The sequence below is a fragment of the Ovis canadensis genome, chromosome 18, assembly GCF_042477335.2.
Source record: "Ovis canadensis isolate MfBH-ARS-UI-01 breed Bighorn chromosome 18, ARS-UI_OviCan_v2, whole genome shotgun sequence".
Taxonomy (NCBI): domain Eukaryota; kingdom Metazoa; phylum Chordata; class Mammalia; order Artiodactyla; family Bovidae; genus Ovis; species Ovis canadensis.
Genome location: NC_091262.1, coordinates 72,801,592 through 72,862,813, shown reverse-complemented (window position 1 = coordinate 72,862,813; position 61,222 = coordinate 72,801,592). Strand labels below are relative to the sequence as shown.

The window sequence follows — 61,222 nt, the reverse complement described above, 5'->3', positions numbered from 1 at the left end:
ATTCTGACTGGCGTGAAATGGTACTTCATTGTGGTTTTGATTTGCATTCCTCTGATAATGAGTGATGTTGAGCATCTTTTCATGTGTTTGTTAGTCATCTGTATGTCTTCTTTGGAGAAATGTCTATTTAGTTCTTTGGCCCATTTTTTGATTGGGTCATTTATTTTTCTGGAATTGAGCTGCAGGAGTTGCTTATATGTTTTTGAGATTAGTTGTTTGTCAGTTGCTTCATTTGCTATTATTTTCTCCCACTCTAAAGGCTGTCTTTTCACCTTGTTTATAGTTTCCTCTCTTGTGCAGAAGCTCTTAATTTTAATTAGGTCCCATTTGTTTATTTTTGCTTTTATTTCCAGTATTCTGGGATGTGGGTCACAGAGGATCCTGCTATGATGTATGTCAGAGAGTGTTTTGCCTATGTTCTCCTCTAAGAGTCTCATAGTTTCTGGTCTTACATTTAGATCTTGAATCCATTTTGAGTTTATTTTTGTGTATGGTGTTAGAAAGTGATCTAGTTTCATTCTTTTACAAGTGGTTGACCAGTTTTCCCAGCACCACTTGTTAAAGAGATTGTCTTTAATCCACTGTATATTCTTGCCTCCTTTGTCAAAGATAAGGTGTCCATATGTGTGCGGATTTATCTCTGGGCTTTCTATTTTGTTCCATTGATCTATATTTCTGTCTTTGTGCCAGTACCATACTGTCTTGATGACTGTGGCTTTGTAGTAGAGCCTGAAGTCAGGAAGGTTGATTCCTCCAGTTCCATTCTTTTTTCTCAAGATTGCTTTGGCTATTCGAGGTTTTTTGCATTTCCATGCAAATTGCAAAATTATTTGTTCTAGCTCTGTGAAAAATACCACTGGTAGCTTGATAGGGATTGCATTGAATCTATAGATTGCTTTGGGTAGTACACTCATTTTCACTATATTATGTCTTCCAATCCATGAACATGATATATTTCTCCATCTATTAGTGTCCTCTTTGATTTCTTTCATCAGTGTTTTATAGTTTTCTGTATATAGGTCTTTAGTTTCTTTAGGTAGATATATTCCTAAGTATTTTATTCTTTTCATTGCAATGGTGAATGGAATTGTTTCCTTAATTTCTTTTCTATTTTCTCATTATTAGTGTATAGGAATGCACAGGATTTCTGTGTGTTGATTTTATATCCTGCAACTTTACTATATTCATTGATTAGTAATTTTCTGGTGGAGTCTTTAGGGTTTTCTATGTAGATCATGTCATCTGCAAACAGTGAGGGTTTTACTTCTTCTTTTCCAATTTGGATTCCTTTTATTTCGTTTTCTGCTCTGATTGCTGTAGCCCAAACTTCCAGAACTATGTTGAATAGTAGCGGTGAAAGTGGGCACCCTTGTCTTCTTCCTGACTTTAGAGGAAATGCTTTCAATCTTTTACCATTGAAGATAATGTTTGCTGTGGGTTTGTCATATATAGCTTTTATTATGTTGAGGTATGTTCCTTCTATTCCTGCTTTCTGGAGAGTTTTTATCATAAATGGATGTTGAAATTTGTCAAAGGCTTTCCTGCATCTATTGAGATAATCATATGGCTTTTATTTTTCAATTTGTTAATGTGGTGTATTATTTTGATTGATTTGCAGATATTAAAGAATCCTTGCATCCCTGGGATAAAGCCCACTTGGTCATGGTGTATGATCTTTTTAATGTGTTGTTGGATTCTGATTGCTAGAATTTTGTTAAGGATTTTTGCATCTATGTTCATCAGTGATATTGGCCTGTAGTTTTCTTTTTTGGTGGCATCTTTGTCAGGTTTTGGTATTAGGGTGATGGTGGCCTCATAGAACAAGTTTGGAAGTTTACCTTCCTCTACAATTTTCTGGAAGAGTTTGAGTAGGATAGGTGTTAGCTCTTCTCTAAATTTTTGGTAGAATTCAGCTGTGAAGCCATCTGGACCTGGGCTTTTGTTTGCTGGAAGATTTCTGATTACAGTTTCAATTTCCATGCTTGTGATGGGTCTGTTAAGATTTTCTGTTTCTTCCTGGTTCAGTTTTGATAAGTTGTACTCTTCTAAGAATTTGCCCATTTCTTCCACGTTGTCCATTTTATTGGCACATAATTGCTAATAGTAGTCTCTTATGATCCTTTGTATTTCTGTGTTGTCTGTTGTGATCTCTCCATTTTCATTTCTGATTTTATTGATTTGATTTTTCTCCCTTTGTTTGTTGATGAGTCTGGCTAATGGTTTGTCAATATTACTTATCTTTTCAAAGAACCAGCTTTGGGCTTTGTTGATTTTTGCTATGGTCTCTTTTGTTTCTTTTGCATTTATTTCTGCCCTAATTTATAAGATTTCTTTCCTTCTACTAACCCTGGGGTTCTCCATTTCTTCCTTTTCTAGTTGCTTTAGGTGTAGAGTTAGGTTATTTATTTGACTTTTTTCTTGTTTCTTGAGGTATGCCTGTATTGCTATGAACTTTCCCCTTAGCACTGCTTTTACAGTGTCCCACAGGCTTTGGCTTGTTGTGTTTTCATTTTCATTCATTTCTATGCAATTTTTGATTTCTTTTTTGATTTCTTCTGTGATTTGTTGGTTATTCAGAAGCATGTTGTTCAGTCTCCATATGTTGGAATATTTAATAGTTTTTCTCCTGTAAATGAGGTCTAATCTTACTGCATTATGGTCAGAAAAGATGCTTGGAATGATTTCAAATTTTTTGTAATTTACCAAGGCTAGATTTATGGTCCAGGATGTGATCTATACTGGAGAAGGTTCCATGTGCACTTGAGAAAAAGGTGAAATTCATTGTTTTGGAGTGAAATGTCCTATAGATATCAATTAGGTCTAACTGGTCTATTGTATCATTTAAAGTTTGCGTTTCTTTGTTAATTTTCTGTTTAGTTGATCTATCCATAGGTGTGAGTGGGGTATTAAAGTCGCCCACTATTATTGTGTTATTGTTAATTTCCACTTTCATACTTGTTAGCATTTGTCTTACATATTGTGGTGCTCCTATGTTGGGTGCATATATATTTATAATTGTTATATCTTCTTTTTGGATTGATCCTTTGATCATTATGTAGTGTCCTTCTTTGTCTCTTTTCACAGCCTTTGTTTTAAAGTCTATTTCATCTGATATGAGTATTGCTACTCCTGCTTTCCTTTGGTCTCTATTTGCATGGAATATCTTTTTCCAGCCCTTCACTTTCAGTCTGTATGTGTCCCTTGTTTTGAGGTGGGTCTCTTGTAGACAACATACATAGGGGTCTTGTTTTTGTGTCCATTCAGCCAGTCTTTGTCTTTTGGTTGGGGCATTCAACCCATTTACGTTTAACGTAATTATTGATAAGTGTGATCCCATTGCCATTTACTTTATTGTTTTGGGTTCGGGTTTATACACCCTTTTTGTGTTTCCTGTCTAGAGGGTATCCTTTAGCATTTGTTGGAGAGCTGGTTTGGTGGTGCTGAATTCTCTCAGCTTTTGCTTGTCTGTAAAGCTTCTGATTTCTCCTCACATTTGAATGAGATCCTTGCTGGGTACAGTAATCTGGGCCATAGGTTATTTTCTTTCATCACTTTAAGTATGTCTTGACATTCCCTCCTGGCCTGAAGAGTTTCTATTGATCAGCTGTTATCCTTATGGGAATCCCCTTGTGTGTTATTTGTTGTTTTTCCCTTGCTGTTTTTAATATTTGTTCTTTGTGTTTGATCTTTGTTAATTTGATTAATATGTGTCTTGGGGTGTTTTGCTTTGGGTTTATCCTGTTTGGGACTCTCTGGGTTTCTTGAACTTGGGTGATGATTTCCTTCCCCATTTTAGGGAAGTTTTCAACTATTATCTCCTCAAGTATTTTCTCGTGGTCTTTCTTTTTGTCTTCTTCTCAGAGTCCTATGATTCAAATGTTGGAGCATTTAATATTGTCTTTGAGATTGTCCTCATTTCTTTTTATTCATTTTTCTTTTTTCCTCTCTGATTCATTTATTTCTACCATTCTATCTTCTACTTCACTAATCCTATCTTCTGCCTCCATTATTCTACTATTTGTTGCCTCTAGAGCTTTTTTGATCTCATTTATTGCATTATTCATTATATATTGACTCTTTTTTTTTCTTCTAGGTCCTTGTTAAACCTTTCTTGCATCTTCTCAGTCCTTGTCTCCAGGCTATTTATCTGTGATTCCATTTTTATTTCAAAATTTTGGATCATTTTTATTATCATTATTCAGAATTCTTTATCAGGTAGATTCCCCATCTCTTCCTCTTTTGTTTGGTTTGGTGGGCATCTATCCTGTTCCTTTACCTGTTGGGTATTCCTCTGTCTCTTCACCTTGTTTATATTGCTGTGTTTGGGGTGGCCTTTCTGTATTCTGGCAGTTTGTGCAGTTCTCTTTATTGTGGAGTTTCCTCGCTGGGGGTGGGGTTGTATCAGTAGCTTATCAAGGTTTCTTGGTTAGGAAAGCTTGTGTCAGTGTTCTAATGGGTGGAGCTGGATTTCTTCTCTCTGGAGTGCAATGAAGTATCCAGTAATGAGTTATGAGATGTCAATGGTTTTGGAGTAACTTTGGGCAGCGTGTATTTTGAAGCTCAGGGCTGTGTTCCTGTGTTGCTGGAGAATTTGCATGGTATGTCTTGCTCTGGAACTTGTTGGCCCTTGGATGGTGCTTGGTTTCAGTGTAGGTATGGAGGCGTTTAATGAGCTCCTATTGATTAATGTTCCCTGGAGTTAGTAGTTCTCAGAATTTGGACTTAAGCTTCCTGCTTCTGGTTTTCAGTCTCATTTCTACAGTGGTCTCAAGACTTCTCCTTCTATACAGCACCGCTGATAAAACATCTAGGTTAAAGATGAAAAGTTTCTCCACAGTGAGGGACACCCAGAGAGGTTCACAGAGTTACATGGAGAAGAGAAGAGGGAGGAGGGAGTTAGAGGTGACCCGAATGAGATGAAGTGGAATCAAAAGAGGAGAGAGAAAGCTAGCCAGTAATCACTTCTTTACGTGCGCTCCACAGTCTGGACCACTCAGAGATGTTCATGGAGTTATACAGAGAAGAGTAGAGGGAGGAAGGAGACAGAGATGGCCAGGAGGATAAAAGGGGGAAATGAAAAGGAGAGAGACAGACCCAGCCAGTAATCAGTTCCCTATGTGTTCTCCACCGTCTGGAACACACAGAGATTCACAGAGTTGGGTAGAGAAGAGAAGGGGGAGGGAGGAGACAGAGGCAACCTGGTGGAGAAAAAGGAGAGTCCAAAGGAGGACAGAGCAATCAAGCCAGTAATCTCGCTCCCAAGTAAAAATGGGTACTGAAGATTGGGTTCTTTAAGGTACAAAATTGATAACAAATACCAAAAAGCAAAGAATAAAAATCTAGAGTAGAGGTTGGATTTTCAAAAATACAATATTAAAGAAAAGAAGAAGAAAAAAAGAGAACAAAGCTGCAAAAATTATTATATATATATATATATGAAGTTTGCTTTAAAAAATAGGGTCTTCTTTTCAAGTAATAGTAGGTTATAAAAATGAAAATTAAATGAGTAATAGAGGACTTAAAATCTTAAAAAGCTGAAAAAAAAGTAGAAGAAGAAAAAGAATGATCGTAAAAATAGTAAAGATATGTCTAGGACTTTCTCTGGTGTTGTTGTGGACAGTGTGGGGTCAGTTCATTTTCGGATAGTTCCTCGGTCCGGCTTATATTTCTCAAGATCTATAGGCCCCTTCCTATGCAGTCGGTACTAACGACAGGGTTTTAATCGATTGCACCTGTCACTTAAAAGGCGGTTCCCTCTCTTTTAGCTTCTTCTGTTTGCTGGTCTCTTCAGTGTCTGATTTCTGCCCTGACACAAGGAGGGCAGTGGTGGACATTTTTTAGGCTCACTTGTTCAGTCACGCTGTGGGGAGGAAGGGACGCTGCAAACAAATAACACCGGCGTGTGCTTGCAGTGTCTCAGCCACGCTGGGCCTGCCGCCGCTCACTCACGGCGCACACGGCTCAGGCTCTAGGTTGCTCTGCCGGGAACTGTCTGAGGCTGGCCCTATGCAGCATGCACCTCCCAGGTCTAAGCCGCTCAGGCTCAGGCACTCAGGTAGTCCTCAGAGGCGCAGACTCAGTTGGGCCTGCGTTTTGTGCCCTTCCCAGGTCCAAGTAGCTCAGGTGTTTGGCGAGCACAGTCACTGCGACTTATCACCTCTCCCGTCCCTGCTGCTCAGTTTTCTGGGTGTACAACTGGCGCCCCTTCTCAGGCGGATGGTGACTGTCCAGAACCCCAAGAAGTCTTAGTTAGCAATGAAGCCTGCTTGCAGTTTCGTAGATAATGTCTCTCTGGGGCTGCGATTGTCCCCTTCCAGCCCTTCTGGCTCTGGCTTCCTGAAACTGGAGGGGAATGGTCTGCAGCCGGCTAATTCTGTTCCATCGTTTGTTCTGTGCGCAGTCTTGGTGGTGTCTTATGTTAGAGCTTTTCATGTGGTAGCTATCCCACAGTCTGGTTTCCTAGTCCAAGTTAGTTCACTCTGATTACAATTGGGGCATTCGGGCCAGATCCTTGCTCTAAGCAATGCAGCCCGCGTCTCCCTGCCCAGCCCCAGCTTGCTAGCGGCGGATGCAGGCATCTGCACTGCTTCTCCGCTGGGGGAGTTACCGTTGGGCTCCTAATCTGTGGGGTTTAATTATTTATTTATTTTTCCTCCCTGTTATGTTGCCCTCTTCGCTTCCAAGACTCTCCACAGACTCGGCAGTGAGAGTGTTTCCTGGTGTTTGGAATCTTCTCTCTTTTTAAGACTCCGTTCCCAGGACGGAGCTCCGTCCTTACCTCTTTTATCTCTTTTTTTGTCTTTTATATTTTTTCCCACCTCTTTTCGAAGACAATGGGCTGCTTTTCTGGGTTCCTGATGTCCTCTGCTGGCATTCAGAAGTTGTTTTGTGGCATTTACTCAGCGTTTAACTGTTCTTTTGATGAATTTGTGGGGGAGAAAGTGGTCTCCCAGTCCTATTCCTCCTCCATCTTAGGACCGCCCCCCCCCTTATATCCTTTCAGATGGGCAAGGTAGAGAGTGGTGAGACTGAGGTGGTGAGGATAGAGGTGGGGCCTCTCTAAGGTGGTGACCTTAGAGCAGAGAATGAGTGAAGTGAGGGAGTGTGCCAGTGAAGGGGCTGCAAAAAGGCCATTCAAGCAGCTAACAGCAAGTGCAAATGTCCTGAGGCAGGAAACAGCTTTCTAAAATCTAGAACAGCAGGAAAACCAGAGTTGTTGTAGCAGAGAGTGGGCAAGGATGGTCATAGGAGAGGTCAGAAAGTTGGCAAGAACAGATCATAGGGGAACTGAGGTTGTGGTTAGGAGGGTGGATATATTTCTCTAAGAGCTGGGGGTCATCAGGTGTCTCCAGCAGGAAGTGAAAGAATCTGAGTTTCCCTTTAAAAGGGTGACAGTGGCTGACTCCGTGGATCCAAGGGTCAGCTCAGGCCCTTACTAACATAGATTCTGGGTCCCCCTGAGACCTGCCAATTCAGAATCACCAGAGGAATAAAACCAGCTGCCTCCTGAGGGTCTGCCCTGAGCCAGGTCTTGGACGGGCTCATGATCACTGTGATTTCCTACAACCCTGGGATGTGTTAAAGAACCCATCTACCAAATGCAGGAGACATTAGAGACACAGGTTTTATCCCTGGGTCAGGAAGATCCCCTGGAGAAGGGCATGGCAACCCACTCCAGTATTCTTGCCTGGAGGATCCCATGGAGGGAGAAGCCTCGTAGAGTTGGACATGACTAAAGTGACTTAGCACACACGCTCTGGGACGAGGGATTCTCACACAACCACACAGAGAGGAGGGAGGGGCCCAGAGAGGTTGGGTGACCTGAGAAAGGTGGCGGGGCCCCAGTGCAGCAGTGGAGCCTGGAGCTGAGCCCAGGTCTCCAGGACCCCCCTGCACGGGAGGCTCTTTCCACACCTGCACCCCCTTTGGGAGCTCCCTGCAAGTTCAAGACCAGAGATGAGAAAAGGGGCTCAGATGGGCTAAGTCAGGCTCTGGGATAAGAGGATCTGAGGAGGGGTCAGCTGGAGGAGGGGCTCTGAGGGTGTCTGATGAGACTGATGCTCTCTGCATGAGCCTAGGAGGCAGCAGAGGGGCGGGGGCAGGGAGGAGCAGCAGGGAAGAAGAGGATGGGGGCTTGGGTGCCACCTAGAGAGGGCAGAGGGGACACAGCTGGTGAAGACCCAGCTGGCTTGAGACCTGTGATGTCTCTGGATTCCAGGGACTGGTGTGCAGGAAGCCAGATCCCCACCCCGGGTTGGGGAAAGAGAACATCCATGCATGGGGAGGTCAGGGGGCTCCAGCAGGTGCACGAGGTACCTGGCCTTCTGTCAGACCAGCCATCTGCACTGTGACCCTCTCATCTGGTCAGGGATCGCCTCCCCCCACAAGACTCTGGGCTCAGTTCTGACTCCAGCACTACCAGCTGCTGGGCCTCGGGCAGCTCCCTCAGCTTCCTGAGCCTCTGTTTCCATCTCGGTGAGTGGGAACCTGTAAACTGCCCCTCCCCCAGGTGGGACTGTGTGATGCTGAAAGGGGGCGGGATCTTGAGGCCTTTGCACAGTGATTGGCGCAGAGCACATGCTCTGTGGCTCACTGATCACGGTGACTGCTGTCACTGTCACCAATGACAATTGGTGCCCCTGCTTCCATACCAAGGGCCCCAGAGGATGGAGGCCCCTCGGGAATGGCTCCTGGTCACTGTGCCCGTGGCTGCGGCTCACGGTCTGACCCTGATTAACCAAGGCACATTGATCTCCTCTCTAGTCACCAGGACCCCTAACCTCGGGCCAGCCCTGCCTCTGTCAGGGGAGGATGTGGAACGCATCAGGTGGTGGAGGAGCCCAGCTGGGAACCTGCAAGTGGCTGGTCTCCCAGGTAGGGGTGCTGGGAGGCAGAGGGGTGATCTGGAGGGAGAAAGGCCCAGCTCAGCTGCGGGATGGCAGGGTCCAGGGGCTGTGCTGGAAGACGTCAGGGCTGGAGCCCCTGCAGGTGAGCACAAGGACACATCCCAGGCCCTGGGGAGGAAGAAGTGAACCTTGACCTGGAACCAGAACCCCCGGAAGTGGGCAGCAGGGGCCCCTCCCTGTCCTGGGCCTGCGGGCCAGTGGGCTTGGTCACAGGCACAGAGCCTGCTCCTGGGCCTTCTGGTGAGTCTAAAGGAGAGGGGCCCAGGGGTGGGGAGGTCTGTGCGCTTGACCTTGGGGCCCAGGCAGCAGCAGGGCGTGGAGTCAGGTGGATCAGGGCAGAGACACACACGAAGGAGTGCAGTCCAAGGAAGGTGCTTTATTGCTGTTGAAGGAGCCTCCTCGTGACCAGGACGCAGACTCCCTGTGCATGTGGAGCCCCCAGCGTCGTCACTGTCACCTTCCCAGGGGCAAGCAGGTGGGGACAGGCAGGGTGGATCCTCAGTGCCCAGGGGCCAGGCTGCACCCAGGGACCTGGGCACCCTGCTCCTTAGAGAGGGCACCCACAGCTCCAGAGCGGAACTCTAGGCTTGACTGGGATTGGTGACTTTCCCCAAAAAGATAATGCTCTGGGTGTCTTTGAGAATTGCAGCAATCAGGAAGGGCCTGTCGAAACGCACAATGGTTGTATGTGAGGAAAGGGGGATAATTTGTACTCCCGTGGCAGCAGCTCCTTCCGTGCCCTCCTCGTCCACGTCCAGCACAGCGCTGTGGACCACCTGTGGGGACAGCAGAGTATTACCAATTGGAGATGGGGTGGGCGGGAGGTGAGAAGCTGCCTGAGTGCCTCTAAGGGAACTGATATTCATCCACATTCTGCCACTGGCCTGTCACTATGCTGTCTACCTTTTCAACTTTGTGTTTCCCAACAAACCAGTCAGCTGGTTCACATATACATGACCCAAGGCTGTGCAAAGCGCAGTCAAATGGGCTGTAAGTCCTGGGCCCAGGGTCAGAGAAGCAAAGAGCAGGAGCTCCCTGATCTGAATCCCTTCTGTCTGAGTCCAGAGACTCTGCTGTCCCCAGACACTCCCTAGTGCAGGGGGAGGCGCCAGATCGAGGCATATTTCTTGCAGGCAACTGTCCACAGTCCCTCCACGTCACATCAGCAGATGGGCCAGCACTGCTTTCTGCTTCTTTCTTGCCCCGGCTGACATGTCCCTCAGCCACCTTGCCTAGAATCGGCTCCCATCCCTGGACCACAAAGCCCCATAGCACCTCTGTCTGCTTTATCAGGTCCTCTGGCAGGTGGGTGCAGGGGAGCCTGCAGAGCTGCCCAGCACCCGCCCACTCATTCCCTCTGACTTCTCTCCTTCTCAGATCGCAGTATCAGGACCCCTGGCGTTCTTCTCTCCTGCTCTCAGTGTATATTGATCATGATGACCCTAAGCCAATGTTAGTACTTATTACCTCTTACCTGCTCTGCTGAGCACCGCACAGGAGCCAAGAACTATCATATGTCTTTTAAAAATGACAAGATTCAGGACTAAGGGCTTTAATAATTTATCCCATAGGCAATAAAATGTGCTGCAAGGGATGGGGGTTTACAGCTGATTCCACCTCAGGCACATTCCCAAGACCGATGTCTATCCCCAAATATATTACAAAGAAGGTAGAACCAGCCCCCAAGATGGTTATAACCCAGCTCCCCTGAGCTTGAGGGTTGCAGGCAGGGTAACTGAGTAATGCCCAGCATATTAAAAAACAAAGACACCATTTTATCGACAAAGGTCTGTGTAGCCAAAGCTATGGTTTTTCCAGTAGTCATATACAAGTGTGAGAGTTGGACCATAAAGAAGGCTGAAGAATTGATGGTTTTGAGCTGTGGTGTTGGAGAAGACTCTTGAGAGTCCCTTGGATTATAAGGAGATCAAACTCATCAATCCTAAAGGCAATCAGTCTTGAATATTCATTGGAAAGACTGATGCTAAAGCTGAAGCTCTTATATTTTGCCCACCTGATGCGAAGAACTGAATCATCGGAAAAGACCCTGATGCTGGGAAAGATGGAAGGCAGGAGGATAAGGGGACGACACAGGATAAGATGGTTGGATGACATCACCGACTCAATGGACATGAGTTTGAGTAAACTCTGGGAGTTGGTGATGGACAGGGAGGCCTGGCATGCTGCAGTCCATGGGGGTCTCAAAGAGTCGGACACGACTGAGCTACTAAACTGCACTGAACTGATCTGAGTAATGAGCAATGTCGTTGTTTTGCAAATTCAAGATCAGCCAGAGGTCTGCCTGCCTGTCACTTTTCAAGTTCCCATGTGGAAGATGAAATGTCCAAAGTTTAAAAACTCACCTGGGAAACTTTTAAGTTCCCGACACCTGTGATTCCTGACAGGTCAGACTCAGAGGTGAAGACTTTCTGGATGCTCAGCTCAGAAAGGGTGTCTTCCAGATTATAGTCGCTGGAGATGGAAAACTTTGGCAGGCTGAGGGTATGTATCAATCTAGGAGGTGAGAAAATAAACTTGATGGCTTACTCAACTCGGTGCTCACCGTTCTCCTCCGCTCAGCTAGGTCTTCCTGGGTTTCGTCTCCATCCACCCCATTCTCCCTGGAATAAGCACTCCTTTCCTCAGTTTCCAGATTCCTCGGGCTAACTCTCTTTAATTCCTTCATTATGCTTTCTTGTCTGCAGCTGTCTCACCTTCAGGGCAGCGTGCCAAGGCAGGGGCTGTGGGCTTGCCCCCACCTGGCCCTGCTTCTCCCCTGCAAGCCTGCAGGGCTCAGGAATCACCCTTCTCCAACACAGATTCCACAGGTGCTGGGAGACTGTGCTGGGGGGAGGGGGAGGGGGATGTGGGAGCACTGGGAGGGATGTACCAGGGTCACCAGGAAGGCTTCTTACAGGAGGTGGCATCCAGTTTGAGTCCCTGGGGAGGGGAAGGAGTGGGCTGGGTGAAGAGGAGGCCACGAGGCAGGTGGAGACACTTGCAGGAAAGAGGGGCTGATGCAGGGAGGCGAGGGGCTTGGCAGGGACAACAGTGGGACGTGGAGGGCTGGAGGCTGCATTCAAGGGCTTGGGGAGCCTGAATCACCCAATTCAGAGTCTCTGTCTCGCCTTCCCAGTGAGCTCCTTGCGGGCAGGCTGCTGCATCTGAGCAGAGCCGCCAGCAGGTTCTTGGAGTGAGAGATGCTGTCTCCCACCCCCCGGCTCCCCTCTCCCTCTCTCTGTCTGCACTTCCCTTAAGACTCTTACCATGGTGACTGGTCTGACAGATGCTAAGTGCGAGGAGACTGAGGCTCCCCCTAAACTGTGGGTCCCTTGTAACAGGGAGGTAGTTATTCCTCCTCATTGACCTACCTTCTTTCTTCCTTACATTCATCCTGCCTCCCTCCTTTATACACGAGTCAATAAATTCCTACTGAGCATCCTTTATGGGCCAGGAATGTATAGATACATGTCCCCTAGGTGCTTGTAAATCAAGGTGTCTGATGAGTATTTTCTCCATTTACAGCTCGTCACTGGGCCCCTGCCCTGTGGTAGTTCTTGGGGTTGGAGGAGGAAGGGCTGGGAAGGGAGAACAGGCAGGGTGAGGGGGTCCCCTGTCCTGGGTCTCCTGGGATCTGCAGGGAGGGGGGGCTGGGAGTCAGGAGCCCCACAGCCTCAGGTCCCCTGGACAGGAGTCGGGAAGGGCTGCAGCCTCTACTTCACATGCAAGCAGGTCTCCAGTCCCCTGTGCTTTCTGAAGTGCCTCCCACATCCATCCCCCCTGGGTCTGCCCATCCCACACTCAGAACAGAGGGTCTAGGACACCTCTCCCCTCCCAGCAGGGAGCTGAGCCCCAGAGAAGCCCAGGGAGTGGCGGGGGGAGTGTGAGCCTGGGAGTGGGACTCTGGGTCTCGGGCACCCCCGCCCCCCTCATGCTGCCCACACCCCCTCCCTACCCGACCCTGCAGACCCTGGCCCAGCACTGCCTCTCTGCTTGTGCCCTGAGATAGGTCTCCTGAATCCCACCTCCTGGCCTGTGTGTCTGCCCTCAGTTTACCCAGTACTTGACCCCTCCCCATGCTTCCTGCTCCTCCTGGTCCAGCCCCCAGCACCCTCCCCTGGGTGACCCCCCTGAGCTCCTGGTGGCCTCCCTGCCTCCATGCATGTCCTCTGCCATCTGCTCTCCACTCGGCGCCCTGGGTGATCCTTTTAAAGCATCACTCAGATCTTTCACTGTTTGTGATGAGTTTCCATTTCCCTTAGACGGTGGGGTAGTCAAAGGGTCTGCAAGGCCTTGGGTGACCTTAGTCCTCCCTGAGGACCCCGACCTCTCCCAGCTTCCCCCCTCCCTCCCTCTGCGATCCTTCTCTGGCCTCACTAATCCTCAACCACACCAGGCTCTCTCCTGCCTCAGAGGCTTTGCACTAGCTGTTCCCTCGGCCAACAAGGCTTTTCCCAACACATCTGCACGGCTCGGTCCCTTACCTCAAACACCACCTAAGGGCCCCCCTAGTTACAATCACAAAATACCTCTGGGTCCAATTTTCTTTCTTTCTTTCTTTCTTTTTTTTTCTTTTTGCTTTACTATCCTTCTCTCTCCCTTTCTAACCATTCAACAGACCAAATTATTCATTACATTTATTTCTCATAGGTCTATGTCAATCACAGAGTAAGCTCACGAGGGCAGAGACTTTACTGTTCTATCTGCTGACCTACCCTCAGAGCATAATTAGTCCCTGGCACACACTAGCTTCTCAATCAACCTGTGAAAGCAGTGCTGAATGGCTGGCTAAATAAATGAATGAACATAATGTGCAGCCCGTGCAAAGCTGATTCTCAGTGTCTATCTCACCTGAGCCCTCAGCTGATACAATTCCATCTGCTCCCCCACCCAAGAGGTGGAGACATCAGACAACACCACACCTGCTGGGGGCTTTGTTGAGGAGCCTCACGATACAGCACTTGTTAGTGTGAGAGGAAGGCCCTGTCCCCTCTGATGCCATCATCTTACAGAAGGAAAGAATCAGGCTCGGAGGCACACAGGCAGCAAAGGGCAAGGATATCTCAGTACAGGCTCTCCCACCTCTGCCTCCAGTCCCACACATTCCTGAGGCCCTGTCGCTGGGGGTCAGGAGTCCAGGAAGAGGGGGAAGCACCAAGATGGCAGCTGAACCCACAGCTCTAGGCCCTGGGGAGTCACCTGGGCTGCAGGGAGTTTCGCCACCTCGTCAGTGTCTCCGGGATCAGCTTGGCTTCCAGGTCCTGCATTTTGCCCTCGTCGGGGAGGATGAAGAGGGCGCTGTCATTGCTAGTGTACGTGAGCTCCACCAGTGTGCAGCCCAGTTCCTCGTCACGGAAGTAAGGGATCTCCAGGGCAATGTTCATCATGGACACCTGCACCGTCTCATTCTCGCTCACGTGGAACTCTGCCTGCTGAGTGCGCTTGGGGTCAAAGGGGATCTGCCACCTGGCTGGAGGCGGGGGGACAGGTGAGGAGTCTGTGAGTGCAAGTCTCTCCCTCCTCAGCCCTGCCTGTGCCAGCAGCGCCCCACACCACGTGCCTCTGGGGTGGGCCTGCCAGCTGTGCACATACACCTGGGCAGATGGGTAAGCCCTCGGGGACGGGGGTGAACCTCGCAGGTCAGGATTGAGAAGAGGGGCATGAAACAAAGCTGGTTAGTTGTGCTACATGCAAAGTCAGCAGGAACTGTGCAGGGCAAGGGAGAGATGGGGATGAGGCTGGGCCTGGGGAGATACGGGACCTCCTGGTCCTTCAAGGGAACAAGTGACCAGAGGCTAATTGTTGGCTTTGTAGGGAGGACACACATCCCCACGGCCTTGTGAGCCCAACTGGAGCAGGAGCCACACGGGGACCCGGAGGGCAGGGCGGGGTCAACAGACGTCTCCACGCAGGAGAATGAGTCTCTTTCTGAGGCAGGGACTTCTGTGGGAGATTAGGGCTCTGGGGCTTCATGGAGTGTGTATCCATCCCCACCTCCTTCTTTGATTCCATCCCTGCCTGTGTCCCCATGGGGAGAGGCAGGAGCAGACAGAGAGGGGCTGGCCGGGTGCCCCCGGGGAGGAGATATTAGAGGAGAAATTCTCAAGATGGAGTGGGTTGTTAGGAGAAGAAAGCATGAGAGATACAGATAACAAACACGGCAGGTTATGCCTGGATTCCTTTTCCAAGGAAATGCCACCCTGTGCCTTGATTTACAGATGAAAACACAGATGAAGGAAGGGTGTCCCTGGGCTTACCCCGGAGCCCCTAACTCAGGGCTAACTTGTCCCCCACAGCTAGGGTCTCTTAGACACCTGACCATTTCATGATTCAATGATAATTTTTTGTGCCTTATCTATTTTGGGTCCCTTTTGCACTGCTGGCTCCCTGGGTGAAGTCTTTCTGCCTTCACTCTGCCTCTGATGAGTCTCCTGGCTGAGGTTTGTCATAGCAACTTGCTATCGATGTGACTGGGCACAGGACCAGCTAGAATCTGGAAAGATATTGTGCCCCGGAGGGAGTTTCAAGAGGGAGGGAACATGTGTATACCTATGGCTGATTCATATTGATGTTTGGCAGAAACCAACCCAATTCTGTAAAGCAATTATCCTTCAATTAAAAAATAGATGAATTAAAAAAAAAAAGAAGATACTGTGGCCCGGATATTGTCCAACCCCAAGACTTTCCCCAGATGTGGTCTTGCCTCCGGATAACAGAAGCGCATCTGCTGAAGAATCTTGGGATGGCCGGGCTGCTCGGAGGCTGTCACACTGTGAAGATGGCCACCAGCCCCACCTCAACCCCCAGAGACCGGGTCTGTTTAGAGGGAGCCCACGTCTGACACAGCCTGCAGTGTGCGGAGCCGAGGCCTTCCTGAGTCGTCCTAAAGTGTTTCATCAAGGAGGAAGCTGGAGTCCCCATCCCCCACGGGATAGATCTGAAAAGAAAGCTCTCCTTCTTTTGGCAGGCAGGCGAGTTTAACTCAGAATAAAGTCTCCCTCTGGGACTTCCCTGGGGGTGCAGTGGATAAGAATCCATCTTGCAGTGCAGAGGACCCGGGCTCAACCTCTGGTCAGTAAATAAGATAACACACGCCTCCAGGCAAAGCCAGCCTGCCACAACTACTGAACCTGCCTGCCACAACTGTAGAATCCGCCTGCTACCACGAAAGACCCCTCGTGCTGCGACTAAGAACTAAGGCAGTCAAACAAATAAATTAAAAAAAAAAAAAAAAAGCATCCCTCTGCCTCACATAAGGGAATCACTGCCCTACAATGAGAAAAGCAATTTGGAAAAAGCTAAAATAGACAAAGACTATGGTCAGAGTGGGCCTTGGTGTTTAAGCCCCCCAAACCACGAGGAGACCTCTATAGTGGTTTGCTGGCAACACAGTTGGCTGAGCGGGGATAGAAATGATTCTGAAGCCTGAGAACTATAGGTGCATCTGCCCCAACCCCAATCCAGGTACTCACCTTTAAAGTAGATGTAGTTCACCAGGACCAACATCGTTTCTGGGGAAAGGACCTTGAACAGCTCCTCAATTTTCCCCTGGGTTTTATTCTTCACATAGTCATTTATTAGACTCTTGGCAGCTTTATGATCCCCGAAGTTGGTTGAGAAGGCCTCGGAGGAGTACAGCACACGAGCATCTTCCCTGAACTTGTCCAGCAGCTTAAGCTCCTCCTGCACAAACATGGCGTTGCCCACGCTCAGCTGCAGCTGGTTGCTGGGTCGATTGAGTGTCTGCAGGAGGTGCTGGAAGCCCTGGTGGATCTCTGTCTCCTGGATCTCCGTGAGGTTGAACTTGAGACCTTCCAGGATCTCTGTCAGGGTGGAGCCACAGGCCCCCAGGGACAGGAAGCCCAAGGCTATGGAGACACTCAGAGGGGAGAAGATGACGTTCTTATTGGGGTTCTTCAAAGCCAACTGCTTGTAGAGGCTGAAGGCGAAGTCGGTATTGCTTGAGGCTAATGCATGGTCATCCACAGACGTCCCTTTGTGCTGTCCTTCTGGGGTCACATTCTCCTGGAGGCAGTGGACACTGGAGCAGAGCCCAGCCACCAGGAGCCCCAGAGCCAGGAGGGGGGACACTTTCTCTGCCCTCATGTCTGAAAAGCAAAGCTCCTTTCAGTCTCCGCATGTCAGATGACATCCCAACACCCCTGTCCCCCGTGGTCTTTGTTCTCTCAGCCCTGCTGCTCTGGGACCTCCCAGGGGTAGGCACTCTCCTGGGCTCCCAACACACAGGAGGAGGCTCTGTGCTCCATCTCACCCTTTGATCAAGTGCTGTGATCATTAGCAATTTCCCCAGTGGAGAGACTGGGCACAGAGAAGGGAAGGGGCTTTTCCAAGGCCACACAGCAGGCAGTGGAGGAGTGGGGGTGAGGAGCCTGGGGTGCCTGGCTCCAGGGCGGGGAAGCTGGTGATGGGTGTGAGGTGCTGTCCAGTGAGAACCCATCTCCCTCTTCCCTGGAGCTGATACCATCAGAGGGCCTAGGAAGCAGGGCTCCTTTCCCACCGTGCCCCCTCTCTGTCCCCCCAGGAAGGAGGACACAGAGGACAGAGGACACAGCACCTCTCACCACCTCTGAGGACAAGGGTGTGACCTCAGGGAGGCTCTCCTATCGAGGTGCCTGGTCACAGTGAGGGTTCAGGAGAGAGGCCACCACAGTCAGCAGGAGCTGTGCTGTAGCCTGGCTGCCCTGAGGAGGGCTGGTGTAAAGAAGAAGGAGGGCAGAGCGTTCTGCTCAGCCCCTGCCACGTGGACACTTGGAGGGGGTTTCCATCAATAACCTGCAAAGGCCTCCTGGTGGGGAGAAGCAGGGTGAGCCAATTCTCAGAGACCTGGTAGAAGATTTTATTTGGACCACTTGTGAGTGCTGTGTGGTGACGAGCAGTGACTGCACCTCTCTGATCCTCAGTTCCCACCTCCGTCCAACACGTGAACCGGCTCATGTGACATACCGGAAGCAGGTGTTGGGCTCTAAGGGGAGTTCCAGACATGTCACCCCCTCCACTGGCCACCCTCTCTAGGACTCTACAAGCCAGACTGTGATCCCTGGGGACAGAGGACAGAGCTACTGCCCAGAAGCCTCAGGAGAGACTGAGGTCAAAGCTGTGACCTCAGCAAACAGGACTGTTTCCCTGCAGCCTCTGCCCCTCATCTCAGGGTTCAGAGGAGAGAGGACTGCTGGGGTGGTGAGGGGGGAGGGAAGGAGAGGAGGAGGTGGAAGGGAGGAGCCTGAGCTGAGTCTTGTTCGAAGCCCAGGGGAAAGGCCTTGGGGCAAGCCTGAGGACAGGGGCTATCCCAAAACTTTGTTGATGCAGAGCTGATGCAATGGTTTCTTTCACAAATAATTAAATGTTTTCCCCCAAAATTCTTCCTGGAAAAATAGCTAGCCAGATGCTCCCCTGGTGGGTTGGATGGTAAAGAGCCCGCCTGCCGATGCAGGAGACATGGGGAACGCGGGTTTGATCCCTGGGTCAAGAAGATCCCCTGGAGGAAGAAATGGCAAGCCATTCCAGTATTCTTGCCTGGAGAACCCCATGGAGAGAGGAGCCTGGCATGCTAGAGTCATGGGGTTGCAAAAGGGTTGGTCATGACTTAGCAACTAAGCAACCAAAGCAGCATTTGGCCAGGTTGGAGGGCTGGCTCTGTTTCTGAGCCGTCTGTCTTTTCAGTGCTGGGCAGATTCAGCTCCTGTCTGCTTGCCGGGGTCCCTGGAGAGACAGTGGAGCCCAGAAAACCCCCCTGGAGACCCCACAGCCTTTGCCCAGACGGACCCACTCTACTAATTCCATCCCCAGGGCCCTCTGAGGGCAGCGCCCTGTGCCAGGCAAGGAGATGCACCTCAGGGCCCTTGGGGGAGCTCTGACCTGACGCTGGATGCACAGCTGGATGGGACACAGCTGGGTTGAATCACAACCCCAAAGACTCAAAAGCAGAAATGCCCCCAGAAGCCCTGGTGGCACATCCCTCCCTTTGTGGGATGAACACTGAGACCCAGAGAGAGGACTGGTCTTCAGAGGGCTCAGAACCCTCCCAACATCAGACACATGTCCTCTCGCCTCCCTCCTGTGTCAGGCCCTACCGACCCCTGATCGAGGCCAGAACCACCCTGGGAAAGGGGTCCCTTGGCACCCAGTGTGGGAGCATCACGGATTACCTGTCTGCGAGAGCGGGATGTGGGCAGTGGATCCAGAGCCGCTGCCTGCCCGGATGCGGGAGTTTCCCGGGTGCTTCTGCCTATTTATCCTGCAAAGCCTCCTCCCAGGCTTGTGAAATGTAGGTGGGGACAGCACAGTGTTCTGTCCTCTGACTGGAAATTCACAGCCCACCCTTTCCAGTAACAGGGTTTATCAGATCTATTTGAACAACCTAGTTATAGAAACCACTCACTTTTTGTCCCTCCCCACCAGAAAACCTAAACTAAAAATAAACAGAAATTTCCCTTGAGAGTGATTTCTCCCATTTAAGAAAATTCATTAAGGGGTCTGTTAAAGCTGAGAATATATAAAAAGGGACCTTGAAAAATATCTCTGACTCTTGTTCTTTTTAAAAAATATATGTATTGACTCTTCTTAGTTCCCCCACCCCCCGTTTGTCATATCCTCATTAAAGACCATGTAAAAACCCAGAAAATGGAAAGAATATTGAAAATATTCCCCAGAGCTGTGTCACTCCGGGACACCTCTGGCTAACACTGCGTTTCTTCTACGAATCACTTGTCTTGATGGGTGTGTGCAAGTGTGGGTGTGTGATCGGGATCCCCAAACACATACTCAGACAAAATTGAAATGCAGGACCCTTTATGGGAATATAGCTCGATTTGCACGTTGAGACACGCTCCCATTCCCAGACAGGGCTGTTCCGCCGGAGGGTCCCCTTAGAGTGTCAAAAGCACAAGTGTCTGGGACCTCTGATATCTGGTACCATCTGTCTTTGGGGGCCTGCCATGCTTTGGTTTGTCCAGTTGCCCTTCACTATTGGTTCACTTTAAGAGCTGGCTGTCCTTTATCCTTGCCCTTGGGGTCTCCTAGGACACTCTCTGAACTAATCTCAGACCTTTCTTATGCTCACGGGGGAACACCTGCCCCTTCATCTCTTACACCCAGAACCATCCATCCATGATAGACCACAACAAACCTCTGTTACGCCTAGGGACTCCTCTGAACTCCGTTTGGGGATCACTGTGTTAGTGATGAGAATGTGGCTTTGGCAGAAGATAAACCTGAACCCTGAAAGTCTACTCACCAGCTGTGTCTTCTCCAATACCACAGTTCAAAAGCATCAATTTTTTGGCGCTCAGCCTTCTTCACAGTCCAACTCTCACATCCATACATGGCTACTAGAAAAACCATAGCCTTGACTAGACAGACCTTAGTCGGCAAAGTAATATCTCTGCTTTTGAATATGCTATGTAGGTTGGTCATAACTTTTCTCCCAGTCTTTTAATTTCATGGCTGCAGTCACCATCTGCAGTGATTTTGGAGCCCAAAAAAATAAAGTCTGACACTGTTTCCACTCTTTCCCCATCTATTTCCCATGAAGTGATGGGTCTGGATGCCATGATCTTTGTTTTCTGAATGTTGAGCTTTAAGCCAACTTTTTCACTCTCCTCTTTCACTTTCATCAAGAGGCTTTTGAGTTCCTCTTCACTTTCTGCCATAAGGGTGGTATCATCTGCATATCTGAGGTTACTGATATTTCTCCTGGCAATCTTGATTCCAGCTTGTGTTTCTTCCAGTCCAGCATTTCTCATGATGTACTCTGCATAGAAGTTAAATAAGCAGGGTGACAATATACAGCCTTGATGTACTCCTTTTCCTATTTGGAACCAGTCTGTTGTTCCATGTCCAGTTCTAACTGTTGCTTCCTGACCTTTCAGGTGGTCTGGTATTTGAGTTTGATCAAATTCATGTCCATCAAATTGGTGATGCCATCCAACCATCTCATTCTCTGTCATCCCCTTCTCCTCCTGCCCTCAGTCTTTCCAAGCATCAGGGTCTTTTCCAATGAATCTGCTCTTCTCATCAGGTGAGAGGGACTGGAGGGACTGAGCTTCAACATCAGTCCCTCCAGTGAATACTCAGGGTTAATTTCCTTTAGGATTGAAGGTTTGATCTCCGTGATGTCCAAGCGGCATCTGCATCCTTACAGAACTTAAAAAAATATTCAGTGACAGAAAGGCACTGAGATAATCAAGAAGAGTTTGGTCTCATCCTTCCTGAGATCATGATCTACGTGCTTTCAGTCCCCAAATATTTCCAGAATTGACTGTATATTTTTAAGTTACAGAAAATCACCAGGAAAATAGACATGAAAACAAAGCTGCAGTCTATTTCTCTCTTGTAAGTCCAGATGTAAATAGAGGGTTGACAAGGTAACTCCATGTTGTAAGGGATTCAGGGCGCTTTTATTCCCCATGATCTTTGCCAGATCCCAGATGGCTCATTGCCACATCCACCTTCTGTTTAACGGGAGAGCAAGGGATAGGGCTTCCCTCATAGCTCAGTTCATAAAGAATCCACTTGCAATGCAGAAGACCCCAGTTTGATTCCTGGGTTGGAAAGATCCTCTGGAGAAAGGAGAGGTCACCCATTCCAGTGTTCTTGGGCTTCCCTTACGGTTCAGCTGGTAAAGAATCCTCCTGCATTGTGGGAGACCTGGGTTCAATCCCTGGCTTAGGAAAATCTGAAGAAGGGAAAGGCTATCCACTCAGTATTCTGGCCTGGAGAATTCCATGGACTGAATACCCCATGGGGTTGCAAAAAGTCAGACATGACTGAGCGACTTTCACTATCACTTTAGGGCTTCTGTTATAGCTCAGTTGGTTAAGAATCTGCCTGCTATGCAGGAGACCTGGGTTTGATTTCTAGGTCAGGATGATCCCTGGAGAAGGAAACGGCAACCCATTCCAGTATTCTTGCCTGGAGGATTCCATGGACAGAGGAGCCTGGCAGACTATAGTCCATGGGGTCACAAGAGTTGGACACGGCTTAGTGACTAAACCAAGGGATAAAAGGAAAGGCACCCTACTCTTTGAGAGAAATTATCTAAATATCACCTGCCTCATTTCCACTTCTGCTCCACTGCCTAGAGCTTGATCCTAGGGCTATATCTTGCTGCAAGGAGGCTGTGCTATGAGGTCAGTATTCTTCATTGGATAACCCATGTCACAGCTGAAAATGGGAGGTTTATTTCATAAGAGAAAATGAGAATGGACATGCATCATGACTTCTAATCTTGCCACCACATTCTTCCTGAGTGTTCCCTAGTCCTCTGGCCCCAGGGGAGCCATCATTTTTCTTAATGCTGTCATTAGGCTGTAGAGAAGACTCTGACTTGACAATCCTACATGAATGGTGGTTGTTGGATTCCAAAAATGTCCTGTACCAATTGGTCTGCTGGTCCCAAATATTGGTACAGGATATTTTTACAGTTCAACAATCACGTTCATGTAAGATGTTCATGTCGTGATCTTGTCTGTAGCCTGATGAGAGGATAATTTGTAATGATCCAGAATCCATTGGCTCCTCGTCTTTGAAGTGAACCCCTCCAGACAATCTCTCAATAGCCACTAAGACGGCAGGACCACTGGAGCCTCTTTACCTTTTTCAATATTCCATCCTCTCAGTCCAAGGGACCCCAAGCATATTTCTGAGCCCCACAAAAGGAGTTAAAAAGGAAAGTAGGGACCTACTGTTGTGTTAAAAGATAATCTTGCTCTCTTGTGGTATACCACTCCAATCTTTCCTTCCATCATATCAATTTTCCTTTTTTTCTGGTGTTAAATCTCTCTAACAATCTCTTATCAGGACTCTTAGCACTTAGAGTTCACATGAATAATCCAGAATTAACTCCCCAACTTCCATTTCAATATCCTTCAGTTAATCAAAAGTGTTAATAATCCTACCATCCTCTGACCTCTTCTTCAGCATAAAGGTGACATTCATAAGTTTTAAGGAATTTGAACATGGATATATTTTAATGATGTATTTTTCACCTTATCATGAAAAAAAAAAAAAAAAGGCAGGTGGGGGGAGGATAAAGAACTCTCAAATGTTTCATAAAGAGAGGAAGAGACAAAGTGTGTGTGGAAAAACGAAAGTATTTTTAATGGCCTCATCTTGTTAGGCTGGGAAATAAACACTCGATATAAGGCAGCAGGGAGAATAATATCCCATCCTGGTAGGAAAAAAATAAGTACATTTTGATTGGAAAAAAAGAGTTGGTATCTAATTTCCAAGGACATTTGAAACCTACACATCATTTAGACCTGTGGAAAAAGGAAGATAAATATTAAGGGAAACAAATTTGAAAGAAATGGCACAAAAGAAATTAATACAGTAGTCACAGTAGGAGATATAAGGAGAAGAAAAAAGAGTAAACAAAAAGGCAGTTCATCGAAAATCTAAATTATAGCATCAGAAATACTTGGTAGAATATATTTTGCAAAGAGAGCTAAAACATGTTTCATCTCATGATGTGACCTTGGCAATTCCTGGCTGTGCCTTTATGACCATCTCAACTGCTGTAGTGGGTTAGGGTTAGGGTTAGGGTTAGGGGAGGAAAAGTGGCCTCTTGTGATTTCTGGCCTAACACATGGTGATTGCAGCCATGAAATTAAGAGACGCTTGTTTCTTGGAAGGAAAGCTATGACAAACCTAGACAGTGTATTAAAAAGCAGAACCATCTCTTTGCTGACAAAGGTCAATATAGACAAAACTATGTCTTTTTCCAATAGTCATGTGTGGATGTGAGTTGGACCATAAAGAAGGCTGAGGGCTGAAAAACTGATGCTTTTGAACTATGGTGCTAGAGAAGACTCTTCAGAGTCCCTTGGACTGCAAGGAGGTCAAAGCAGTTGATCCTAAAGGAAATCAACATTGAATATTCATTGGAAGGACTGATGCTGAAGCTCTAATACTTTGGCCACCTGATGCAAAGAGTCAATTCTTTGGAAAAGTCTCTGATGCTGGGAAAGATTGAGAGTCGGAGGATAAGGGGGCTACAGAGGATGAGATGGTTGGATGGCACTACTGACTCAATGGACATGAATTTGAGCAAACTCTGGGAGATAGTGAAGGACAAGACCAACCCCAAGAAGAAGAAATGCAAAAAGGCAAAATGGTTATCCAAGGAGGGCTTACAAATAGCTGAGAAAAGAAACAACGTGAAAGGCAAAGGAGAAAAGGAAAGATATACCCATTTGAATGCAGAGTTAAAAGAATGGCAAGGATAAGAAAGCCGTCCTCAGTGATCAGTGCAAAGAAATAGAGGAAAACAACAGAATGGAAAAGACTAGAGATCTCTTCAAGAAAATTAGAGATAACAAGGGAACATTTCATGCAAAGATGGGCTCGATAAAGGACAGAAATGGTATGGACCTAACAGAAGCAGATGATATTAAGAAGAGGTGGCAACTATACACCTATACAAAAGAGATCTTCATGAGCCAGATAATCACAATGGTGTGATCACTCACCTAAAGCCAGACATCCTGGAATGTGAAGACAAGTGGGCCTTAGGAAGCATCACTACAAACAAAGCTAGTGGAGGTGATGGAATTCCAGTTGAACTATTTCAAATTCTAAAAGATGATGCTATAAAAGTGCTGTACTCAATATGCCAGGAAATTTGGAAAACTCAGCAGTGGCCACAGGACTGGAAAAGGTCAGCTTTCATTCCAATCCCAAAGAAAGGCAATGCCAAAGAATGCTCAAACTACCGCACAGTTGCACTCATCTCACATGCTAGTAAAGTAATGCTCGAAATTCCCCAAGCCAGGCTTCAACAGTATGTGAACCGTGAACTTACAGATGTTCAAGCTGGATTTAGAAAAGGCACAGGAACCAGAGATCAAATTGGATCATCAAAAAAGCAAGGGAGTTCCAGAAAAACATCTCCTTCTGCTTTATTGACTATGCCAAAGCCTTTGTGTGGATCACAATAAACTGTGGAAAATTCTTCAATAGATGGGAATACCAGACCGTCTTACCTGCATCCTGAGAAATCTGTATGCAGGTCAAGAAGCAACAGTTAGAACTGGACATGGAACAACAGACTGGTTCCAAATCAGGAAAGGTGTATGTCAAGGCTGTATATTGTCACCCTGCTTATTTAAATATATGCAGAGTACATGATGAGAAATGCCAGGCTGGATGAAGCACAAGCTGGAGTCAAGATTGCTGGGAGAAATATCAATAACCTCAGATATGCAGATGATACCACCCTTATGGCAGAAAGTGAAGAAGAACTAAAGACCCTCTTTGATTAAAGTAAAAGAAGAGACTCAAAATGAGTGAGTGAGTGAGTGAAGTCACTCAGTCATGTCTGACTCTTTGCAACCCCATGGACTGTAGCCTACCAGGCTTCTCCATACATGGGATTTTCCAGGTAAGGGTACGGAGTAGGTTGCCATTTCCTTCTCCAGGGGATCTTCCTGACTCAGGAATCAAACCCAGGTCTCCTGCATTGCAGGCAGACGCTTTACCCTCTGAACCACCAGGGAAGCAAAAAGTTGGCTTAAAACTCAACATTCAAAAAACGAAGATCATGGCATCTGGTCCCATCACTTCATGGCAAATAGATGGGGAAACAGTGGAAACCATGACAGGCTTTATTTTATTGGGCTCCAGAATGACTGCAGATCATAACTGCAGCCGTGAAATGAAAAGACACTTGCTCTTTGGAAGAAAATTTATGACCAACCTAGATAGCATATTAAAAAGCAGAGACATTACCTTGGCAACAAAGGCCTGTCTAGTCAAAGCTATGGTTTTTCCAGTAGTAGTAGTCATGTATTGATGTGATAGTTGGACAATAAAGAAAGCTGAGCACCGAAGAATTGATGCTTTTAAACTGTGGTGTTGGAGAAGACTCTTGAGAGCCCCTTGGACTGCAAGGAAATCAAACCAGTCCATCCTAAAGAAAATCAGTCCTGAATATTCATTGGAAGGACTGATGCTGAAGCTGAAACTCCAATACTTCTGCCACCTGATGCGAATAACTGACTCATTGGAAAAGACCCTGATGCTGGGAAAGATTGAAGGCAGGAGGAGAAGGGGATGACAGAGGATGAGATGGTTGGATGGCATCACCGACTTGAGGGACATGAGTTTGAGTAAACTCAGGTAGTTGGTGATGGACGGGGAGGTCTGGTGTGCTGCAGTCCATGGGGTCTCAAAGAATTAAACATGTCTGAACAACTGAACAACAAAAAAATGACAAAGTATGTAAAATTTTCTTCAGACAACCCAAAAGAGGAAAAGGTTTAGGAGGCAGGAAAAATTTTATCGGCCCATGTTGGTAATGACTGAAGCTGCTGATAAGTATGTGAGATTCATTATGTCATCCTCTCTATTTTTATATATATCTTAATTTCTCCATAATAAAAATGTGAAGCAAAAAAATCTTTGCGGGAGAGATTGTGCTTTGTTTCTCAGTCTTTAATGCATCCTCAGCATGAAGTGGGTGCACAATAGTGAACAAATGAAAGATGAAAGAGGGAAGGAATGAAACCATACATCTCATCACAGCCCCTGCTGTGCCCTCCCATCAAGAGAAAAACTTGAAGATTCCTAAGAAGTCAAGGAAAAGTGAGACTGTGGGTGTTTATGTCCAGACAGTAGATGAGAAGTCAGAATAAAGTTGGGAGAAAATGAAGTCTGGTGCAATATCATTAAACCATGTTCAACCTGACTCTGTGCTCAGTCTGGAAGCCACATGTGTGCCATCCCTGCCATCAAGTCAGCTCAGAAAGGACCAGGCTTTTGAGTTGCAAAAGTTTTGCAAACATGCTTTCTGTTGAGTACATGTTAACTTTTCTGTTCGTGCTGCATTGAAGTTGAAAGTTTTATTGATTTGTATTTACCACGGAAAACCACTCCAGCCAAAACAAATAAACTATTGTGACATCTGAGACAGTCATAACTCAAGCTTCTTGGAGGCTAGATCGTTGGCCTGGGCTGCACTCCTGTGACAGGCACAGTGTCACAGCAGGAGGTGTCCCAGAGGAGAGAATGACCCAGGAGCATGGCTCCAATGAGCTCAGCCTTCCTTGGTGTAACGAATCTCTATCAACATCTCTGGTTTCAGCTTCATGATATTGACTTGAAGGGGGTGTCAGGTTATATGGAAATTTGCAACAAAAGGCAGGTATTCTGAACATCAAAAATATTTTGGCAGTTTTGTGAATTAAAGAAAACCAGATATCTCAAGTTAAGGAATCTAGCACTTTACTATGTATGGAAAGAGGCAAGAGTCTAGGTTCACTTTCCCATATGCATCTCAGCTATATGAGGCCAATATCCTGTGTTTTCACATCCTCAGCTCCCTTGCGGCTCACCATAGGGAGTGGCTGCATCTGCGTCTGATGGCTGCCACATCCTGCAGATGTTCTTCCTGAGTGCCCTTAGGGCTCATACTGGACAGCTGCAGTCACTGACAACTGTGACATCCTTGTTTACTGATATGGCAGGAAATTCTCTGTTTCTCAGTGGCAATCTTGGGTGGCCAGGGGGCAAAGGAGGAAACTGAGACTCAGAGAGTCAGACCCAAACACCTGAGCCTCAGCCTAGGGCTTCAACCCCAGTCACAGCACCTCCCACGCCCACAACTGTTTCTCCTCCATGTATGGATACCTACACACTCCTCTCTGAGGGTTGTTCACCTTACTGATGGTGGTTCTGAGGGTGGGTAACGGGCCAGAGGAGCCTTGGAACAGTCCGTATTATCTCAGAAGACTAGCCTGTCACTTTCCCCCGACAGGGACAAGCTTCTGTGCCAACGGCCCTGGTGATCTGCTGTCTATCCCCAGCTCCTCTAAGATTCAGGCAAAGATTTCAACTTGAGGTGAGTGTGGAACTGCAGGTGGGGCTGGAGTCCTGGTCCCCACTCAGCTTGGTGAGTTGGCCACAGGTCATCTCCTCAAAGAACACGTGTTCCCTCGTGCTCCAAGAGCTGCACACGTGGGCAACAAGCTGTGTGGTGCCAGCTCATCCTACCTCCATGACCTTGACCATGACCATGCTCTTCTCTCTGACTATACCCCTCTCTGGTGCACTCCTGATCCATCTCCCCATCTCAGCTCAGAGGCCACCTCCTTCAGAAAGCCTTCCAGAAACTCCCTTCCTGCTCGCTTTATGCATGCTCTCCTGTCTAGGCCTCCTCTGACTGCCATTGCTCATGGACCCATAATCAGGGCTTCACATTTCCATCACAGGTGGAAGATGGTGAGCTCTTTCCACGCTGGATCCAGGCTGCTAGTCCCTCGTGTCCTGATTGCCGAGTATTTGTTGAAGGAGTGAATCAACAGGGGAATGGATAAGCGTCTCTCCAAGCTCGGAGAGCTCTGTGGCTTGGGGGCCCTAGGCATGCTGACACACTCAGTTCAATTTAGTCACTCAGTCATGTCCGACTCTTTGCAACCCATGAACCACAGCACTTCAGGCCTCCCTGTCCATCACCAACTGCCAGAGTCCACCCAAACCCATGTCCATTGAGTCGGTGATGCCATCCACCCATCTCATCCTCTGTTGTCCCCTTCTCCTCCTGCCCTCAATCTTTCCCAGCATCAGGGTCTTTTCCAATGAGTCCACTCTTTGCATCAGGTGGCCAGCGTATTGAAGTTTCAGCTTCAACATCAGTCCTTCCAATGAACACACCAGGACTGATCTCTTTTAGGATGCACTGGTTGGATCTTCTTGCAGTCCAAGGGACTCTCAAGAGCCTTCTCCAACACCAGAGTTCAAAAGCACCAATTCTTCGGCGCTCAGTTTTCTTTATAGTCCAACTCTCACGTCCATACATGACCACTGGAAAAGCCATAGCCTTGACTAGATATACCTTTGTCAACAAAGTAATGTCTCTACTTTTTAATATGCTGTCTAAGTTTGTCATAGCTTTTCCTCCAAGGAGTAAGTGCTTTTTAATTTCATGGCTGTAGTCACCATCTGCAGTGATTTTGGAACCCAAGATAATAAAGTTTGTCACTGTTTCCATTGTTTCCCCATCTATTTGCCATGAAGTGATGGGACCAGATGCCATGATCTTAGTTTTTTGAATGTTGAGTTTTAAGCCAACTTTTTCACTCTCCTCTTTCACTTTCATCAGAGACTCTTCAGTTCTTCTTCACTTTCTGCCATAAGGATGGTGTTATCTGCATATCTGAGGTTATCGATACTTCTCCCGGCAATCTTGATTCCAGCTGTGCTTCATCCAGCCCGGCATTTCACATGGTATATTCTGCATATATAATTTAAATAAGCAGGGCGACAATATACAGCCTTGATGTACTCCTTTCCCAATTTGGAACCAGTCTGTTGATCCATGTCCTGTTCTAACTGTTGCTTCTTGATCTGCATACAGATTTCTCAGGAGGCAGAAAAGAGAATAAAATCATAAAATTTTCAATCTGGCTATGATATTCACCAAAGCAGATTATCAGACAAATGGGCATATAGAGACTGGTGTCATCTCTGCCCATGAATAACTGATAGGGACACAAACATTGACAGAAAAGCCTTTCCTAGAGGCTGAGTTTTAGCTGTTTTTTCTCTTTAAAGACAAGAGAACTCAAGTTTATAAGAGTTAAGGATTGGCCAAGGACACCTGGGAAACCAGACGCACAGTGGAGAGGCGTGATCATGATCAATTCTGTCAATAATTAATCCAATTCCAGAGGGGCCAGGCAGGACTGTGACAAGGGAGCCAGGATGGTCAGGGGTTGGGGAGGGGTCTCCAAGGAGCAGGGCTGTTGCTTGTGCTCCAGGAGAAGGGCTGAGACCCTAGAATGGGGTTTTCTGAAGGATGCCCATGGACCGCTAGTTCTTTGAACAGATAGTGTTTGAATGTCCACTCCATGCAGAGCACTAGGAACTGAGCTGCGGAGGACACAGGCAGGCCTCTGCCCTCAAACAGCTTACCCTCTAGTGAGGAAGCCATATGGTCATATGGTGTCAGATGAGCAGAAAAAAAAACTGAAGCAGGGTAGAGAGGTGAGGACAGAGGCAGTGAGGACAGAGGTGGGGACTCTCTGAGAAGGTGACCTGTGAGCAGAGAATGAGTGGAGTAAGGGAGTGTGCCATGCAATGGGCTGGGGAAAGGCAGGTCTAGCAGCTGACAGCAAGCGCAAAGGTCCTGAGGCAGGAAGCCACTTACATTCTAGAACAGCAGGAAAGCAAGGGTGGTTAAAGTAGAGGGAGGGAGGGGAAGGATGGTCAGAGGAGAGGGCGGAAGGTTGGCAAGGGCAGATCATGTGGGGCCTCAAGGTTGTGGTGAGGAGTGTGGATTTTTTTTCTCAGAGATCTGGGGGCCATCAAGGGTCTCCAGCAAGAAATAAACAAATCTGATTTGTGATAGAGGCTGACACACCAGAGAGTATCATCAGAGGGTGACAAAGGCTGGTTCCATGGACTGAAGGGTCAGCTCAGGCCCTTACTGACATAGATTCTGGTTTCCAAGACCTACCGAGTCATAATCACTAGGCAGGACATGGCCTCAGGTCCACCAGGGGAATAAAGCCTGCTGCCTCCTGGGGGCCTGCCCTGAGCTAGGTCCTGGGCAGGGTCCCCAGTGCATGATCACTTTGATTTCCTACAGCCCTGGGATGAGGGATTCTGACATCACCCTACAGAAAGGACCAAGCAGCCCAGAGTGGTTGGGTGATCTGAGGAAGGTGGCGGGGTCCCTGTGCAGCAGTGGAGCCTGGAGCTGAGCCCAGGTCTCCAGGACTCACCTGCACAGGACACTCTTTCTGTATCTCCCCCCCCCAAGCCTCCCCCCAACCCCCGCCCCTCGGGAGCTTCCTGCAAGTTCAATACCAGGGATGAGAAACCAGTCTCAGATGGGCTAAGTCAATCACCCAAGGTCAGGCTCTGGGATAAGAGGATTTGAGGAGGGGTCAGCTGGAGGAGGGGCTCTGAGGGTGCCTGATGAGACTGATGCTCTGTATGTGAACCTAGGAAGCGGTGGGGTGGGGAGGGGCTTGTGCACCATCTGGAGAGGGCAGAAGGCCCCTCCCAGGCCAGGGGACGCAGCTGGAAGAGACGCAGCTGACTTGAGTCCTGTGATGCCTCTGGATTCCAGGGACCAGTGTGGAGGAAGCTGGATCCCCACCTCGGGGTGGGGAAAGAGAGCTTACATGCACAGGGAGGTCAGGGCACTCCAGCAGGTGCACAAGGTGCCTGGCCTTCTGTTCAGACCGGCTGTCTGCATCGTGATCCTCTCACCCGGTCAGGAATCGGTCCCTGCCGGACTCTGGGCTCAGTCCTGACTCCACCACCTACCAGCTGCTGGGCTTTGGGCAGCCCCCTCACCTTCCTGAGACTCCCTTTTCTTCTCTATTAAATGGCAGTGTGAAAATAGTGCTCACCACCAATGACTGGTAAAAATGAAAAGAGGTCAGGATCATGAGACATTTGCACAGTGCCTGGCACAGAGCAGACCTTCCAGGAATATCACTGATGACCATTACTGTTGTCTCCTTTCCTGCTTCCACTTCCAGACCAAGGACCCCTGAGCATGAAGGGCCCTCAGCGGTTGCCACTGGTCACTGTGCTCTTGACTGTGGCTCACTGTCTGGCCCTGGTTAACCAAGAAATTCTGATCATACTAACCTCAGCTCCCAGGACAGCCCTGCTACTGCTGCTGCTAAGTCACTTCAGTCGTGTCCGACTCTGTGCAACCCCATAGACAGCAGCCCACCAGGCTCCCCCATCCCTGGGATTCTCCAGGCAAGAATACTGGAGTGGGTTGCCATTTCCTTCTCCAATGCATGAAAGTAAAAAGTCAAAGTGAAGTTGCTCAGTCATGTCCAACTCTCAGCGACCTCATGGACTGCAGCCTTCTAGGCTCCTCCGTCCATGGGATTTTCCAGGCAAGAGTACTGGAGTGGGTTGCCATTACCTTCTCCTGGACAGCCACAAAATCTCCAAGAGCAACATAGGCTTTGCCTTCAGCCTCTATAGACCATTGACCATGGCTGCGTCTGGATAGAACATTCCCTTCTCCCCAGTAATCATCTCTTTGGCCTTGGGCATGTTCTTTCTTGGGATCCAGCACCCAACAGCACCTACCTCCTGGAGTGCCTGGATCAGCCTCATCACAGTGGTGAGCCCAGGTTGCAGGAGGGCTTCCAGGATCTGTTGCTCGGTCTTCCTGAGCAGGATACCCAGCTCCCTCTGATCATGGGCAGCAGAAGATCAGTGGCCTGGGCCTGGGGGCCAGCCAGCAATTGCCAGAGGCCCCCAAACCATCCGTGAGTGTGTAAAAAAGCAGACCCAGGGGAAGCTTGAGGCCTGGGTGGAAGAGCTCAGGGTGACACTACAGCAGTCTTGAGAATCACATGCTCCTTGGAGGTGAGACAGCATATACCCAGTGTGGAATCTCCAACTGGGAATCACAGCTTCAATCACTCCCAGACCCACTCTGCTCAGCATCCGGGAAGCCTCCCCTGATGGCTTGACATAGCAGGCACTCAGTCAGCATCTGCCCTCTGAAGCCTGGATGCTTCTGCTTGAATACCTCCAGTGATGGAGAATTTATTGTCTGTCCTATTTTAATGCTACTTGTTGAAAGTGAAAATGTTAGTCGATCTGTATGCCTGACACTTGGATTGTAGCCCACCAAGCTCCTCTGTCCATGGAATGCTCCAGGCAAGAATATTGGAGTCAGTTGCCATTCCCTTCTCCAGGGGATCTTGCCAACCCAGGGATTGAATCCGGGTCTCCTGCATTGCAGGCAGATTCTTTACCGTCTGAGCTACTTGTTGAGGTTCTTTCAAAGAAGGGTTTTACAGCTTCGCTGCCCATGACAACTCCCTGGGGACTTTGTTTAACATGGAGGTGCCCTGCACTCACCCCAGGAGATTCTGATTTAGGACAAAAGTAAGTCAGGGACTCTGCATTTCAGAACCTCTCCTTTCTTCCCTCAGCAAGTGATTCTTCTGCAAGAGGACTGTGATCTTCACTCGGAGGAACCCTGAAGGAAAGTACTGAATTAAGGAACATGAGTTCCCTTCCTCTGGAAGGTCCCAAAAGGCATGGGTTAACGCAAGAAGAATCCCAGTGCAGGGAGGTCTTTTATTTTTTCCAAAAGAACCAGTAAAGTTACACGCCTCCCTCCTAACCATGCTCCTAATTCAGCAAATGAACTCAGTCTTCCTCACATTGGTACAGTGCTCTCTGGGTCTCCAGAGGTATTCACATCCAGTATCTCCTTTGACCTGCTCACCTGGATGAAGCTGATGGGGCTAAGACTGATGGTCCCATTTTATAGACGAAGAGACTGATATCTTAAAAGAAGAAAAGTTGTTACCCTGAGGCATCATGGCATTCGTATACACACCTATGGATTGCTGCCAGGTGTGATATGTAAGTGTTTTATGCACATGCGCACATGCAATCTAAATATGAAGTCCTTATCATCACGCCAGGCACTGTGCATAATTAGCTTTTGTTGAAATCTCTTTGCATCTCATCTCTCACGTCCAAGTGAGAGACTGGAAAGCTGAGGGACAAGTGTTATTTGTCCCAGATCTCAAAGCCCGGCGGACCCTCACCTTCAGATCCACACCTACCTCAGAGCAGCTAGTACCACAGGATACATTTTTTCTCTAAAATTAAGCAATTTCTGGAGAGGTTAAAGAGACTAGGAAGAGCAATCTTATTTATATATCATTATACTCTTATTCTAATGTAACAGTATTCACCTCCATTTTACAAGCAAGGAGACAGAAGCTTAGGGTGGTGAGGGGCCTTGCCCCCCAGGGTCACACAGGTAATAAGGGACAGACCAGGTACTTTGGCCCATGTGATGTGAAGAGCTGACTCATTAGAAAAGACCCTGATTCTGGAAAAGATTGAAGGCAAAAGGAGAAGGGCATGGCAGAGAATGAGATGGTTAGATAGCCTCACTGACTCAATGGACATGAATTTGAGTAAACTCCAGGAGACAGTGGAGGACAGAGGAGCCTGGTTGCAGTCCATGGGGTCACAAAGAGTTGGACACAACTTAGTGACTGAACAACAAGAAGTCACCACTATTAACTTCCCCTTAGGACTGTGCCACACTGCAGCCCTGGTGCTGGTCACCCCACCTCCTGAATCTTTTCTGAGGTCATAAAAATGGGCCCAGCATCTTTAAAGCACAGAAGCCAACTCCAGGCTAACACTTGCCAACCTGAAGACTAAACTCTAGAAAGGTCATCTGCCCCCCTTTACTTCCACCTCTTTCCCCCTCCAGCCAGGGCAGGGCTTCTCTCACTAGGCTGGCCCTGCCTGTGCCCGGCCCCCTGTGGCTTTAGATCACTGCATCCCATGGACCACTCATCCTTCCCTTACCCCTAAGGCCCCTCTCGTCCCCTGAGTACCTCTCTGGTGGTCCTGGAGTGACAGCTTTTCTCCAATGCACGCTCTCCTTGGTGCTGTGCCCTTTCAGGGTTCCTCCTCTTCACGTCCTATGGTACCCAGCTTAGGGGGCCTCTTCCCATCACCACCCACCCCCCATCGTGGGGGCACGAATCCTCATGCTTCTCTCCAGCCTGATTCTCTCCAGAACACCTCCCTGAGCAGGTCCCTTGGTTGCCTCCCAGGAACCACACACCTGGGGTTCTAACCCAGAGGTGTCCCCTCCCCCACAGCCTGCTCTTCCTGCTGGGGGGTCCTTCCTTGGCAGTTGCTTTGTCATCACCCAGGAGCCAAACTGAATGTGGGTTGTTTTTCCTTCTTCTACTCACATCCACCCACAGTCGTTTAATGCTCTCTTCACAGGCTTCCAATCTTCCCATTCTCCCGCTCAAGCCTGGACCCGTTTTGGCCCCAGTTCCTGCCATAACTTGTTGAATACTGAGAAGTGGAGTATTTCCTGCCATATCAGTAAACAAGGATGTCACAGTCATCAGGAATTCTGGTCCTCCAAGAGAGAATTCCTGAGTCAATGGCAACCCACTCCAGTACTCTTGCCTGGAAAATCCCATGGATGGAGGAGCCTGGTAGGCTGCAGTCCATGGGGTCGCTAAGGGTCAGACACGACTGAGCGAGTTCACTTTCATGCACTGGAGAAGGAAATGGCAACCCACTCCAATGTTCTTGCCTGGAGAATCCCAGGGACAGAGGAGCCTAGTGGGCTGCCGTCTATGGGGTCACACAGAGTCGGACACGACTGAAGCGACTTAACAGCAGCAGCGGCAAGGGCACTAGGGAAGGAGAATACCTGCTCCCTCTCACAGCATTCAGGCTGCAGCCACTCCCTACAGTGAGCGTTGAGGAACTCTGGATGTGAAAAATGCAGGACACTGGCCCCAGATAGCTGAGATGCACGAGAAAGGGGTGATTGCAGGGAGCCCAGACTCCCACATCTTCCCATACACAGAAAAGCTCTAGATTCCTTAACTTGGGATATCTGGTTTTCTTTAATTCACAAAAATACTTTTGATGTTCAGACGACCTGCCCTTTGTTGCAGACTCCTATACAACTTGACTTCTCTCCCTACCTTCTGGGAACAGTTTTCTCAGGGTTACTTGAGATGCTGTTTCTCAGGTTCAAAGGCCTAAAAATTTCCACCAAATAAAACATAACTCTCAACTTTTAGGTTGGGACTCTTTTTTAAGTCGGCAGTAGCCAGCCTGTATCCCTGACCTGGATCCTGAATCACATCTCTACATAGCAGCCAGAGTCATTTCTCTACCATGCACATCTGCTCATAAAGCTGCCTAGGTCTCTACAGAATCTTTCCAGAATCCCTACTGATTGCCAGGCCACTTGAGGTCCAGGGGCTCCGTCATGGCCCCACCGTCTGTGTAAGCCTTTCATTTCCTACTTCAGATCTGCCCACATTTTTCAGCTTCTTGAAAATGTCACCCTCTCTCCTGCTCAGAACATTCTCCTCTCTCTTCACACCATGACATTCTTATTCTCCCTCTGATGATATCACAGAAATCACCTCCTCCAGGAAGCCTTTCGTGACCTCCCGAACTAAGTCTGGCCCTCTGCTCTCAGTTTCCAGAGCCTTGCTTCCTCATACATCCTGCCCATCAGATCTGAAGTTCCTAGAGGACCATCACTGTGGAAACATTTATAGGGCATAATGGCTCTGCAGCTCAGGGTATTCTGATCGAGGAGTCTGGGATAACATTCTGCCAGCCATAATCAGTAGCTGTGTGAACTTGAGGGCAATTACAGAGGCTCTCTGTTCCTCAGTTTCCCTATCTGTAAAATAGGATGAGTAACAGGATGTGACTCCTATGATCATCATGAGGACTAAAAATGGGTTATTCTAGGTAGAAGTGTTAGCAGGCTACCTTAAAGAGAGATCTCGACCCTTCAGCTGTAGGTGACGCCATCAATACCGCTTGGAGCTGTCCTCCCTGGAGACCACACAGCCCTCCATACATCAGTAGGAGGCAGGGCTGGGTTGTCGCTCTTATCACAGGTGTGTGTTTGATGCTCTTTCCCTCCTAGGACACCTCTTCTGCCTGCTGATGGGGATCGTCTGTCAGGGGAGGAGGAGGAACTGGTCAGGAGGTGGAGGAGCTCAGCTGGGATCCGGGAAGCAGTTAGTCTCTCCCAGGTTTGCTGCTGAAAGGCAGAGGGGAGGTTCTGGGGGAGGAAGGCCCAGCTCAGCTGCAGAATGGCAGGGTCCAGGGGCTGTGCCAGAAAAGGGCACATTGTGGGCCCTGGGGAGGGAGAGGTGAATGTGGCCCTGGGATCAGAGCCCCTGAAAGTGGGCATCAGGCAGCAGGGCCCCTTTCAGTCCTGGACCTGTGGTCCAGCAGGCTTGGTCACAGCTGTGAAGCCTGCTCCTGTGATGGCTGGTGAGGCTGGGGCAGAGGGAGGGGCTCAGAGTCTGGGGTGGGCTGAGCAGATGTGGTAAGTCAGGGGTGGGGGTGGCCTCAGAGCTCAGGCAGCAGCAGGGTGGAGACACACAGGAAAGAGGCAAGTCCAAGGAAGGTGCTTTATTGCTGTCAGAGGTTTCAGAGTCTCCCTGTGACCTGGACACAGAGTCCCTGTGCTTATGGAGCCCCAGCATCGTCACTGTCACCTCCCCAGGGGCGAGCAGGTGGGGACAGGCAGGGTGGACCCTCAGTGCCCAGGGGCCAGGCTGCACCCAGGGACCTGGGCACCCTGCTCCTCAGGGAGGGCACCTACAGCTCAGAGCGGAGCTCTAGGCTTGACTGGGGTTGGTGACTTTCCCCAAAAAGATGATGCTCTGGGTGTCTTTGAGAACTATAGCAATCAGGAAGGGCCTGTTGAAATGCACAGTGGTTCTCAAGACTGTTCTTTCAATGCTGATTCCTGTAGCAGCAGCTCCTTCCGTGCCCTCCTCGTCCACATCCAGCGCAGCACCGTGGACCACCTGTGGGGACACCAGAGCAGTACCCCCGGAGACGGGGTGGGCGGAGGTGAGCAGTCACCTAGCGCCTCTAAGGGGGCTGACATCCACCGCACTGCTGCTTGTCAGTCACTCTGCTCTCCTCCCAACAAACAGCCCACTGTTTCCATAGTTGTGATACACAGACGTGCAAACTGAAGGCAAAATCTGTGAATGATATGCCCAGCATCAGACAGGAAGAGAACGGACTCACTCTCCTAACCCAGAGACTGTGCCGCCTCCGAATTCCCCTTAGTATATGGGGAGGGGCCAGGTCAAGGCATTTTTCTTGCAGGCAACTGTCCACAGTCCCTCCATGTTGAAGCAACTGATGGGTGAGCACTGCTTTCTGCTCCTCTCCTGCCCCAGCTGACGTGTCCCTGAGCCCTCAGCTCCCTTGCCTAGGATTGGCTTCCCACCCCTGGACCACGGAGCCCCATAGCGCCTGTGTCTCCTCTACCAGGTCCTATGGCAGGTGGGTGCAGGGGGAGCCTGCAGGGCTGCCCAGCCACCCCCCACCCCACCACTCCCTCTGGCTCCCCTGCCGCTAGGATCGCAGCACCAGGACACTGGGTGTTCTCGCATGCTCTCGGTGCATTTCACCACGGTTGCTTTACAGACTTTGTTAGAACCTATAACCTCTTACCTGCTCCCCTAGGCACCAAACAGGAACCAAGAACTATATGCTCCTTTTAAAGATGAAAAGTTGGGGGCTGCAGAAATGAGATCATTCCCCTCTACAGGCAGTGAAAGATGGAGCCTGATATGGGGCCCACTGCTGTTTCCACTCCGGGTCCTTCCCAGTGACAGGCTTCTGTGTCACTTTATAACTCAGGGAAGGTGGGACCTGATGTCACCGTGATTGTAACCCAGCTCTCCTGGGCTTGGGGAGTCCCAGGGAGGGAGACTGAGTTGCAGGAAAAGCAATCATTTTACAAATTCCAGGGGACCTGCCATCTGTCTGGCCTCCACGTTTAGCGCTCTGATAGGAGGATGAATTGTCCAAACTTAAGACTCACCTGGGTGACTACCAGGTCCCCAGTCCCTGTGATTCCTGACAGGTCAGCAGCGACAGTGAATATTTTCTTAATGCCCAGCTGGGAGAGGATGTCAATCAGCTCATAGTTGCTTTTGATGGAAAATTTTGGCAGGTAGAGTTCATGTATTTTACTAGGAAACAAGGAAAATAAATTTGAACACCTGCTTGAAAAGATGTTTGCCTTTTCCCACCTCACAGCACTGTCTTCCAAGGAGTCCTCTTAACCAACCCCCTTCTCCCTGGAATAAGGACTCTTTTTTTCTCAGTTTTTAGACCCCTCGGGCTAAATCCCCTTATTTTGTTACTTATCCATTGCACTCTGCAGGAGTCTAGCATGCCAGGCATGCACCAGGGCAGGGGGAGGTTAAGGAGTCTGCAAGGCCCCAAGTGACCTGAGTCCACCCCCGGGGGGACCCTGACCTCGCCCAGCTTCCCCCCTCCCTCCCTCGGCTCTCCTCTGGCCTCACTAATCCTCAACCACGCCAGGCTCGCTCCTGCCTCAGAGGCTTTGCCCTGGTGATTCCCTTGCCCAGAAATGCTTTTCCCAACACATCCAGAGGGCCCAGTCTCTCACTGCAACTTCACGTAAGGGCCGCCCTGTTTCTGGTCACAAACTACCTCTGGATACGATTTTCTTCACCCTTTTACTGTGCTCTACTCTCCCCACCTCCCCATTTGTCCCCTCTCAACCTGACAAAGAATTTATATTCATTTCCAGTCGGTCTTCCACAATTAGAGAGTGCCATGAGGACAGAGAATTTAGCGTTTTATTTGCTGACCTACCACAGGGTCTAAGTTAGTCCCTGAGGCATAGTATGTCCTCAGTTAACCTATTGAACCAGTGCTGACTGGGCGAATGAATAAATGAGTGACTACAATGGAAAGACAGTGCAAATATGGTCCTCAGAACCCATCACACCTGGGCGCTCACCTGATTCTATTCGATCCTTCTACCTTCAAGAGGAGAAGTCATGGGGAGAAGCTCATGAATATTGGGGGTCATGTTGAGTCCTCATGACTCAGCCCTTGTTAATGTGAGCCAAACCTTCAGCTCCCACCCTCTCAGATGTCATCATCTTACAGAAGGTTTTAAGCACTAAGCCAGGCAGGCACCAAAGGGCAAGGTCATCGCGGGATGGGCTCTCCCACCCTTCCCCTGCCCTGCACATCCCTGAGGCCCTGTTGCTGGGGGTCAGGAGTCCAGGAAGAGGGGGAAGGACTGAGAAAGCAGCTGAACCCACAGCTCCGGGTCCTGGGGATAGTCACCTGGGCTGCAGGGAGTTTCGCCACCTCGTCAGCGTCTCCGGGATCAGCTTGGCTTCCAGGTCCTGCATTTTGCCCTCATCAGGGAGGATGAAGAGGGCGCTGTCGTTGCTGGTGTACGTGAGCTCCACCAGCGTGCAGCCCAGCTCCTCATCCCGGAAGTAAGGGGTTTCCAGGCCAAGGGCCATCATGGGCACCTGCACCGTCTCGTTCTTGCTCACATGGAACTCTGCCTGCTCAGTGTGTTTGGGGTCAAAGGGGATCTTCCACCTGGCTGGAGGCGGGGGGGACAGGTGAAGAGTCTGTGAGTGTAAGGGCTGTGTTCCCTCCCTCCTCGCCCCTGGTCCCTGAGCAGGGAAGACCCTCCCCATGCCAGTAGCCCCTCACACCACGTGCCTCTGGGGACGGAACTGCTAGGTGTGACCATACACCTGGGCAGCTGGGTAAGCCTTTGGGGACGGGGGTGAACCCCGCAGGTCAGGATTGGGAAGCAGGATATGAAACAAAGCTGGTAAGTTGTGCTACAGGAGAAGTCGACAGAAGGGTGGAGGGCAAGGGAGACATGGGGATGAGGCTGGGCCTGGGGAGATACGGGACCACCTGGTCCTTCAAGGGGGCATGTTAGTGACCAGGCATTAGTCGTTGGCTTTGTAGGGAGGACACACGTCCCCACAGCCTTGTGAGCCCGGCTGGAGCAGGAGCCACACGGGGACCCGGAGGGCAGAGGAGGGGGCTTGGGTGTCCCCCAAGGAAGATGGAGACCTTAGTGCCGGGGGCGGGCTTCTTGGGGAGATTGGAGCCCTGGGGCTTCATGGAGGATATACCCACCCTGCTTCCCGCTTTGTTTCCACCCCTGCCTGTGTTCCCACGGTTGGAGACGGGAGGAGAGGGGAAGCTGGGCTGGTGGGCACCCCTGGGGAGGAGAGAGTCCTGGGACAGGTCAGGGTGGCAGGAGATTAGAGCACAGAGAAGTCCAGGAAGAAACGTAGCAGATCCGGCCCAGATCATTACCAGGTCTCCAGGGAACTGGGAACCTGTGGCTTCATTTACAGAGGAAAACACAGATCCAGGAGGGCTACCCAGGGCTGTGCCAGGAGCTTCCAGTTCAGGGTGAACATGTCCCCCCAGCAGGTGCCCCTTAGGCACCCAACCACCCCGCAGTTTGCGGAGCAGTGGCCTTCCCTGCATGTGTTAAAAGAAGCTGGGGTTCCCAGCCACTCCAGAGTGGAAAGCCCCTTCCTCCAGGCAGCCAGGCACTTTTGAGAATAAAAAGTCTCCCTATGGCTCAGGCAAAAGTTTAATGGCTCCCTTGCCCTTGTGTACTGTAATGATAGCTCTCATTTAGAGACCCTCCAGATAGACAAAAACCCATTAAGAAGCAACAGTTAGAACTGGACATAGAACAACAGACTGGTTCCAAATTGAGAAAGGAGTATGTTAGGGCTGTATATTGTTCACCCTGCTTATTTAACTTCTATGCAGAGTACATCATGTAAAATGCCAAGCTGGATGAAGCACAAGCTGGAATCAAGATGTCTGGGAGAAATATCAATAATCTCAGATATACAGATGATACCACCCTTATGGCAGAAAGTGAAGAAAACTAAAGAGCCTCTTGATGAAAGTAAAAGAGGAGGGTGAAAATTCTAGCTTAAAACTAAACTTTCAAAAAACTAAGATCATGGCATCCAGTCCCATCACTTCATGGCAAATAAATGGGGAAACAATGGAAACACTGACAGATTTTCTTTTCTTGGGCTCCCAAATTACTGCAGATGGTGACTGCAGCCATGAAATTAAAAGATGCTTGCTCTTTGGAACAAAAGCAATGACCAATCTAGACAGCATATTAAAAAGCAGAGACATGCCTTTGCTGACAAAGGTCCATCTAGTCAAAGCTGTGGTTTTTCCAGCAGTCACATATGGATGTGATAGTTGGACTATAAAGAAGGCTGAGCACCAAAGAACTGATGCTTTTGAACTGTCATGTTGGAGAAAACTCCTAAGAGTCCTTTGGACTGCAAGGAGATCCAACCGGTCAATCTTAAAGGAAATCAGCCCTGAATATTCATTGGAAAGACTGATGCTAAAGCTGAAACTCCAATACTGTGGCCACCTGATGAGAAGAACTGATTCACTGAAAAACACCCTGATGCTGGGATAGATTGAAGACAGGAGGAGAAGGGGATGACAGAGGATGAGATGGTTGGATGGCATCACCGACTCGATGGACATGAGTTTGAGCAAGTTCCAGGAGTTGGTGAGGACAGGCAAGTCTGGCATGTTGCAGTCCATGGGGTCGCGAACAGTCAGACACGACTGAGCGACTGAACTGATGGTCAGGACAGGGTCTTAGTGCCCAAGCTGTCCTCACTGATGACATCTTCCTCTATAATGCCCAGCAACAGAATTGGCTGAGCTGAAATCGGAATAGCTCTAAAGACACAAAGCTAGACATGTGTTTCCTTCTGAGACAAACAGGGCACCCACCTTTAAAGTAGATGTAGTTCACCAGGACCAACACCGTTTCTGGGGTAAGGACCTTGAACAGCTCCTCAATTTTCCCCTGGGTTTTATTCTTCACATAGTCATTTATTAGACTCTTGGCAGCTTCAGGATCCCCGAAGTTGGTTGAGAAGGCCTCGGAGGAGTACAGCACACGAGCATCTTCCCTGAACTTGTCCAGCAGCTTCAGCCCCTCCTGCACAAACATGGCATTGCCCATGCTCAGCTGCAGCTGGTTGCTGGGTCGATTGAGCGTCTGCAGGAGGTGCTGGAAGCCCTGGTGGATCTCTGTCTCCTGGATCTCTGTGAGGTTGAACTTGAGACCTTCCAGGATCTCTGTCAGGGTGGAGCCCCGGGCCCCCAGAGACAGGAAGGCCAAGGCTATGGAGACACTCAGCGGGGAGAAGATGACATTCTTATTGGGGTTCTTCAAAGCCAACTGCTTGTAGAGGCTGAAGGCGAAGTCGGTGTTGCTTGAGGCTAATGTGTGGTCATCCACACGTGCCCTTCTGTCTTGGTCCTTCACCACCACATTCTCCGGGAGGCAGTGGACCCTGGAGCAGAGCCCAGCCAGCAGGAGCCCCAGAGCCAGGAGGGGGGACATTGTCTCTGCCCTCATGTCTGAAAAGCAAAGCTCCTTTCAGTCTCCACGTGTCAGATGACGTCCCAACCCCCGCCACTGTCCCCCCTGCTCTCTGTTCTCTCAGCCCTGCTGCTCTGGGACCTCCCAGGGGTAGGCACCCTCCTGGGCTCCCAACACACACGAGGAGGCTCTGGGCTCCCTCTCACCCTTTGATCAAGTGCTATGGTTGTTACCATTTTCCCCAGTGGAGAGACTGGGCACAGAGAGGGGAAGGGGCTTTTCCAAGGTCACATAGCAAACAGTGGAGGAGTGAGGGTGAGGAGCCTGGGGTGCCTGGCTCCAGGGTGGGGAAGCTGGTGATGGGTGTGAGGTGCTGTGCAGCAAGAACCCATCTCCCTCTTCTCGGGAGCTGACACTGTCAAAGGGGCCTAGGAAGCAGGGATCCTCTCCCACTCTGTCCCCTGTCTGTCCTCCCAGGAAGTAGTCCTGCACTGATCAGAGGACACAGCACCTCTCCCCGCCTCTGAGGACAAGGGTGTGACCTCAGGGAGACTCTCCCGTTGAGGTGCCTGGTCACAGTGAGGGTTTAGGAAAGAGGCTGCCATAGGCAGCGGGAGCCGTGCTGTAGCCTGGCTGCCCTGTGGAGGGCTGCTGTAAAGAACAAGGAGGGCAGAGCGTTCTGCTCAGCCCCTGCTACGTGGACAGGTGGAGAGTGTTTCCATCAAGAACCTGGAAAGGTCTCCTGGTGGGGAGAAGCAGGGTGAGCTCAGAGTCTCAGGGACCTGGTCAAGGATTTTGTTTGGACCACCTGTGAGTGTCGTGAGGTGACGAGCATGACTGCACCTCTCTGATCCAACACGTGGAACGGCTCAGGTGACATACAGGAAGAAGGTGCTCGGCTCCTAAGAGGAGTTCCAGACGTGTCACCACCTCCAGTGGGCACCCTCTCTAGGACTCTATAAGCCAGACTGTGATCCCTGGGGTCAGAGGACAGAGCTACTGCCCAGAAGCCTCAGGAGAGACGGAGGTCAAACTGGTGACCTCAGCAAAGAGGGCTGTTTCCCTTCAGCCTCTGCCTCTCATCTCAGGGTTTAGAGGAAAGAGGGCTGCTGGGGTGGTGTGGTGCAGAGGGGAGGAGGAGGAGGAATTGGAAGAGAGGAGCCTGAACTGAGTCTTGCCCAGAGGCTAGGGGAAAGGCCCCAAACAAGCCTGGGCACAGAGGTAAGCAATTGCCCCAACTTGGGGCTGATGCAACCATTTCATTTCTTTAGAAAAGAGTTAAACATTTTCCTCCAAAATTATATTTGGAGAAGTAGCTCCTGTGTATTTGGCCATTTTGGAGGGCTGGCTCTATTCAGTTCCTGTCTGGCTCTGGACAGACTCAATTCCTGTCCACTTGGCCCTGGACAGTGGAGCCCCCCTGGATACCCTGCATGCTCTTCCCAGAGGGATGCACTGCACTAATTCCATCTCCAGGGCTCTCTGAGGGCAGCGCCCTGTGCCAGGCAAGGAGACACACCTCAGGGCCCTAGGGAGAGCTCTGACCTGATGCTGGATGCACAGCTGGATGGGGCGCAGCTGGCTCGAATCACAACCGCAAAGACTCAAAAGCAGAAATGTTTCCTGAAGCCCTGGTGGCATGTCCCTCCCTTTGCAGGATGAAAACTGAGACCCAGAGAGAGGACTGGTCTTCAGAGGACTCAGAACCCTCCCAGCATCAGACACACGTCCTCCCGCCTCCCTCCTGCCTCAGGTTCTACCAACCCCAGAACCACCCTGGGAAAGGGGTCCCTTGGCACCCAGTGTGGGAGCATCACGGATTACCTGCCTGCGAGACCGGGATGTGGGCAGTGGATCCAGAGCCGCCGCCTGCCCGGATGCTGGAGTTTCCCCGGTGTTGCTGCCTATTTATCCTGCAAAGCCCTCCTCCAGGCTTGTGAAACATAGGCGGGGACAACACAGGACTCTGTCCTCTGACTGGAAATGGGCAGATGACCATTCCTGGTAACAGGTGGGTCTGTTAAACAGGTTAAATCTATTTGAACAACCTAGTTACAGAAACCACTAACTTTTTGTTTGTTAAAACTGAAAATATATTTAAAAAATTTCCCTTGAGAGTGTTTTCTCCTGTTTAAGAAAACTCATTGAAGAGTGTGTGAAAATTCAGAAAATTGTAAAAAAAAAAAGGAGATTGAAAAATATCCCTGATTATTGTGATTTTTAAAACAATGTTGGTCTTGTTAGTTTCCCCCATGTCCTCACTGAGGACTGTGTAATAATCCAAGGACTGTAGAGACAGACTTTGGAAAACATTCCCTAGAGCTGTGTCACTCTGGGAATGCCCCATTAGCATTGTGTTGTTTCCTTTATAAGCCACCTCTCTCTAATTTGTGGATATGTATGTACCTGTGTGTATGTGATAGGAATCACCAAACACAGCCTCAGATATGTTTTAAGAGGTAATGCTCTTTGACTACAGCAAGATTGACTTTCCCAGAGAGGGGGTGTGAGGGCCGTGAGAGGGCCTGGGGCCTCTGTTCTCTGGTACTATCTGTCTTTGGGGTTCTGCTGTGTCTCAGCCTTCGTCCTTACCCCTTCACTATTGCTTTACCCTAATAGCTAGTTGACCTTCATCTCTGGCTTTGAGGTCCTCTTAGATTTCTCTTTGAGCTAATCCCAGGTCTTTCTAGGGCTCATGGGAAAATCTTTCTCTTTTACCCCTCACAGTCACAACCCTCTATCTATGACAACGCTTGACAGAGCTTTGTGACCTGTAGGAGTTCCACCAAGCAGTTTGGAAACCACTGGCTTTGGACTGAATACCTCAATCAAAGAAGTACTCCTCACCAGGTGTGACCTCAAGCTTCTGCTGTTGCTGCTAAGCCTTCAGTCGTGTCTGACTCTGTGCGACCCCGCCAGGCTCCTCCATCCCTGAGATTCTCCAGGCAAGAATACTGGGGTGGGTTGTCATTTCCTTCTCCAGTGCATGCATGCATGCTAAGTTACTCCAGTTGTATCTGACTCTATGCGACCCTATGGACAGCAGCCCGCTGGGCTCCTCCGTACACAGGATTCTCTAGGCAAGAATACTGGAGTGGGTTGCCATTTCCTTCTCCAGTGACCTCAAGCAATTTACTGTAAATCCCTTCATCCTTAATCTCCTCACCTCTGAAATGAAGATAACAAAATTTCCCTGACCAAGGTCTCTGCAAACGCTAAGTGAAATAGTACTAAATGTAAGCTTCAGTAGGACAGGACTTGATAGTGGGGGTGGGGGGTTTAGGGGGGTGGTTATACAGTGCTGCCACCTCTAAGTGAAGTGAAGTGAAGTTGCTCAGTCGTGTCTGACTCTTTGCGACCCCATGGACTGTAGCCCATCAGGCTTCCCCATCCATGGGATCCTCCAGGCAAGAATACTGGAGTGGGTTGCCATTTCCTTCTCCAGGAGATCTTCCCGACCCAGGGATTGAACCCAGGTCTCCCGCATTGTAGGCAGACGCTTTACTGTTTGAGCCACCAGGGAAGTCTTGCTGCCACCTCTAAGTACTAAGTAAATACTTGTTGACTGTAAAGCATTGATATGACTAAGAAGGTTTTGGCCTCACCCTTCCTGAAATGAAAGCTTGCATCCTTTCAGGCACCAAATATTTCCAGAATAGCTATGTATTTTTAAGTTACCCAGAATCCCAATGAAACAGTGGATGAAACAAAACTGCAGTTCATTTCCCTCCCAGGAGGTCCAGATGCAGGCCCTGGGTTGACATGTTGGCCCCGACTTTGTCAGGACCCAGGTTCATTCTATCTTATTCTGCCATTTCTGATGTTTATTTGCCCTTTTCCTGATGGATCATTGCTGAGTCCACATTCCAGTTAAGGGCCAGAGGGAAAGGGAAAAACACACCTTTTTCTTTGAATGAAATGTGCTAAATGTTGCATATATCATTTCTGCTTCTGTTCCGTCAGCCAGAGTTTGGTCTTATGGTCATACCTAGCTGCAAGGGAGGCTATTTGGTGTAGCCAACATTTCACACGGGGTGCCATGCCCTAAGTAAAAAAAATGGGAAGGGGATAATTACCTTGAGAGACAATGAGAATAGACATTAAGTATCATTACTAACATTGTCCTAACATTTTCCCTGTGTGTTCTCGAATTATCTAGCTCCAGGAGAGCCATCATTTTCCTTAAGATGGAAATGGCTTAGTCTGGAGCTTCAGGCAATGTAAAGGCAGACAAGTTTTCTACTCTTTCCAGCTAACTTTCAGGATGACGTATAGGTCTAAACAGCCCTGGGTGCCACCAGTCACCCAGAGTTCCAAGCTAATACTCCAGGGCCACATGTACCTCTGACCACCTCTGACCATCTTTCAGCCTCTTCTCTGAGCTTTTAGAAACTTCACTGGTCTGCTTGGTCCCTAGTGTTCATACAGGACTTTTTTTTCCATTTCCACAGCATCGTTTATGCAAGGAAGGTCATGGCACAGTGTCACTAGGGCCTGATCAGAACATAAGGGAATTACGACACAGAATGTAAACAAAGGTAATATCACTTGTACTGTTGCTGAATCTAATGGCTCCTATGTTTGAAGCAATACCCTCTGGGACATCTCTCTACAGGCCACTAAGGCTACAGAATTATTGGAACGTGTTTACCTCCTGAGCCAGGAATCATTTTTCAATATCCCCTCCTCTGTGTCCAGGAGATGCCATAAATATTTATGAACCACACACAAGGAAAAAAAAAATTAATGGCATACTGATGACATCTTCAGAGATACTCTTGCCCATGAGGAAAAAGCTTTGACATCATTACTGTATTCAAATGTGGCGTGGGGACCAACTGCAAGAGCTTGTAGAAAGGCAAACTTTTGGGACCCACACCAGACCTACTAATACACAATCTGTCTTCTGATAATCTCCCCAAGTGACTCATATACATCTTATAGGTTGATGGGGCACAGCCATGTAACCTAAGATGTTGATGGGGAGCAGACCAGGTGCTAAAAAAAAAAACCAGAAGCCTGCAACATAGAGTCTTTGGAATTGCAGTTTGGAAGATATCGATTCAGGTAAAATCAAAAGAGTGTTCCAAGGAAGAGAAAGGTCCGGAGCTTATAAAGACAAAAACCATAAGGCTGTTAAAGTTATCTGGCAAGAACTATGACTGACTCTGACACAAGAAAGGAAATGATTGCCCTTAAGAGATAGACTGTCAAGATTTTTTAAAGATAAAGTTCCAATAAGTAGATAGGTAGTCATGAATTATTTTAGGATAAGAATCTGGTATGCATCTTGAATCTGAAGACTGGGCAGATGTTCTGGATGTTGATGTTAAGAAAATAATTGGTTAAAGTTCAGAATCCACTTGGGCTGAGATGTGTACTAGTCACAATTCTTAAGTGCCCTCCAGACTCTATTTTAATCAGCTCAGTTTAGTTGCTCAGTCGGGTCTGACTCTTTGCGACACCATGGACTGCAGCACATCAGGCTTCCCTGTCCATCACCAACCCCTAGAGCTTGCTCAAACTCATGTCCATCAAGTTGGTGATGCCATCCTACCATCTCATTCTCTCTCGTCCCCTTCTCTTCCTGCCTTCAATCTTTCCCAGCATCAGGTCTTTTCCAATGAGTTGGTTCTTTGCATCAGGTGGCTAAAGTCTTTTAGCAATATTGACTCCATTTTTATTTTCTAGTGAAATTTACACCTTTTGTTCAAGATCTTTTTGACAAAAGCATTAGTGATCAACTGCTTGTTTACTTGGCATTAGCACTGACTTCTTTGGTGCTGGGAAGACTTCTTCCCAGAAAATCATGTCTTATGAAGGAGGGAAAGAGATGGTCATGCAGGAGATATGCTTTTAGAGAGTTTATGGCCACGTTTGAGGAGCCATCTAGGAAGGGAGTCTTAGGCAGCACTCACCATAGGAGAAATTCATGGATGTTCATTAGGAGGAGTCTTACAGGATAAGTCAATCACCTCCAGAAGTCAGCTACCATTATTCTTTTGGAGGCTGTCATAGTACAGCAATGGAAGACACAAAGCATATGAAATTAAAACATGATAGAGAACAAACTAGAAGAATGATTAGTATAACTAGCTGCAATTTTGACAATAATAAGGCACCAAGTCTAGAAGGGAGCCAGTTGAAGATTTCTAGATGCCAAAGTGTTGAAGCCTCTTTTTGCAGTTTGAAATGTCTCTGATGATGGCCTTTGGTGTTTTCACAAACTTTCTGAATCACTCATACAACAGCTGGCATAAAGCTTGCCTGTACACGAGCTATTATGGTAATTTCCCTGAGGTTTATATCAAGTTGTCCAATTTTAGCTTGTATGGCTTCAGTAAAAGGGCAGTTTTAGTTCTCGGTGATTCTAAGTCAAAAAGATTAGAAGAAAAACTGAAAACAGTTGTTTTGAGAGTCAGAGCCTGATATTGGAGGAAATTAAAATTCAGATCTAGTTTAGTTTACGGGTAAATACCAAAACCTCAAAGACAGTTAACAGCACTAGAATCTATTATCCACAGAGGCACATCACTGAAACATAATTTTTTCTCTAAAATCACCCTCATTCCACCAAATATTGCTATATTAAGATTATTTTTATTCATTAAAGTAAGTCTGGTATCAGCAAAATTGTCCTGATTATTTATCTAAGTGTAAAGCAATTGATAGCATAAGCTCTTTTGAATCTGCTTTCCTGGGACTTTTCACTAGGAGTCCCAGATTAAACTTTTAAAGGCCTCTGAAGTCCAGGAAAGCCAAGCCATATACTTACCATCAGATTTTACCTGCAGTGTCTTATAGATTTAGGTGAATTTCCTCCCTTCTTGAGATAGATCCCCCAAATATCTTGAGCTTCTTGTACTTACCTTCCTTACTCACCTAATTAGACAGCTGGGAACCTTGTAAGCAAGGTACCAGACGATTTTCCCTGGGGTTTTTTGGCTCTATAAAGTCAATCTTAGTTCCTTAAAGCTGCCTGGTAAAAATTGAGTTTATGCATACTCTTGAATATGACATTCCAGACAAAATCTTGGTAATAACTCAATGTTTTTCCAGTTGTATTCTATTCTAAAGAGAGCAGATTATTTTGAATTTATGCAAGTGGGTAAATTGTCAAGAAAATAAGCATACTCTTCAAAAGTTTCTAGTCCTGGAGAGTTCAGTTGGGGAGAAATCCATAAATGTTTTATATTTGTTTACAAAGTTAAACAATATCAAATTGCTGCAAGTCACAGATGCTTTGAAAGAAAAGGGTTCCTTAAATCTGGAAGAACAAAACATAAAAAAATAGACAATATTTAAATCAAAAAGTCATACAAATTGTAATCCTCCTAGTCAGTTTATTCCTTTTCATGAATTTAATTCTTGATTTTGCTTTCTTGCTTCCCTAGGGCCGCCCACCTGCGTCTGTTACTGACTTGAGTTATTGGACTCTTTAATCAGTAAAAATTGATAAGAGGCCAGATGAGAAAGGCTTTATTGGGACTTACGCTGCAACAAGAGGGAGCAAAAACAAGCAACAGATGCCCTTGTTTGTTCCCTGAGTGGGAGGCAAGCTGGCAGGGATCATGGGCAGGGTCTCACTCAGTGAGGCTCCTTTGACATCTGTCTCTGCCCCTATCTACTAGCTGAGTTAAGGCAGTTACTTTTCCTCTCTGAACCTCTTTCATCAGTTATGTCTCTTTAAGGAATTCTTAGGGGGAAGAAATGAGAATTGACAGCTACTCAAACTGTAGAGCAGCTTCCACCTTCTCTGTTATGGGCGAGGGGACTCTGGAATCTGCTCTCCCCTGGAAAACTATGGAGAGCACAGATCTCTATTGCCTGACACCTATGCTCTCTGGCCGCGTTCTCATGGACCTAGTTTTGCAGTTGCAGGGGAGATGCTGGCTATAGATCGGAGGTGCGTTTGCAAATCCCTTCAGCACAACCCAGCTGGCCCTTGACCGTGTCCCCACACAGATCACATCTGGAGGCAGCTGCAGAAGCATTCAGCAGGATCGGGGAGATTTCCTATCTCTGCTTTGCCTGATGCTTAGTCATCCATTCCCCCTCCTGCTGTATCTTGTTTGCCTTTGAGGAGGGAACTTTATACTTTGCATCATCGTTTTCCCTTTCAGCACTGCCCTCCAGGCTCTGGGTGACATCTGAGAATTTCTGGGTAACAAGGACTGTTGAGATCAGAGCAGCCACCCCCATCCCAACAACTTTCACCACAATTCAGCCTCTCCAAGCCGCAGCCTCTTTCCTTGGTGTCAGACAGGACAGAAATGCCCTCCTCACTCACCCAGTCGTTTGTTCATTCATTCCTCCCACTCGTTTTTAATTCAGGCTCTACTGCCAGGGCAGCGACTTCACTGGATTTGGAAATTACAATATGCTGGTCATTTTAGAGGTATGTCCACAAATTCTCTGATAATCCTGCCTTTAAGAGACAGAGTTTAACTACCTTCTCCTGGAGCTAGAGTGGACTTAGTGGGCGTGTGTACGTGCTAAGTCACTTCAGTTATGTCCTACTCTTTGGGATCCTATGGATTGTTCCTGCCAGGCTCCACTGTGCATGGGATTCTCTAGGCTAGAATACTGAAGTGGGCTGCCACGCCCGCCTCCAGGGGATTTTCCCAACCCAGGGATCAAACCCACCCCTCTCATATCGCCTGGTCTCCTGAATCGGCAGGCAGGTTATTTGCCACTAGGACCACCTGGGACTTTGTGATTTGGTTCTAATGAAAGGAATATGGCAGAAGGGATGGGGTATCACTTCTGTGTTTGGGTTGTAAAAAGATGCTGCTTCTGTCTTGGGTTCTCTCTCTTTTTCACTCACACACACAGGCACGCATGCACACACACACACACACACACAGAGACTTGAGGGGAAGCCATGTGTGAAGCAGCTCTATGAAGAGACCCAGAGGCAAAGAACTGAGGCCTCTTGTCAACAGCCATGTGAGTAAATCTGATCATGGAATTCTAGCTCTGGGCAGGTCTGTAGCGCTCCTGCCCAAGCTCACGAGAGAGAGCCAGAACCACCCAGTTTAACACATTCCAGATTCCAGATTCTCAGAAACTGTAAGATAATAACTATTTTATCATTCCAAGCTGTTAACTTTTAGAATGGTTTATTATACAGCAGGAGATAAACCCAAATCCACATCACCTGCTGACTTGACTCAGGCTAGGGGAAAACAGTAAACCGGGACACCCGAACGCTACAGAAGAGAGCAGAGCAGCTTCACAGCGCAGCGTGTGCTGTTCAGTCGATGCCTCAGCAAATGGGCTTTCCCTCTGCCTTCCCCATTTTTATGCAAATTATCAGTTCCTCCTTCACTGCACAGAGGCCTAATCATAATGAGGATGTAACCACAGGTGAGCTAGTCTTTATGTTAAGAACTCAAGTTCTCACAGATGCCTTCTAAGGCAGGTTCGGTTATTCAGTTTCACATATGAAGAAACTGAAGTACAAAGAGAGGAAGCGAATTCCCATGGTTGCAGGGCAGTGAGTGCCCAGTGAGGATTTTGCACCAGGCCAGCTGGTTTTAGAGCCCACGCCCTTGTCCTTTCCAAGAAACACAGCCCCACTCCTGGCTGACCTGTTCTCAACCTGGCCAAGGAGACAGCATGTGCAGCCCACGGGAAGGAGGAGGCAACCTGACTCTGCTCTGGGCCAGCCTGTGGGAAGATCTGGTACAGGTAATGTATGTAACGGACCAGGATCCTATGGGGCCTTCCCTGAGTTCCAAAGAATAAATTGAACCATAGAAGTGAGAAAATCCAGAAGCAAAGGAAAATAGTCAAGCAAGACAAAATAAAAATACTTTAGCCATTAAACAAAATCAAGGATCTTTATTTCCTCCCTAAGGGCTATAGATAATATTCTGGACCATAACCTTTGAACTATTTTGCAGACACTGAAACCCCCATCAGGGGGGAGAAGTTAACTATAAGCTGCCCACTACAGACCCCAGACCAACTGGAACCAGAAAGCTGATGATGTTGACTCCCAGTTACCTCACCACCAATCAATCAGAAGAAAGTTCAACAGTAGATTCAACACACCCTCAAAGCTCCCTTCCCTCCTCTTATTTTTAAAAACTTTTCCCTGAAAGCCATCAAGGAATTCAGATCTTTTGAGCACAACTGTGCATACTCCTTGCTTGGCGCCTGTGATAAACTGCGCTTTCCTTTACTACAACCTGGTGTTAGACTGGCTCCACTGCACATGGGCAAGTGGACCCAAGTTTGGTTCAGTAACATGTGGATGGTAATAGTTTCTGATTTTAGGGATCACAGGGCACAAACGGCCTTCCCTGGTGGCTCAGATGGTAAAGCATCTACCTACAATGCAGGAGGCCCGGGTTCAACTCCTGGGTCGGGAAGATCCCCTAGAGAAGGAAATAGCAACCCATTCCAGTACTCTTACCTGGAAAAACCCACGGACGGAGGAGCCTGGTAGGCTACAATCCTTGGGGTCGCAAAGAGTCCAACAGAACAGAGCGACTTCACTTTTACTTTCAGGGCACAAAGATGCCGCAGGCTGCAGGGCTCTTGGTTAATGCGGGCGTTGTTGATCAAGCCCTCATGTGCTTCTCCAGCTTCTTCCCGTGCCCCCTCAGCAGCTTGGTCTGACCTGAGACCCTCTCCTAGATCATCCACTCTCCATAGCAGGGTGGTCTCCACCTGCTGAGTTTTCTGTCATGTGGGTCACCTCCCACCTCTTACCTGGGATGCTGCGGCTCTCACCACGCTTCAGAGACTTCTGGCAATCAGGATTTTGACACTGCTCCTCATTGGCTTCTCTCCTTGGGATCTATCCCACCAATTATGCCCTAAATAACCCCCACCCTCACCCCTCTGTTCTCTGCTCCCCATCTCAGTGGACGGTGCCCCTATCTCCCTAGCTCAGCCAGGAACCTGGGGCACCCTCCCCCCCTTCAGCCTCCCCTTCAGTGTGGGCGAGATGTCCTCTTCTGCATCCCAGGAACCTACTTCCTACCCTCTGTTTCTGCTGCCCACACTCTGGTCCCAGCTGCTGGCACTGCTCCCTGGGTCATTGGCCCCTAGGCTGCCTACTCTCTTCCCTGCCTGCTCCCTCTCAGTCTGTTTTCTGAAAGGTCCTCAGAACATCTTTAAGGATGCAGATTATTCAGGGAACTAGTGTTTGAAGCTCCCACGTCCACCCCTGGCCTCCCTTCCATCCTCTGATCCATCAGCAGCCACATTGTCTGGCCCTACCCACCTCTGCAGCTGGGATACCAGCATCGCAGGTCACAAAGCATATTCCATAGAGCACAGCTGTCCCTATAGAACCCTCGTGTGCATGCATGCTAAGTCACTTCAATCGTGTCCGACTCTTTGAGACCCCATGGACTTTAGCCCGCCAGGCTCCTCTGTCCATGGAATTCTCCAGGCAAGAATACTGGAGTGGGTTGCATGCCCTTCTCCAGGGGATCTTCCCGACCCAGGGGTCGAACCTGCATCTCTTACGTTGACAGGTGGGCTCTTTACCACTAGCATCACCTGGGAATCCTCAGGTCTCTCAGTTCATCCCAGGGCAAGGGAGGATTTCAACTCCCTTCACAAACAAGGGGACCTCTGAGAAGTTCTATCTTGGGCTTCAGCTTGATGCAATCACACACGAGTCCACTCCTTTGTGTTATCTCGGGCTGCACCGCATGTGGCAGGAAGCCCTTCCTGGTCCTTCCTGGTGGAATAGACCCTTTGACTCTTCCAAATCTGTTCCCACCCTCTTAAAGGAAAAGCCTTTGCCTGCTGTCCCTGTGATATGACTTCCCCCTTAGCTCTGCAGGGAGCACTGCTGGCTTCTGGCCGTGGGGATCGCCGCTTCTCTCTCACCCTTGTTCTCTACAGACAAAGCTGTCAGATGTGGCAAACAAATTCCTGGGACCCACCCCACAATCCCTGGGACATACTTATGCTGAAAAGGGATTCATTGTCTGGAATTCATATTTATCTGTGTTATCAGCAACCCCATCTGCACACTGCACTCAGGTAGGCATCCAGGGCTCAAGGAACAGGGGGTTTTAGGCAGTGGACGAGGACTGGCAGAGGCATGGAATCTTCTGGAATCTCCATCATGTAGCTCCTTAATTCATTCACCCAACATTTGTTGAGGGCCCACTTTGGGCCAAGGACCATGCCAGGCACTGGGGCCAGCCCTCGGGGATTTCCTGGTGTGTGAGAGACACAGACATGTAGAGAGATGGGCAAGTACAGAGTGTGGGAAGTCATGGAGGAAGGGGTGGAGGGGGGCGTGGCCCAGAGATGAATCTGGGGGAGTCAGGAAGGTGCTCTGGGCAGAGTCCTGAGGATGTGCCGGCATTTGTGTTTATTACCTGGCAGTGGCTCTGCAAGGGTTAGATGGAAAAGTGCTAAAACTGAAGAGTATCCAGGCCCTCGGGGCATAGAGTATGAGTGTGTGAGAGTCCCGGGGCACTGAAGCTCGGTGGTGGCAGCTGCAGAGAGGAAGGGGTGTGGATTCACTGGGATCTGAGCCAAACTGGGTAACTCTGTGCTCTGCTTGTGCATCAGAATTCCGACGGTGAGGGGGGCTTGTTAAACACACTGATTCCCCCCGTAGGGGCCAGGAAGAGGCTTCTTTAACAATCCCCCACCCCTCCCCCCAGTCTCTGGTGATACTGATCACAGACTGAGAAATACTGGTGTAAGGTGTAAGGTCAGGGCCCTGCCCCTGCCTTCAATTTGGTTCAGTCACTCAGCCGTGTCCGACTCTGCGACCCCACAGACTGCACCACGCTACGCCTTCCCTGTCCATCATCAACTCCCAGAGTTTACTCAAACTCATGCCCATTGGGTCGGTGATGCTATCCAACCATCTCATCCTCTGTTGTCCCCTTCTCCTCCCACCTTCAATCTTTCCCAGCATCAGGGTTTTTACGAATGAGTCAGTTCTTCCCACCAGGGGGCCAAAATATTGGAGTTTCGGCTTCAGCATTACTCCTTCCAATGAATATTCAGGACTGATTTCCTTTAGGATGGACTGGTTGGATCTCTTTGCTCTCGAAGGGACTCTCAAGAGTCTTCTCTAACACCACAGTTCAAAGGCATTAATTCTTCAGTGCTCAGCCTTCTTTATGGTCCAACTCTCACATCCATACATGACTACTGGAAAAACCATAGCTTTGACTAGAAGGACCTTTGTTGGAAAAGTAATGTCCCTGCTTTTTAATAAGCTGGTAATTTTAACATGCTCCTGCCTGGTTTCCTCCAAGCCTCCTTACCATCACCTTACATGGCAGTGGGGAAAATGGACATACTGTGTGTTTGGCACTGTGTACCTGGAAGCAGAGGCTGGGCCCCTGTCTCATACTCTTAACACACACCCACCAGACCTGCCAGACTGGCCTTCCCAAACCTCCAGCCTGCCCTACCCCAACCCAGCGCAGGTCCCATAGCATCAGAAGGAACATGTACCTCCTGCTCAGAGCCATGAATGGTTCATAGCACAGACTCTCTGGGGGAGGGATGGAGAAGCAAGGACCTACATAGGGGAAGGCTCTGGGACCACCTCCCCCACCCAACCCCCCAGGTATACAATGAATGCTCAGCTTCTAGTTCAACCAGAGAATTAGCAGCCAGGTATCTCCAGAAGACTGTGTGTGCCCACGTGTGCACATATGAGCAAGCAGCAATTCGGACATGTGTAGGAGGGTTTTTTGTTGTTGCTGTTGTTGTTGTTGGTTCTCTGTATGCCTTCATGGAAAATGAACATCAGGAATGGCATGTGGTCTCTCACACTGGATTCTCTCAGTTGGGCAAAACATTTTTGTGTCTGTAGCTGTTGCCACACGGGGTCATCTCATTCCCACCTCACTCCTTGGGGAAAGGTGGTGACTGGTCAGCTCTGGAGTGGGGCTCTATAGAAAATGGGAAAATGTCACTGATGTCACCCACTTGCCCTCCCAACCCCTTGTGCAGGTGCCTCTCTGCCTCTTCATTAACTGAGACAATATATGCAGAGGTGAGCGGTGCAGGTGCACAGGAGGTGGCATCCAAGTGCCACCCAGTGTCAGGAGTGCTGCCATCCCCACCACCGCCCTGGCACCCTGCATAGTCTAACTGGTGCTGGTGAAGACTGGGCCTCCTGGGTTCCAGCCGCCTGTGTCTTTTGGCCCCTGTCAGTTCCATGAATAGGACACACTCTCCCACTGCTGGGTCTTCACTCACTTTCTATACAAGTAACAGTCTCCCCACTCATCCCTGCTTGTCCCTCAGCTCTCGGCTTCAATTCCACCACCTCCAGCTCTCTCTTGCAGCAGTAGAAGGTCCTTGCCTGTCTCTTGGTGCCCATTCTCCTCCTTAACTAGTCCCCTGCTTCTGCCCCACCCAACCCCATATCTACTCTCTTTTCTACATTTTTTTTTAACATCTCACTGAAAAAGTCAATTTTCTAGTTTGAAACAATTTTAGATGTACAGAGAAGCTGTGATGACAGTGAAGAGAGCTCTTGAGACATAAACATCTTATGTAGCTGTGGCATATTTCTGAAAACCAAGGAGCGAACTTTGGCATGGTATACTCTTTGGGATTTCACTTTTTCCACTAATGTCCTTTTTCTCCTCCAGTATGCTATCCAGGAAACCACATTATACTCAGTTTCCAGGTCACCTTAGTTTCACCTGGCCTGTGACAGTTTTTAGGTCTCTGAAACTGTCCTGCTGCCGTAACAGACTACCACAGGCTGAGTGACTTATACACGGTAGAAATTCTCTTTATAGTTTTGGAGGCTGAACATCCAGGCTGAGATCAGGAAGCAGCATAGTCAGGTGAGGACTCTCTTCTGCTTATGTCCTCATGTGGGAAGGGACAAGAGAGAGCTCTTGTGTCTCTTTTAAGGGCACTAATCCCATTCATGAGGGCTCCACCCTCATGACCTAGTCACCTCCGGATGGCACCACCTTCTAACACCATCACATTGCAGGGTGAGGACCTCAACATGTGAATTTTGAGGGAACACAAACCTTCAATTCATAGCATCAGGCTTTCCTTGCTTTGTGTGACCTTGACACTTTTGAAGAGTAGGGCTGGTCAGGTATTTTGTTGAAGGTCTCTCAGCTGTGGTCTATATGGTGTTTTCTCATGATCAGAGTGAGGAGGTGATGTGTTTGGGGGAAGATCCCACCAAGGCAATGCTCCTTTCTAGTCACTCCATATCAGAGAACCCAAGATGATAACACGCCACACCACTGATGAAGCTGACATTGATCATAGAGTCAAGCTCCATAACCCAAGTTCATGGATGTCAAGTCTCTCTCCTGTATTCTGCACTTCCTATGCTCTGACTGTCAAACTCACACTCCATAGCACTTTGTCATCACCTGACAATGTGACATATTTTACTTTTTGATTTTTTTCTCTCTTTTTTGTTGTTATTGTCTTTCCATGCTAGAATGTAGCCCAGAGCAGAGATCTTTGTTGATTTTTTCATTTATCTCCAGTACCAGGAGCAGTTCCAAGGGATATTTAATAAACATCTGGGAACAAAAGGATAGCCCTCATTACAGTTTGTGATTTTGTGTATTTGTGTGCATGCCTGGTTATTGCCTAAGCCTGGATCAGCTAGGCTCACCATTTACATCTTTGTCCTAGCTCCCTGCCTGATTCCCTGTAGGAACCCCTTGAACAGTAGCCTTCAAATGATAGAGTTAAATAAACAAGGGTAGGCTAGCCAAGGTTGTTCCATGGGGTGTGAAGTGCTTTCTCTGGAGACCAAGGTCATTCTTTCTGGTCTGGATTTCTGCCGGGAATGGTGGGGGAAGAAATCTTGGGCCCTTGAACCATTCCTCTGCTCTCTGAAGTCCACAGCGGGGAGGGCCTCAGAGTGCATATAGTCAGAGAGGAAGTGAACATGGGTTCCTAAGGATAGCAGTGAATCTGGCAACAGCTTCCAAGGAACTCAAAGATGGGTGACTGCTATGGTTTGAGCTGTGTCCTGACCAAATCCATATGTTAAAGCCCTAACCCCGGTACCTCAGAATGTGGCTATATGCAAAGGTGGCATCTTTAAAAGGGTGATTAAGTTAAAATTAGGGTGGGTCCACCACTCTCTGAAGTCCACAGGGGAAGAGCATCAGAGTGCATTTGGTCAGAGAGGGAAGCAAACGTGGGTTGCTAAGAACAGCAGTGAATTTGGCAACAGCGGCCAAGGAGCTCAAAGATGGGTGACGGCTACGGCTTGAAATGTGTCCCCCTCCCAGCTCATAGGCTGAAATCCTAACCCCAGTACCTCAGAACGTGACTATATACAAAGGTGGCATCTTTAAAAGGGTGATTAAATTAAAATTAAGGTGGGTCCCCATCCAATATGGGCATCCCTGGTAGCTCAGATGGTAAAGAAAACGCCTGCAGTGCAGGAGACCTGGGTTCAATCCCTGGGTTGGGAAGATCCTCTGGAGAAGGGAATGGCTACCCACTCTAGTATTCTTGCCTGGAGAATCCCATGGACAGCCCATGGGGTTGCAAAGAGTCAGACACAACCGAGCGACTAGCACTACTACCATCCGATATGACTGGTGGAGATTGGAAGGGGAGAAGATTAAGAAGGACACATGCTCAGGGAAGCCCATGCGAGGACACAGAGAGAAGACTGCCATCTACAGACACGGAAGAGAGCCCTCGGAGAGAAACAGCCCTGAAGACACCTGATCTCAGACTTCCAGCCTCCAGGACTGTGAGATAATACATGTCTGTTGTCAAGCTGCCCCATCTGTGGGATTTTGTTATAGCAACCCCAGAAAATGAATACAAGGGCTAAGAAAGAAGGTCCAGAGGTGGGTGTCTGTGCATGCCTAGTTGCTTCGGTCGTGTCCGATTCTTTTTGATCTTATGGACTGTAGCCCAAAAGGCTCCTCTGTCCAAGGGATTCTCCAGGCAAGAATACTGGAGTAGGTTGCCATGCCCTCCTCCAGGGGATCTACCTGAACCAGGGGTCGAACCTGCGTCTCTTACATCTCCTGCATTGGCAGGCGGGTTCTTTACCACTAGTGCCAGCTGGGAAGGCCCCAGATGGGGACAGCCACGCCTATTATGCAGCACCTATAAGACAGGTCTGGTGGGGCCGATGGAGGAGCAGGTGTGGATGGGTGTGAAAGCACCCCCTAAAGGGCTTCGCGAAGCATCTACAGACACACAGATGGAAGAGCGAGGGCCCGGAAGGGGTCCAGGGAGTGGCTTAGGTGTGGAGAGGATGGTCAAACTACCCTGAAGCTCAGGATGAAAGAGAAGTGTCCAGGGTCCCTGTCACTGGACCACAAGAATCGCCCCCTCTTGCCTCCTTGCTCTCCTTCCCATGGCAGCCCTGGTCCAAGCTGAAGCCTCCACCATCTCCCAAGAGCACTGCAGCTTCCTCAGCCACACTCTGCTCCAGCTGTTCCCCCGGGCAGACGGCCCAGCCCTGAACCCGAATCTGCTGCCCGTGAAGCCCTATCTGCTCACTTCAAGTCACTTCTTTGGCAAAAGCCTTGCCTGTGCCCTCAGAACTTAACACTCCTTCTCTCTCTGAGTGGCTCTATCAATCTGTTCATTCCAGGATGGTGAGACAATTGACTTACGTGAGCAGTGCTGACTCCCAGCTCAGAGTTTCCCTCCAGGCCACCCCAAATCAGCCGCCCCGAGCCTGGGCCGGGCCCCCACACGGGGGCATTTAGTGACTATTTGCTGAGCGAACTTTAGACAGCGCTGGACCTTGGCCTGACACACGTGGTATAGTCAGGGCCTCCCCCTGACCTTGGACTGGCTGAGTCAACGCTGAGAGAAATATTTGCAAAAAAAAAAAAAAGACCAGGTGTTACGAAAGGAAAAGGCACCCAGGAGCAGGTCAGGCCCCATCCTCCCCAGATTCCCAAGCCCGAGGCACACACACAAGGACAAGCTGCCTGGTGCTGGTTGCAGCCTCTGTCCTGCCGCCGCCCAATACTCATGCCATCTGGGTCTCTGAGCCTGTGCCTCTCACTGGAGGGCTCTGGGCATGCACTCAGGCTGTCCTCTGTGAGATAGGGACTCTGGTAGGCATGCAGGGTTGTCGAAGGATCAGAGATCACAGATGCAAAATGTGGCCAGCACATAGTAAGTGCTCATACATCAGGGGATGGTCAAAGCTCAGGGTTCTGACCTTAGTTCTAAGGGGCACACACCTGCCACACAGGCAAGGGTCTGGTGTCAGAGCCCTGGGCACAGGCTCATGAAAAGCAAGCCATGGGCATGCAGGGTGGGGTGACAGGCACTCACGGGTCAGACCTGGGGGCAGTGAATTAGGGGACCGTCTGAGAATAAGTGAAGGACTCCTTCACTCATTCACTCCTTGATGCTGGAATGTGCCTGATCCCCTTCCTCTGACAGACAGGGGAGCATGATGGGACTCGTGAAGGAGGAGACTGAGCCTCCCTGGATGACAGCGGAGCTGGCGCCCTGATGCACTTGACCTGGGCTTCTGTTTCAGGGTCATGTCTGCTCTGCAGCAGAGCCCAGGGCTGAGAGGGAGGTCCTGAGGCCACACTCCCAGTGTCCAATCCTG

At 48.9% G+C, this 61,222-nt stretch overlaps 2 protein-coding genes and 2 long non-coding RNA genes across 11 annotated transcripts; all 4 read right to left on the bottom strand.

Moving 5' to 3' along the window:
* Positions 1–9,262: 9,262 nt before the first annotated feature.
* On the bottom strand, positions 9,263–19,232 carry LOC138423462 (serpin A3-6-like). The gene is made up of 5 exons (XM_069559377.1): positions 19,073–19,232; positions 16,379–17,014; positions 14,106–14,376; positions 11,270–11,420; positions 9,263–9,682 (listed from the first exon to the last, which is right to left on the bottom strand). The coding sequence occupies exons 2-5, from the start codon at positions 17,010–17,012 to the stop codon at positions 9,488–9,490; spliced, it is 1,251 nt and encodes a 416-aa protein (XP_069415478.1). The 5' UTR covers positions 17,013–17,014; positions 19,073–19,232; the 3' UTR covers positions 9,263–9,487.
* Positions 19,233–26,342: 7,110 nt separating this feature from the next.
* Positions 26,343–31,824, bottom strand: LOC138423464 (uncharacterized). Its single transcript, XR_011250270.1, has 2 exons — positions 31,527–31,824; positions 26,343–29,281 (listed from the first exon to the last, which is right to left on the bottom strand). It is a non-coding gene; the product is annotated as an uncharacterized lncRNA (long non-coding RNA).
* Positions 31,825–36,848: 5,024 nt separating this feature from the next.
* Positions 36,849–51,624, bottom strand: LOC138423460 (serpin A3-5-like). 8 transcript variants are annotated; one of them, XM_069559371.1, is made up of 8 exons: positions 48,792–50,067; positions 48,588–48,678; positions 46,571–46,713; positions 44,494–44,670; positions 42,072–42,707; positions 39,585–39,855; positions 38,299–38,449; positions 36,849–37,264 (listed from the first exon to the last, which is right to left on the bottom strand). In XM_069559371.1, exons 4-8 carry the CDS (start codon positions 44,666–44,668, stop codon positions 37,073–37,075), a joined length of 1,425 nt encoding a protein of 474 aa, XP_069415472.1. In that variant the 5' UTR covers positions 44,669–44,670; positions 46,571–46,713; positions 48,588–48,678; positions 48,792–50,067; the 3' UTR covers positions 36,849–37,072. The 8 variants fall into 8 exon arrangements, with proteins under 8 accessions (XP_069415472.1, XP_069415468.1, XP_069415475.1 ...); XM_069559367.1 differs by having other exon boundaries at positions 44,494–44,686; positions 49,552–49,936; XM_069559374.1 differs by having other exon boundaries at positions 44,498–44,670; positions 49,552–49,936.
* An 871-nt stretch (positions 51,625–52,495) lies between these two features.
* LOC138423463 (uncharacterized) lies at positions 52,496–60,415 on the bottom strand. Its single transcript, XR_011250269.1, has 2 exons — positions 60,261–60,415; positions 52,496–56,567 (listed from the first exon to the last, which is right to left on the bottom strand). It is a non-coding gene; the product is annotated as an uncharacterized lncRNA (long non-coding RNA).
* Between the last annotated feature and the right edge of the window lie 807 nt (positions 60,416–61,222).

Coding starts and splice junctions, on each gene's coding strand:
- LOC138423462 (XM_069559377.1), bottom strand. CDS start 17,012: ATGAGGGCAGAGAAAGTGTCCCCCCTCCTGGCTCTGGGGCTCCTGGTG. Junction 11,421..14,105: donor CGAAACTCCCTGCAGCCCAG/GTGACTCCCCAG, acceptor CTCACCTCCTAG/ATTGATACATACCCTCAGCC. Junction 9,683..11,269: donor GGAACTTAAAAGTTTCCCAG/GTGAGTTTTTAA, acceptor CTGTCCCCACAG/GTGGTCCACAGCGCTGTGCT.
- LOC138423460 (XM_069559368.1), bottom strand. CDS start 46,612: ATGATATATGCAACATTTAGCACATTTCATTCAAAGAAAAAG. Junction 39,856..42,071: donor GAACTACATCTACTTTAAAG/GTGGGTGCCCTG, acceptor CCCCGCCTCCAG/CCAGGTGGAAGATCCCCTTT. Junction 38,450..39,584: donor CGAAACTCCCTGCAGCCCAG/GTGACTATCCCC, acceptor CTTGTTTCCTAG/TAAAATACATGAACTCTACC.